Source organism: Nematolebias whitei, chromosome 6, assembly GCF_014905685.2.
Source record: "Nematolebias whitei isolate Nwh7 chromosome 6, NemWhi1, whole genome shotgun sequence".
In the NCBI taxonomy this organism is placed as follows: Eukaryota; Metazoa; Chordata; class Actinopteri; order Cyprinodontiformes; family Rivulidae; genus Nematolebias; species Nematolebias whitei.
This window is the reverse complement of record NC_056503.1, coordinates 28,156,017-28,228,105: the sequence shown is the minus strand read 5'-3', so window position 1 is coordinate 28,228,105 and position 72,089 is coordinate 28,156,017. Positions and strand designations below refer to the sequence as shown.

Here is a 72,089-nt window from a genome sequence, read left to right as displayed (position 1 = left end):
TTTTGTAAAACACAGATGCCACAGTCTCAGTGTTAAAGAGAGGAATCGTCCTGCCTTTTATCTGTCAGGGTTTGGTGGACCGGAACGAACCCAGTAGTGCAGACAGGACTCAACTCGGCAGATTACAAAACCAAATACTTTAATGATGAAAAAGTACAAAACAATAAGCTGACGTGGCAGCACACTTACTTAAACTAGACGACTCAGGAGGGATACTCAGACGGGACTCAGGAAGCTCAGGAAAACTCACGAGACACAGGAGAACACTGAAGACCCAAACGAATACGACGCGACGAGGAACAAGACAGAACAGACAGCTTTTATACAAGGACAAAACGAGACGTGATTACCAACAGCTGTGACAAGACAAGGGTGACACCAATTAAACTGAAGAGAACACACAAGGGAAACACAGACACAAACCGAGTCCACCAAATGGTACCATCCTTACATTATCAGTGCACAGTTCAAAAGCCTGCCTCTCTGCTGGTATGGGGGTGCATTGGTGCTTATGGTGAGGGCAGCTTACACATGTGAAAAGGCAACATTAATGCACAACAGTATTGGTAAAAGTTTTAGAACAACATATTTTCTCATCCAGATGGGATCATTTTCAGGAAAGGCCTGGTATAATTCATCAAGACAATGCTAAACCACAGCTCGTGTCCATTAGCATGGCTTTATTGCTGAAAAATTAGGTGCTGAAACGACCTGCCTTCAGTCCAAATTTCTCACCTACAGAAAACATTTGATGCATCGTAAAACAAGGAATCTGTCAAAGACAACTCAGGACTGTTGGGACAGCTGCATCAAATAAGAATGGGACATTTCCCTCCAAAACCTCCAGCAGCTGGTCTCCTCAGTTCATAGAAGTTTACAGACTGTTGTTAAATGAGGGGATGCTTTAAAGTGGGAACCATGGCCCTTTCCTATTTTTTTCAATATATATTTGTTATTAAAACGAGGAAACAAAAGGTGTGGAGCACTCATATGAAGCGAGCTGGATACAAACTGTAAGCAAATCAAAATATTTGCTCCCTTCTCCACCTAGTTCTCCTTTTGATTCAAAGAAGTTGCTTGTCAGAATCAGAATCAGAATAAGCTTTATTGTCATTGTACCAAAATACAACAAAATTATTAAATGAAATAGTTGTCGTTCTAGCTGTGATTTTATTAACGCTACACAACAGCAATTTTCGTATTGTATGCCATGTTTGCTATAAATTCTCAGTGCATAATGATTGAGTTCATTCACACAGCCACCGTTTGAACATCTACAAATATTTCTGACGTTTTAGCAGAAGAAGCGCCGGTGGTGAAACACTGCATGAAAACTGATCATTCAAAGATGATACGCAGCAAAGTTTCTGAATAAATGTGTGAAAAGAGACATGTCAGACAGCTTTTTGAACAACAGAATGACCACTTCTTCCTGTGTTGTAAATTCAGTCATTTGCTGCCATTTAAACATTTAACAGGAACATCCTGATGCATGCTCAATACTCCAGGTAGAAAAGAGCAGCTGGTTTTGGTTGTCAGCAGCAAACTGGTTGATCCACTCTGAGAAGGTGCTATTTAAGAGACTGAGCTGAATACAGCACCTCAGACTGAGGAAGTCTATTGGATGAGAGAAGAAACGTTTCTATATATATATATATTTTTTTGTTTTTGTTTTGTTTTTGTTTGTTTGTTTGAATGTCCAGAGGACCAGATTGAACTTTTTTGGATTTTACAGGAACCAATCATTTATGAAAAGGAAATAACATTTCAACTTGAAAGCTAAAATAAACTAAGTACAAACAACCGATAGTTCTTAGTTTTTCTAACAGTACGGTCTGTGTGACCTCTTCTAAGTCTTCACGAAAGTCTATGTTAAATATTAGCTTTGTTGGCAAAAGCACTCTCCAACTCAGCCTGAGGAAGAATACCAGACATGAGCTAAAATAGACATTAGGACTTGCAAACAGATTGAGGAAAACAAGGTTCTCATCCAGAATACACTTCAGCTTCCCCAATGGACCAGTCAGCTGGGGATTTGGTCTTAAACCAAACATGGAAAGACAAGTATTATGCCTAATACAGCATTAGGTCAGCCTCCTCCTGATGTTTGGATTGAAATTAATGATTTACTTTAATCTTGGAGTTCAGAGGAGTTCAAAAATGTCCATGTTGTAGTCTTTGTGAGGGTTTTGTTGTGTTCTTCCTTCATGAAACAGATTCTTTTACTAAGCAAAAATGAATTATTTCACTTTTTAAAAATATGAATCAGCATTTCAGATTACAGAATATGCAGTTTTTTAGTAGTTAAACATTGTTTTGCTATCAATAATATATTGTGAAATATTCGTAGAGCAATGTCTTGGTTTCATTGCTTCATGCAAAATAAATAATGCTAAAATAATTATATTGTACCACTGTCTGAGTTTTCTTTTTTATATTGTATTATTTTTTATATTTAGTTGGAGGAAACTATTTGCTCTTCATTGGTTTTTATCAAGCTGGTATCAAGAAAATCATACAACAGCTGAAGAAGGAACATCAGAGAAAATGCAAATAATCTCTGCTTGTATGAAAAATAGAAGTTTATTCAAAGATGTATGACTCAACTTCATCATCCAAATGTGAATATGCTTTGCATTCTTTCTGAACAAACCTTTTATCAGCTGATATGACTAACATGCTCGACCTAACTTCAAGGAAATAAACATGAGGTAATTTGAACATTAATGTGGACGTCACCGCCATGAAGGATGCTGTGTGTCTTGGAAAGCAGAACCCATTAGCATGCGTACAACAGTCTAGGTCTGTCAGGTTCAGGGCTGAGAGAGTAATGACTTTGGCTGCAGTTCTTGCCAATAAAAAGGACCTCTCTTCAACCTCCTCTACTTAAAATCCCAAATATGTGTCTCGAGGCAGGACAGAAAGACGAACACTGACAGCCCCGTCGGTGACAAGTTGTTGACTAAGTCAAAGCCAGACAAGCTATGCAAAAATACACAAAAAGGCCTCGCAGGCCTGGTTTGCTGAGTATATACCCCAATAAAGACCCACTTCATTTCCACACAGTTCATTTCAGTTTTTTATCCAGAAAGTTAAAAAAAAGTTGCCTATTATGTACGTAATGTAACCATTGCTCTGCAGGTCGTCCAGCCAGTGACTGAACTGCAGACACGATTAGATTTTTAGGAAAATCAGGTCATTAAACTACACATCCAAAAGGTTAGCTATACAATTTGTTGTAATGAAAAAGTATTTGCACACAAAATTAACAAATGAGATTAGAAGATGACAATAATTTAAATGGCGTACACTGTTTTTGTCAAATAATTATTCCGTAATTTTAAACAGAACTCATTTCCCATTAGTTAAAAGAAAAGGAAAACTCTGGTGATGAACCGACTAACAGGTGAGGTCAGGCAGGAATCCCCACGTACTATGATGTTTGCAGATGACACTGTGATCTGTGGTGAGAACAGGAACCAGGTGGAAGAGAACTTGGAGAGGTGCAGGTGTGACCAGGGAGCAGAGGACACAAAGGTGCAGGACTTCAAGGCTCAACTGTCCAGGAAAACAAGGAGTGTGGAAAAGAGGTGGAGGCAGAATGGAGTGGATGGAGAAACTTTCTGCATTGATTTGTGACAAAATGGTGGCAGCAAAGCCTGTATGGGTTGTAAGCCGTGTTGTATGGTCTGGAGACAGTGGCAGTGACAAAAAGACAGGAGAAATAACTGGAAGTGGCAGAAATGAAGATGTTGAGGTTCTCCTTAGGAGTGACAAGGATGGATAAGATTAGGAATGAGATCATCAGAGGTACAGCACAGGTTGAACAACTGGGAGATAAAGTTAGAGAGATCAGAGTGAGATGGTTTGGACATGTCCAGAGGAGGGACAGTGGGTATACTGGTAGAAAGATGTTAGAAATGCAGCTGCCTGGAAAAGGACAAAGAGGAGATATACGCATCTCCCTCAGATACATTTAGGTTCATTTTTCACCTGACCATACTTTCAACCGAGCGTGATAGACAGATTTAAATATCCATCCATCCATCCATTATCTTTACCCGCTTATTCCATTTTGGGTCACGGGGGTCGCTGGTGCCCATGTCCAGCAATCACTGTGCGAGGGGCGGGGTACACCCTGGACGGGTCGCAAGTCCATCACAGGGACACATAGAGACAAACGAGACAAACAACCATTCACTCTCTCACTCACACCTAGGGACAATTTAGAGTTACCAATCAGCCTAACATGCATGTTTTTGGTCTGTGGGAGGAAACCGGAGTACCCAGAGAAAACCCACGCATGCACGGAGAGAACATGCAAACTCCACCCAGAAAGGCCCCTGGACCGGGGTTTGAACCAAGGACCTGCTCGCTGAGAGGCAGCAGCTCTACCAGTTGCGCCACCGTGCTGCCCAGATTTAAATATATTTTGTCGAATAAAAATCAATATTGTACAGGTCATGTGTGTCTGGGTTTGTTTTGTTTAACAGACAACATTTGCACAACACTCATGACAAATTTTTCTTTGATCTCCATCATCCATGATGTTTCCAGATTTCTCATTTTGTTCCTCCCTCACTGCCGTGGCGTCTCTTCCTGAAATTAACGTCACTGAGTGAGCATTGCTCCTTCTTCCTCCCACACTTTTACTGCTTTTCGTTTGTTTTCTCTAATAAATTCTATTTTCCTCACCTACCTCCCTTGAAACAAACAGTAAAACAGTTTAGTTGCCTCTTGTCTCGAGCCATTACAGCAGGTCATTCTTCTGGTATGCAGCTTGCTCTTCCTCACTTTCTGTATTCACAGTTATAGATAAGTTTCTGCACATCCACACAAATGTTTGGCAGACAGTTCAATTCCTTCTGGATGGAGAAGATGAGGGGGGGGGGGCTGTCTGTGTTTGCATTTGTGTCCCCCCCACCACCACCTTCTTTCTGGCAGCATGCAGTATTCATGTGTTGGTAGGAGTGATCAGAATAAAAACAGCAGCACCAGACACAGAGGGAGGAAAAGCAGTGATCCACTGTAAAGGAGTCGTTGCCCTCTTGTAATTACAGAGTCCCATATCTTTTTTTTTCTTTCTCACTTACTTCATCTCTCTTTGAGACCTCGGGGAAGTGGGTAATTAGCTGGAGGAGAATAAAATCAGCTGATCGGGAGAGGGGTGGTGCATTCTGGAGCGAGATGGCCAACAGAAACCTTCTCCTGCTCCTCTGCGGACTCTTCCTCTCAGCGCTGATTCAACCCTCTCTTCAAGGAGGTAAGCTCGTCTCAGGTGAACACTGACTTGACCTTTGCTGCATCAATCACACACTCTGAACAGGTGCTTTTTGTCCTCTTTTATCCTTAATTTAACAATAAGCATCTCATTTGATCAAACTTTATGCTTTGCTGATGCTTTTTAAGCTGCAAGTTACTGAGAAATACTTTGAAATGAAAGTTTAATTATGTTGGATTTTACTATTTCTGTTAACTTCAATCTTAGAGAAACCTTCCTTAAAAAAAAAAAAGCAAATACTTAATTCATTGTGAAGTTTGTTTCATCGTGCAATTTACAAAATGAATGGTTTAAAAGTTTCATATATCATTGTATTGATAATAAAAGAACATCATTAATAATTAATTGCATCACTGTGGAATAAGACATGCAATGATTGCAAAAACGTTTCATTGCAACATTTTTGCATCTTGCTGAAAAGCCAGAAGTGAGGCTCTGTACCATCCAGGAGCTTTCTGCTTCATAATTAGATGTTTGTGTCCACTGACTTTATTCCTTTCCCAGATTTAACAGGAACAGATGAACCTACTTTATCATTTGATAACAACCTTGTGCTATTGTTTGATGTCATGGAATAAGACGTGTAACCTAATTTTAAAACAGCAGGTTTCCCAGCTTTGTTTCTCGTCTTTGTGTATTTTTTCAAATCTAATTCATGGAGTCAAAGTGACTCCTGCACACACGTGCACACACCTCTTTGCATGTGTGTGCTAACTTGGCAGCAGATCCTTTCCTAAAAAATGTCAGAAGGAGAATGTTCCAGCTGGCCTGTGTTTCTGCTCAGAAAAACCACACAGATTAACTTCACCCCTGATGAACCCTGGACTGGATAGAGTCTATCTGAGAGTCCCAGTAAAAACCAGTGACCAGGTCTTCTGCAGCAGCAACGACACAAGAGAGCAGTTTGATGTTGTGCCTTATCTGGTTCAGAGAGGGAGTAATGAGATTGTCAAAGTGCTTTTTCCCTCCCTCTATCATCCAGCTTTGGTTTTGCTGTTCTCGTCTATTTACATTGCTTTGATTAGTTCTCTGAGCTTCTCTGACTTATTTAACCCCCAAATGGAAAACGTTGAAAACATAAAAACAAGTCACATCCATTTATCTTATCTTTGAGAGTCCCATCATCGTCATGTTTCTATTGATTCATTTTTGTAATAAATAACTATACACTGTGAATTTTGGCCATCTTGTTTGTTATTTTTAATGGCTGTAGTAGCTCGGTGGTCAGTGCCACGGTCTTATAATTCTGAGTCTCCAGGTTGTGTCAGGAAGGGCTGTCAGCATTAAATCTTTGGCATGAGTTCACTCACTGTGGTGATTTTTGCAGAAGAGCAGCCCCAAAGAAAAACTGCATTTCTACTTTTTGATTCCCTTTTGTTCTCAGTTAACTTTGAGGTAAGTCAGGAAAACGTCCGTTTGATCATCTTACACACGCATCATTTCGTTTTGCTGCATTCCACATTTCAGCTGACATTTTGAGGCGCTGTTGAGAAAAATATCTAACGTATAAAAGAGCCAACAAATATTAGCATAGACTAAAGAGCATCTTGAACAAGTAATCCAATATCAATCAAACATCTCTGTGGGGCTTGAACTTGATCCATCTATGTGTGCTCATTGCCTGAATAAAGAGAAAATAATGAAATAAATCAAATCTCTCAACTATCTTTGATTATCATGAGCCTCATTAACATCCGATCCACCCTTTTAAGCATGTCCTGCTTGAGAAACTCACCCTTTGAATCATGGTGGAGTGCCTGGTGTCTGAAAGCTTCCCATCAACAAGATGAAATGACTTAAGTTCTCAGAGGAAACTTCTGGCAACACGTTTGTTATACACATGTCCCTCCCATGCTCGTCCAGGTAATAAAGTGCTTGTTAGTTCACCCTAATTTGACAAAGCCAACCTTTTTTCTTTCTTTTTTTCAATTTTGAACGGTTAAAATATCAACTAAACAACAACAACAAAAAATAAAATAAAATAAAAATGTAAATATTTCCACCAATATATTATGTAACCAAAAATGTTCGAAAAGGGAGCAGGAAGAAGCAAAAGCGTATCCAGTCCTGTCCCTAAGTTTACATTCAAATTCTGAATTCAGTATAAATACATACAGTAAATATCTTGGATACCATGCAGCATACTGTATACATGCAGACATGTATGCATGGCTATGTATACCTACACATACGAATAGCTACACCTCCAGATGCAGGAAGCGGGCCAACTGCATCATGAAGGACCCCACTCACCCAGCACACACACTTTTTGCCCCGCTCCCCTCAGTAAGGAGGTTAAGCAGCATTAAGTGTAGAACCACTAGACTGAGGAACAGCTTCTACCCTGAAGCCGTTAGACTCATGAATCTCTAACCAGAATAATCACTGTGAAAAATTACATCATGTTGCTGCTGATCTGTTTCATGTTGCTGCTGATCTGTTTCATGTTGCTGTGTTCATTCATACTCATCTGCTCACACAGACTCATGTTCGTGCTGCTGTTGGGCGTATTGTTTTTATGCTACTATTGCTTAGTGTGTTTTTAGTTGATGTTTTTCTTAGTTCATATCTTAGATCTTATTACTGTTTTGTTTTGTTTTGCATTTTATTGTTGGATGTAACTGGGACCCTGTGTAGACAATTTCGTTCCACCACATGTACCACATGTGGTGCATATGACAAATAAAGCAACTCTGACTCTGATACATAAATATACCGGCAGATACAAATTTACTCTATATCACCTACAGATCAAATCTTAATATGCAGACACACGGATTAACAAATTACCCAGTTGGAATAACATCATTTTGTCTCATTCGTGTTTATACACATTAATTTTGTAATCCTTGTGCTTTCCCTTAAATTGTGCAATATTTTTACTTTGCTTAATGTCTTCATCTAAACCATTCCACAAAATCACTCCATGAACTGATATGCACATGCTTTTAAGAGTGATGCAAACACAGGGCCCTGCTTTGGTATAAATGCTGGTGGACATTAGTTTGTCTGACCCTCCTGCTGCCCTTGGGATCAAATGACCCACAAGGCCTCTGTGTTAAAACTGAAGTCTCGGGGGTCATTTTGACCCAAGGGCAGCAGGAGGGCCAAAGTATAAACACCATTAATGGCAAAAATCTACTGGAACAAACTGGTTGTGAGCACAGATGAGAGGTTCTGTTCTGTTCTTTTATAGTCTCCAAAGACGAGAGGAGTTTCTGTGAGGTTTTCTTTTTTATGTTCTGGAAGCCAGTTTGTCTCATTTGGAAATGACCATATCTACCCAGAAAAACTAAACACATAAATTAGTGAAATGTGCACAGCGTTTGGTAGAGTTAGGGACACGGTGCTTACTGAAAGGCAAGGAGTCAGAAACACTATGAAATGAAGCAGGAGCTCAGCACTGCTGATATGTGAGAGAGTGGTCTTTAGGGTTGTCTTCATCCTGTTCTGATAAGACGGCTACAGCAAACTGGATTAATGTGACATTTACTGTATATCCATCTCTCAACAACTCCGCTCGTTTACAGGAACAAATGATTTAAACCTCTGTCTGAACAAGACTTTATTTTTTTAACTTGAGCTATTTTATTGCGTAATCCACAATTTAATTTTTTGGTCTAGATTAGGGGTCTGCAACCTGCGGCTCTTTCAAGCTTTGACCAAAACTAACATAAAACTGAATTTTACTGGTTATTATACAAACAACAACAACAAAAAAATACTAGTTTTCATTTATTTTGCAAATACTTTAACTTTTTGCTTTATTTCTACACTTAACTATTTTGTTCACAATTAAAAAAAAATACATAGGTCTTTTATTTAAAAAAATATTTTTTCCCCTCTTTACATGAATCTGGTCTTTTCATTTATCTTAAATTGTAAAAACATTAATAAATGTCACCCCTATTGCTCACAAAAGTCTCCTCCAACGAACCTAAAGTGGCCCATGAGCCAGCAGTTGATAATTACAGTTGTAGCAGGTTGTTGCGGCTCTGGACATGTTTAATTTAGTGAATGAAGGTTTAAAAATGGCTCTTTTGATCATAAAGGTCGCAGACCCTGGTCTAGATTAGGGGTGTCCAGTCCTGGTCTTCGAGGGCCACTAACCTGCATGTTTTACTTGATTCCCTGCTCCAACACACATGATTCAATGGTTAAATCACCTCTACATGTTCTGCAGAAGCCTGGTAATCACCTATTGATTCAAATCACTGTGATGGACCAGAGACACGTCTAAAACATGCAGGATAGTGGCTCTCTGGGACCAGGATTGGCCACCCCTGGGTGTAATTCTGCAGCAAGATGACTTCCTGCAGTTATAATTAGATAGATAGTGTTCAATTCAATTCAATTCAGTTTATTTATATAGCGCCAAATCACAACAAAGTTGTCTCAGGACACTTTACAGGAACATTCACATACATAAAAGCCAATTAGTAAAGTTCTCTATCTAAGGAGGAGTACATGTATATGTCTAGTTTTAAGCTCTTAATGAATACTTTATTTTGGAGGAAAAAAGTTTTATACAGACATGCATTCTTAGGAAGTGTTAAACAACTGAACAGCTCTCCCCGCATTTTACAATCTCACATTAAAGGGCATCCCCTGGGTGGGAAGTCCCACTCCGCCTTAGATCACCAACCAGGAGTAATCATTACCACGTTGGCTGTTTTTACTGCAAGTGCTGCTGAGAATTTAATGCAGCTCACACCAGAGGTTTATAAAAGCCACAGAGTAACAGTGTCTTTGCATGTTTCTGCAGTCTGTGTAAATCTGACTGACTGGCCTCTCATAAAGGGATGAGACGATGTACTTACTGTGAGAGTTTTAGTGCAGCTCTCATCCCTCATCTTTATTTATAACACTTATCGGTGATTTGTTTAGTGCTTCTTGTTTAGTTTTGGATAAAAGTCGGTCTTACCATCTCTCAGTCCCGTGTTGTGGTCCATGCAAAATGCTGAGAGCAGAAACACTTCAGGCAGGGTGATTTATTTCACTCGGGCCTCACCAGGCTGAGATCTGGAGCAGACTCAGCAGGCCAGGAGTCTGGGCCGGCTCCCATTAGAAATGATTTTAGTCGTTTCCAGAGGCTATTTACGCTCGAAAAACTTACAGCGACAGGGCAACGTGTGGACAATTTTTCAGCTTTTTTATTGAAAACCCACAACAGATGATGATGATGATGACAGAATTTGGTAGGAAACAAAGTTCTGAATAAACCCAGAAAGAATATATTTGATGTGAATAGTTTAGAAGATGACATCACAACTTGTTTCTATTTTTTCCAGGTGTTGCCTTATTGACGTTTTGTGAAGGCACTCGTAACGTGAAGTAAAAACTGTGAAATAATTATTTCACATTAATCCGTCTCCGGGTTCATAATTGGAACTGTTGGTTCCTGGAGCTGCTCGTGGTTTCTTCTTGTTGACGGGTGTTTTAAACTGTGCCTTTTTCCTTCATCGTGAGTACTTTCAGGGCAGAGTCCATAACCGTTCCAGCACAGCTTCAAATTTAGCTTCTTTAGTTTCAAAGACACAACTTGCCTAATCTTGTAATGACTCCCTGTCGTCTTCTGGTGGAGAAGCTTCCCTCGAGATGCTGAAAGGCAAAGACGAGATTTGAATCTGGTCTTTAATTCTCAATTCAGCGCTTTAGGGAAGAAACGTCAAGACAGGGTTGGACACGTCTAGAAAGAGACGGTAAATCCATATGATTTTTTTTTTAAGGATTTTCTGGTTTAGCTTTATAAATACTTTAAAAATAGTTTGTGCGAATGGTGACTGATAGCACGTCGATCATCATGCGTGTAAGTCAGGGAGGGTTACGGGATCAAGAACCATTGTGTGGCTGAACTGTGCTTTTAGTAGCTTGCTGAAATATTTTTATTTAATCAAAAGTGCATTACAGAATTGAAATTGCCTGAGGAGGTGCGAAGGTATTTCAGAGATGTTTTCTGCACGACTTCCCACACAGTGTAGTTGTTTTAAAGAACGTGCCATCATCAGTCGAGTTGTGTGTGTGTGTGTGTGTGTGTTTTAGTGTTGTGTTTGCACTCACATGAATTGGTTTTATATCCCTAACTTTTCGGCTAATTGTCATCCCCAGCAGTCGGTCATAAAAGAACCACAACACAGGGTTGGGGTAATGTCGTTACTCACCAGCTTGTTGTAAAGGCAGTAAAACTGTGGGGGTTTTTTTACTAATAAAGAGCAATTGTAAAACCTGCTGGCTAACGTGAGAGGTGCTGTGGAAAAACCTTTCACTGGCTCAAGTTTGATTCAATAACAAAACAAGTTCTGACCTAAAAATGTCCATATTTCTTTATCGAGTCATTATTTTTGTTGCAATAACCTTTTATCTTTTGTAAAAATCTAGATTTTCAGCCAGAACAAATGTTTCCTTTAGACTGTGATTTGAGGTAGATATTAAAAGTGTTTTCTGTAAGCCTTAAAACGATATTGATACCGAGTTATTTTGGCAGCTAAAAAGCTGATAAATGTCATTTATTTATTTTCTTGTATGAAATTTAAAACCATATATTATGCCAAAAGGAAATTTAAACAGAACTCTTCAAAATTATTCTCTTTTATTAGTTTTAGTTTGTGTAATTCAAAACAACAGTGTGTGAGTGTGTGTATGTATCTGCGTTTTCCCCAAGCTTTTCTTATTTGAACATTTGAATTGAAAGTTTTTCTGCAATTGTTCTTCCTTCTAAGATGTTAGTCAAGTAAATCTGTAAGTGGCAAATAAAATAAACACGCCAAACAAAACTCTTATAAAAAAACTAAACGCTGTTTTAATGTAAAATGTTGCATTCTTCGATGAGCGTGCGAGAGGGGCAGGTACGATATAACACCAAGTCTCAGTGTACTTCCACATGGGAACAAACCTGGGACTGCAAACCAAATAAACTGTATTTGTTAAGAGACGAGTGGACCTCGCTCTCATGCATGTTATCACTTGTCATTTGATGAGTCTGTAAGTGTCTAAGTTTTTACCTCACGGGTGTAGAATTTCTGTAATCCTTGATTACAAAAAACAAGATTAGAAAACCAAGTTCTGACCTCCAAATGTGATGAAGTTCAACAAAGTTCAGTCAGGTCATCTGGACGGTTTCTTTTTTTGTTGCTGAGATATTTGATCCTTCATCCAAAGGACTTCATCAGTCCGAGGAGCCATAATAAACTCAGTCCCACAAGCAGCACACTCCCACAGCGGACCAACCAGTTTGCTGGTGATAAGATGGTTTCTGGGGCCCACCATCTCCCCCATCGACTCCTCTGAGGCAGCCATAGCCAAAGTGGTTCAAAACATCAAAGTTCATGCTCAATAATCCAGGTTAAAAAAATCCAACAAAGTTCAATCAGGTCATCTGGATTGTTTCTTTATTACTATTCTGTTGTTGAGACATTTCATCCTTCATCCAAAGGACTTCATAAATCTGAGGAGCCACGAGGGAGAAGTCAACAGGGGAGATGGCGGTCCCTAGAAACCATCTTATCATCAGCAAACTGGTTGATCTACTATGGGAGTGTGCTGCTTGTGGAACTCAGTTTGTTTGTGACTAATTGGACTGATAAAGTCCTTTGGATGAAGGACGAACCGTCCCAACAACAGCAACAAAATAAACCGTCCAGAGGACCTGACTTAACTTTGTTGGATTTTTTTACCTGGATTATTGAGCATGAACTTTGATGTGATTAAAGTTATTTTTGTAGTAAAAACAAAAACTAACTGTGACTTTATTGGCAATCCCACTGTTCAGGTTCTTATAGGTCTTATAGATCTTATAGATCAGGAAAACGTTAAAAGAGCAGATTTATCTTGTTTTCAAGTTTGGAATTTTATTTCCTATTCAGAGTTTTATGGTTACATTTATTTATATTTTGTGATTCTTGTGTTTAGTTCTGTTACTCATGTTTTCATTTTAGTCCCTGTGTATTTCTCTGAGCCACTTATCCTCAGTACTTTTCCAGCCAGCTGCCACACCCATCTCCACCTGTCTCCTGTTTCACCTGTCACAGCTGCAGCTCCTCACGAGCCCCAGCCTGTTTAGTTTATCTTTGTACACTACGTGTTTAGTTGAGCATGTTGATCCTGATGTCACGTCTGCTTGTGTTCCTCCTCGTGTCTCCTTGTGTTCATCCCGGTTCAAAAAGTTTTGCTGCCACGACAGTCTTTGATTTTGTTTTAGAAATAAAAAACATCTTATTCCAACTTGTTGAGCTGTATTCTGGGTTCAACCTCCTTCCAACCTTGACAACGTGAACCTAGAGTTGCAACGTTGACACTCAATCTGGATTACAAAAAAACATTTTATAGAAATTTATGCTTAACTCTTTATTTCTGTTAAAGAGATGGTTCAAGTTATTCCCAGACCTTAAACCAACAGAGCTTTATTTTAAAAGAGCTGACAGCTCAGCCACAGAGACTAATTGGGCCTCTTTCAAATTCAGAGTGGAGTTAAATAAATTAAAACCACGGTCAGGATTGTTTACTTGTGGCTTAGTTCTTCATGGTAATCATAATATTAAACAACATGTTAGTCATTGCTGTTTAACTGTTAGCAAAAAAAAAAAGTTTAAGTTGTTCTTGGTGTTTTTTCCTGTAGCAGGTTGTAAATTTATTTTTGTTTCCCTGAGACATTCCCAGTTTATCTCTAAAGATGAGCTGATAGTTTTGCAGATAAGAACAACGTTCATGCTCAATCATCCAGGCATCAAATCCAATAATTCTAAGTCAGGTCATCTGATGAAGCCGTCTGGATAGAGGGTGAAAATTCTCTATAAAAAAGGAACTGTCCAGATGACCTGACTGAGAATTATTGGTTTTGCAGATAAGTTCACAGATTCATTCAAAGCACACGTAGGACACAACAGTCGGCTGTGTGAGTTATTGCGAACGTCATAGTCAAACACAAATGTGTGGCTTTTATAGATGTTTCAGAAAATCTGGCTGTAATTTTGCCTGTTTTGCGGAAAATATTTGCAGGAACATACAGTAAAGTTGTCATACATTATGGTGGAAGGGTCCAAATGCAAGCAGATAGTTGTAGATCTGAACGAGTCATCCGTTCATTTGCTGACTCATAAAAGTGAACGATGGGATCAATAAGGTCCTGTTTTACAGTAGCTGCCAAGTTGGATGTTAGAAACCAGTTTTCACACAAAAGCTGTAGGGTTTTAGCCCCCCCACTCCCCCACCAACCTCTACACAATCATGATGTCACCTGCCCTTCATTTTAAGCATAAAACTATTTAAATCATCAAGAGTCAACCTGAAAAGAATGACAGGGTGATTTTTTTTGTTTGTTTTAATTTCCCAAGGACAATATCCTTTTTAGGTGGAGGTGGCAAGAATTAAAATAATAAAAATAAAAAAATTAAACCAGTTCACCAGGAAGCTGGACCCCTTCTATCTACAACTTCTGGGTTCCTGTGTAGATTGTTCAGATTTCTTCTATGTACCGCTGCTAGAATTTTAAATCAGTGCTTATTGTGTCAAATATTGATAAACTTGTGATTAAAATGCCTTTAAGCTTCCCAGCCATGATATATATGATTTTATTAATTTTGCTTTTTGGGCCTATAACTTTGCTTTGAATCCATTCTGGGTTTTAAAGTAAAACTTTATCAGCTAATCAACAGTAGAAAGTAAAAATCAGTCATTTATATCAAGAAAATTTGTCTCAGATTGCCATATTGATGATAAAACACATCCTGCACCACCACCCCCGCATCCACACACATCTGTAGTGAACTAAGCCTCAGGTCAAAATCTGGCCCTGAGGGCCTTCCTGGGACAAGAACTGTTATTTCATTGATTTGAGTCCAGAAACACAAAATTAAGTTCACCCAGAGACTTTCTAAGTGTGTCCTGCACTGATCAATTGAAAGAACACTCTCTTTTTATTATCATTACTATTTTACAATATCTTGATAATCAAAAGTGTGTTGAGTTCAAACCATTTTAAATGTTGAAGTGAACTACTCATTTTAAATCAACTGTGAAACAGTATTAATGATTTTTAATCCTCATTCAAAGTAGAAATCAAGTTAATGTCTGTTACAAGAGTAATGATGCATTTTTGATTTTCTGTCAGAAATGAGCAAGTTGTAAGTCGGTCAAAAGTGAAGGAACGGTCAAAAACATGTTTACTGGAAAGAAATGTCATGTTTAACTTTTTCAGATAGATAGAAGAGGACTGGCTCCAAAAAGTCTCATTTCTTCAAAACATCTTTCTGTCTGTTCTTAAAACAATCTACTCTGTCTCCTTGACTCTTAATGACCCTCTTACGTCACTAAGACCACACCCCTGTTGGTTCTATCAGCCAATCAGGAAGTTTTCAGGGGAACCGGAAGTGACCTCTTTAAAAGGGTCAACACTTCCTAGTTCCAAGCAGGAACGCAGAACAACGGGAACTACGCAGAACAAGTTCCAGAGAAGTTTCTAATGGAATGACCAGAGTCCGTCGATGCCACGACGTCTCGCTGTGGCTACCCGACGGAAGCTCTGAACAATGAGGAAGTCTGTTCAGGGATGATCTCACGACTCCTGAGATCTCTGCTATCCTTACGGAGACGCTGGAAAGCGTTGAAAGAGAACTCTACACCGAGGCCGAACTATCGTCTGCAAAGGTAAAGAGTCGATCTTCAACTGCGAAGTGTACCGTGGGTTAAGCTGGGTCCAAAGGAGCGTGTTGTTCTGGTTATAACAGACACATTCCCTCACCCATCTCTCTCCATTTAAACTTCATTTTCCCATCTTTAAAACTCTTCTATCTGCCAGTAATTAATCCAGATATTTTCAGAAATGTCTGTTGTAAAGCTGCAAGTGATACCATGGCCGTATGGTTCTCATTGTAAAGCTCATTAATTAAGCTGTTGTTGAAATCAATCTGCCAATTAATGTAAATGTGTGATGTTGTTTCAAATCGTTTTAATAAACGACCCACTGTTGTTGGTGAGTCAGAAATTAAAACACGTTTCCGTCCACATTTAATCATTCAAAACACGATTGAACTCAGTCCAGAAAAATGAAAGAATCCATTTAAATTATGAATAATATCAGAGACAGATTATAGTTCATTACACATCTCTAACACCTTACCTATAAGTTAAATGGATATTGGCAATACTGGACCTGTATTTTCTTGGTATTGAATCAACACCAAATTTTAAAATAAAAATAATATTCCACCCATGTGGGGCTGGGTCCCCCCTGTTTCTGGCCCCTATTTCTGCCCCTGCCACTCGTTCCCTTTTATATAACCCGTTGCATGTTATTACGCCTGACTGGTTGCAGCATGACATCAACACAGACGGGAGCCGGCTCTCATCACTCGCTTTTATGAGCTGGCAGGAGAAAGAGGTATTAACTGTGGAGCCATGAAAAGCCTGAATTCACATCACTATTCATTAAAAAAATGATGGAGCATAATAGGTGTATACAAAAACATAATTAGGCCAGAACATATTAAGCATCTTACTTAGAGGAGGATCTGGCATTAGGGGAGCAGATACATGTGTGTAAATGACGAACGGGGGTGGGAACTAATCCAGAACCCCAGAAACCAGCACAAACTCCAAAACGGACTAGAGCTGGAAAACAAGACACTATGAGAAATAACATTCCCACAAAATGAGATGAGAACTAAAGCAGAAACTAATTAAACATAATGGGAATGGGTTGAACAAATCTCAAAAACACCGGTAATCTTAGACTTAACCCTCCAAAACCAAGGAGAGTCTCATAAATTAAATGAACCATGGATCATAAGAACAGCAGCTTGTTAGAGACTGGGCTGCCACACCTTGTCAGTGATTATTTGGAGGTATGCCTTACAGAGAGCAGAGCGCAGGATTTTTGTAGAATTAGGAATGGTTTCTTGCCACAAGTTAAACATCGTCTCTGCGCATGGTTAATCATGACAATAGCAAAATAACACCGTGTGTCTGCAATCCATGTTTAGTCGCAAAATCATCGTTGGTTCCAGGTTACTGCTGTTCTTTGCACATTTAGTCAGGATTAAACACTGTGTAAAATCCTCTCGGTGGAACATTTAACCAAATGTTTAGATTTCCTACCTTTGTATATACTTTGTATTTTGATTAAGACCATTAATTCATTCAACATTTATTTATTCAGGTTAGTCTCATTGAGTCACGAGGACTCATTTTTAAGAGAGACCTGTTTATATAAAAAGAACACAGATGAGGTAAAGACAACAACAGACAATCGTATAAAAGCATATAAAATGAAAAGTATATAAAATAAGTGATATAAAACAAAATAAAAATAAAAACGTGCTACATTATAAAACAGTGTAAGATACTAAAAACAGGAACATGTCTGTATTGAATTTTGCATAGAACTTAACAGTAGTTTAAAATCCTTTAGAGGTCAATGTCGAGATCTTCAGATCTTTTTACAAGGTGTTCCAGGAAACAGGAGCAGAGTAAGAGAAGGCCCTTTTGCCAAATTTGGTCTGCACTGAGGGGACACTGCAGGTAATGATGTCCTGAGAGCGCACGCTGTAGCTGCACTGACGTAGTGACATGTAGGAGATGTATGAAGGCAACAGACCAAGAAGTGATTTAAAGATGAAAATGTACCAGTGAGAGAGTCTGCATGAAGTTAATGATGACCAGTTAACCAGTGAATACAGGGTGCAGTGATGGGTACGGTAGTTACAGCCAGTTATGAATCTTACTGCACCGTGGCAGACCGTGTCCAACATCTGCAATGTGCTTTCAGGAGCGTTCATGTATTCACTAATGAGTCACATTAGCAGTTTATCTTCTTTTTCCAGGTTTTATAATTTTAACTTTACCTTTCATTAATAACAAAATATAAACTTTTGCCTTAAGACAACTGTAAAACACATTTTTACTCCATTTGCAGGCTTTTCCTCAGACAGTCCCATCCTTCACACACACTCCAACTGATTCCCATGACTTGACCGAGTCCTCCAGGAAGTGTCAGCGCATGTTGCCGACTGTAATTAGGACAGTCAGAAAGAAATCTTTAGATTTATTGTGGGAGGGTAGTTCACTGTGTGGCACACTTGAGCTGCATGGTTATATTGAACCCTGTGCACTCCATTAAAATGATCTAATTCAAGGCTAAAGGAAAACACTCACTGTTCCACTTAACTGCCAAGACAGGAAATCCTTCTTTTGATTGTGAACTGAAAGAGCAAAACTGAGAAAACTCACTCCACACCCATGGTGTGGTCCCTACACTGAGGTCTAGATGAGCTGTTGGCATGGACAAACCGTCAAACGCTCATAAAAACCCAAACATGCTCGCAGATGTTACATTTATACTCGTAGCTGTTTGCTAATCAGATGCAGAACTAGGGGCTTTCTACTCTTTGTTGTATTGTAGTCTCGAGGACTTTTAGTTTGCTTCAGCTAGTCTTAGACAGCCAAACCTCAAGAAATGTGATCAATGCTTCCTTTGTTTAGCTCTCTGACGTTAAAACTTCAGCTGTTTTTGTTAATACTTCAGTGTTAATGGGGGAAAAATTCAACCCCCCTACTTTTAACAGTAAACTGCTTTTTTGTTGTTCGATCAAGCAAACATTTAGTTTCACTCGTTCTTCCCTTCAGCTTTAAACCGCAGTTCTGGAGTATCTAAATAAAAAGTATTATCTTTGACACCAAACACATCATTGGTTTGTTAACACATGTGAAGTGAGCAGCGCCAGCTTGCAGATGATCACACCTCTCTCATGCAGTCATCCAATTACATTTTGTGGAATTGGAAAAACCCTCCATCTGTTCATCTTGTGAGCTGGATAACTTGAAGAGTAAGTGAGATACCAACTTCCATTTTGGTGCATGGCTGCATGTAGGAGTAAGAAAATCACTTTCAAAAATTGGGTTGCCATGTCAAAATACAAGATGGCCATCGCCATATATGTATGGAAACTGGCCACCCCTACATTGCATACAAGTATAGTTTTATCATATGCACAGTTTAACTCCTGCCCGCTTGAATATCTTTCACCAAAAACACTAAGGTTTACTTGCATTCCCTGTTTACTTCCAGTCCAGAAAAACACTCATTTCAAACACAAACATTCACTATTCAAATCCCTCCCTCACTGGGGCGGCCTGTGTTGGTTTCTGGATTCTCCATGACTACTGAGTGACACAAACTGTTCATTTTCTGATTTCATCATGGCACACATCCAATAAACATGTCAGAGTTCATCAGAGGAAATTGTCAGTCACTTTGGAACAGCATGAATTCCTCCAGCGATATGTGACTGTAATGCCATGTAATTCACCCAATCACTGCGCTCTGTGGTCGGTACTGAGCTGTCACACAATGTTCCTCTAATAAACACATGAACGCCTTTGACATATGGTTTAAATTAATCAGCCTCCCAGACCACGGAGGAGCCACTGAACACAAACTACGGTCCAACAGCTCCGCTCTCTCATTTGCATTGTGTTTTTGTGACATGAACCAGGCCTTAATTAGACATACATACAGTGCAACTTACTAACTGAGGCCTTAGCTCACCACTCCCATTTGATTCAGCTGTTCCAGAACAACTGGAGTCATTCTATTAAATCCCCCGCTTTATATTTAGGACCCTGTTATTCCTTACACACTTCGGGCCATCTAGTCTAGAATCCAGAACGACCGTCTCAGAAGTTACTTTGAGTCGCAGCCAGAAATCAAGCGAGAAATAAAGTTGGAGCAGATTTCTGGGACAAATTTTCCAACTAAGGTCCCTCATCAGTATGAAAACAAATCAAAGCCCAGTTCACTGCTCCACATAATACCTGTAAAGTTCAGGTTTTTTTTCTTATTTACTTTTGCCCTGGTTCAAGCTAACAATGCTGTGTTCATGCTGCTTCACCACAGTAATGATGTGTGCCAGATGTGCACATAAAGGGCAAAATTCAGTGTATTTTTTTTCTGGCACAATGAGAATGAATGCATTAGAGAATGTTTGTCCTACGAATGAGGGTAGTCGTTTCAAAAGAAAAAAAAAAACAAGCATGTATCTATGGGATGCCATTTGTAAAGTTACACAGTCAAAAAACTTCCTAACATCAATATTTTGGTTTATTTAGCTTTTAATAAGAAAAAAATAGTTTTTTTTTTCAAAAATCATATTTTCACCATACATTTATAAATGTCATAGTTCCAAACTAAATGTTTAATTTTCAAACTCTATAATTAGTTTACAAACTAAATGCTTAACTTGCAAGCTAAATATCTAGTTGGTAAACTAAATATTTAGGTGTAAATTAAATATTTATTTTCCAAGCTAAATATTTATTTTCAAAACTAAACATTTAATTTCAAAACTAAATATTCATTGTCCAAGCTAAATATTTAATTTACAAACTAAATATTTAATTTCTAAGCTAAACATTTAATTTCCAAAATAAATATTTAATTTCCAAAATAAATATTTAACACTCAAAATATTTAACTTGTAAGCTAAATATTTAGGTCCAAGCTAAATATTTAGTTAGCAAAAATAAATATTTAGGTTAGGAATTAAATGTTTAGCTTAGAAAATAAATGTTTAGTTTGGCAATTAAATGGAAAATAAATAATGTTTGGAAATTGAATGTGTAGTTTTGAAAATATTTAACTTGGAAATTAAATATTTAATTTACACTTAGTTTATTAACTAAATATTTAGCTTGCAAGTTAAGTATTTAGTTGGTAAACTAAATCTTTAGCTTGTAAATTAAATATTTAGTTGGTAACTATGACATTTATAAATGTATGAATAATGTGGTGAAAATACGACTTTGAAAAAAAAACCATTTTTTTTATTAAAGGATAAATAAACCAAAATATTGATGTTAATGTTTGACTGTGTAACTTTACAAACAGCACCCCATACATATCACACATTGGTGATGGAAGATGACCATCCTGTATTTTTTTCTTATGTTTTCCAGGTGTGTATGTACCGCCTGGTACTGGGATCGGACCAGGAGCTGCTGGTCCAGGAACTGGATTCTTTCCAGGTAAGACCTTCTGTTTGAAACACGTCCACAACAAACTAACCTGTTTGTACAACTAAAAATCAGCTCCAGTGGAGCTTGAAAATTATCAAAACATTTTATGAACATCATAAAACACACTGTTAATAGAAGTTTTATTATTAAAGCTTTGAAGCTGATCTTTGCATGATATTAAGACTTCAAATGACTGAAGATGTATTTTATTTTAAATGTAAATACAAAAAAAGGCCATTGCTGAGCTGACAAAGGGATACACATGTTCCCACATGTATGTTATATTGTGACTGTGTACAACGCAGCATTTTTCAATGTTTGCATGAACGCTTCATCTTCAGCTCCATCATGACACGATAGGAAATTAAATGCATACATGTATACAAATGATTTGTACACATACGTAGTTTTAGCTTGAATCAATACCGTGTATGATTGTTGTGTTTTTAGGCTCTACTGGACAATTCCCTGCAGCCTACAAACCAGCTAAAGCTGCAGGTGAGTGGAAGAGACCGTCGATTCATGATTTTCCCGTGAATACTAAAATATTTTTAAGAACTGCACCTTGTTTGTCATAAAATGGGTTCTGGAACATCTCTGTAGGTGACTTAGATATTAAAAGAAATAAAGTACAAGTTATAAATGCTGAATTGTCTAACAGCTGTGTCAAAAACATGTGATAGTCAGCTTCATGCAGATTGACTTCTGCAAGTTTATTTCTGAAATCATTCCTTTCGCACTTCGATGTCTTTAGTACAATGATGTTTGTGAAACAGTCATGGCCTCCAGACCTGATAAATGCTGCATGTAGTTGGTCACGTCACACCTTCATGGTGGATGCTCTTGGAGCACCGTCCAGTTTAGAAGCAGGTCACCTGTGTGGATAATCTCAGCATGGCTTCAACCCCCATTTTTTGGGCAGGTTTGACCCCATCCATCACGTTTAATGCTAACAGTACCTGCGCCATGGCTGAGGGAAGAGTGACGTGATGTCTTTTCAAATAAAATTGACATTTTTATATTTTTGGAAACATTTTACTGCAAAACATATGTCCACTACCATTATATATAAAAAAAAAATGATATTGCAAAACCAATTATTCCTGTCAGCTTTGAGTTGGTCAATAATTGGAAATGCACAATAAGCATTGGATTGAAAACTGCGATTAATTTAAAATTAGGAACATACTGTAACTGTGGGAATAATCGGGTTTTTGAGTCAACAGTTAAAAACATAATTTGCTGGAAGACAAAAAAAAACAAAAAGATTTTTGGACCAGTTGCACTTTTTTCATTAGCACACTTGTCAGTAAGATTAATGTTTTCATCCTTATACATCCTGAACAAATCTAAAGGGAATAAAATAACATAACACAATTATTACAGGCGTTTTGACTTGACTTGTTGAAAGCGAACAGGAGTGCTGAGAAGCTCATCATCATCACTGGAGGATCATTTCCCTGATAAATATTTTATTTCTGCTGTGACAGATGAAACTTGTCTCAAGACTTTCATATCTCATCTAAAACAGGCAGATCAGGCATTTTGCTGTTTAACTAACACATTAAAGCATTAAATCAAACTCTTAAAGCCTCCGTGGATGAACAATATTAAAATGCACCCCTCTTTTGTTTAGGCTGCTCCCTTCCTTAGTGGTTGTCACAGCGAGCGAACTCACACAAGGACTTGGTAATTGTATTTTTTAGGCCAGATGATGCAACCTTAGCTCTGTTGGCACAAGGAGCTGCCATCTAGGAGGCTTGGGGGAGCAGATGGGGGTCTTAAGGGCCTTGCCCAAGGGCTCAGAGTGGGGCAAATGAAGGCAGAGGCAGAGGCTTCACTTTTTCCACCCACATTTTGATGTTACAGTCAACAGGGGATATGAACTGGTGACCTTACAATCACAGGTTCACTTCTATGACCTCTGCACCACCACTTCCCATTAAATCCCCCCCCCCTTTTTTTAAATAAAGACCAAAGTGTTACTATAAAATGATAACAGTAATGACTGCTGTGTCTCTGTTTGACCCGGACAGCAGGAGGTTATGGAGCCGGTGGTCGAGGTGTGGGCCCTGGTGGTTTGGTGCCAGGTGGTGTTTTGACTGGTGGCCTTGGCTTTGGAGGATTACCAGCAGGTATGAATGTTAAAAAAAGACAAAACCTCTTGCCGCTGCTGTCATGTATTCAAACCCAACAGTTTCAGTAATCAGAAACATACATGAACGCCCGGAAAAAATAACAAACATTTGTCAGAAACTACAGTTGCTTAACCCAAAGTTGAAAACTGAGTGAACTATATTTGTAACGTAGCGCAGAAAAACTCAGTATTTAAAAAATGGAGCATTTGTCTCAAATACGTCTTCTCACCAACAGGGCACGGAGGAAAGGCTCCACATCCAGGTGAGTTTGAATATTAAATATTTTTGGGAAGTGTGATATTTGATTCATGCACAAACAAATTAAAAAGTTTCCAGTAAAGCTAGTTTAAAATATGCATTCATACTTATTCTAGACAATGTACCAGTAGCTCAAACAAACTTACCAAACTTTAGGTTTAAACAAAAACAGCTTCAGCGCCTTGAACGGAAGGAAATCTGATGAATTGCCATTAAGCTGATAAAGTAATGTATAGGCTCGGAAATGTTGACAAACCATCAGAGAAAGCCAGTCTGCCCAGTCAGAGGGTAATGGTCTTTTGAGTGCTTGTCCACCACTTTTTTTTTAAACACCCGTGGGTTTGTTTACACTGGCCTCGCAGCTGTTTGGGGCATCCTGAATGGAAACCGTTGCGAGAATCCACCCTCCTTCACCTCTGCTGCATGAGGAGTATCAGGGTTGGTTGTCAGAGAGCAAACAGTCATCAGCAGCTGCCAAACAATGGAGCCAGATCTCTGATTAATGTTACCGCAGTGTTAGACCTTTACAATATATGGAAACCTCCGTGTTGATATTCTTTTCTTCCATACTGTACTGTAAATATTTTCCCTTGCTGTATTTTAGGATTCGCCCCTATTGGTGCTTTAGCAATGTTTAATTCGCAAAGCGCTGCTGATACGATCTCAGCCTAACTCTCTGTGCTGAAAAAGATAAGGAAACAAGCAATAATCTTGTAGACCTGATAACACACGGAGCGGGCTGCAGAAGGGTCCCCTTGGACTGCCACACCTCCATCCACTTACAAGACTTTCCAGTGCTCCATTTTGTTAAAAAATGACCTAATATCCAGTTTTGGACGGAAGTTGGTTTTGGCTGGTAGCAGCAGAGCATTCCTTGAGAAATATTCCCAACTTTTCTTTGGATTTTCCTCCCTCACAAGTGAACTTAGTGAGAAAAGGGGAAGCAAACGGTATTAAAGCAATTCTTTGATTTTTTAATTTATTTTTCTAATTGGTTCAATTTGGGTTGCCGTAAATAATCCTTACTGATTACAGCTATATGAAAAAAAAAAAAACACCACACAAAATGAACCTAAAAGTCAGATAAGGCACTTTGCTTTAAAATAAATAAATAAATGGAACAAGTGTGAACACCTATTGTGATGCATTTTTCTTCTGTACATTTTTCAGTGTGACTCTTGAGCTATTTCAACAAATCATATCAAAATGTTCAGCTCTTTCAGGACAATCCTGCTATGACTTTTTGGTATTGGTGCAACTTTAGATTTTTTTAAATATTTAGCCTTTTCTGTTCGTTTTTTTTTTTTTTTTGGATAGAAAATGAATTGAGCTCATTTTACATCCTTCATATCTTTAGACCTGTTTACAACCTTTTACTGTTCATTTCACTTTTTGTTCTGCTTCAGCTTCTTTCAGCTTCCTTGTGCAAATTTGAACTTTTTTCAGCTACTTTAAGCTAATTTCAGCTGTTTTGTTCTCCTTTCAGATTATTTATGTTAAATACAACATTCTTCTAACTTCTTTCTGCTAATAGCTTCTTCAGCTCCTTTCAGTTTAATTCTGCACTTTAATCTTTTTTCTGCTATTTCAGCTGCTATTTAGCTGTTTTATGCTAAGTTTTGCTTTTTAAGCTTATTCCAATTTTTTTTTGCATAAATTGAAACTATTTTCAGTCTAATTGGACACATTTGTGCTCTCTCCACTTTCTTCTGGTAATTTAAGCTTCTTTCTGCTTTTTTTAGCTACTTTTCAGTTGGTTTTTGCTCATTTAAGCCTTTTCAGATCATTTTCAGGTTTTTGTGCTCATGTCTTCTATTTCTGTATTCTTCTATTAATTTAAGCTTGTTCTACCATTTCAGCTTTTTTTATTATTATTTTTTAGCATTTTTTATCTAATTTCAGCTGTTTATGATAAATTAAAGTTTCTCATGGTTATTTATGTATTTTTCTGACAAATTAAATTATTTTTGCTAATTTCAACTTGCTATGTTCCTTCCAGCTTTTCATGCTAGTTTCAGCATTTTCTGCTATTTCAGCTACTTTTTAGCTGTTTTTGTGCTAAATGTAACTTTTGCAGCTATTTCCACTTCTTTTTTCTTTTTTTTAGCTCATTTCAACTCCTTCCACCGTTTAAGCTTCTTTCAGACTTTTTGGCTAATTTCCAGCTATATTTGATCATTTCAGCTTTTTTAGCTAATTTCCTAACTTTTGTGCTAATTTTTACTTTTTTAAACCTAATTTAGCAAATATGTGTTATTTCTGCTTACTTCTGGCTTGTTCTTTCAGCTACATTTCAGCATGTTTTAGCCAGTTTCAGCTGTTTTTCAGCTAGTTCTTCAGCAATAAGCATTAACACTGCATTTTCGCAGGAAATGCAATTTCTCTAGTTGTGATTTGTTTTTTTTCGTGGCAGTAAAGCAATATTTAAATGAGGGTTTCCACAAGTGGAAGTAATTTCCAGCCCATAAGAAAAATAAATCCTGAAGTCCTCACATATCTGGACATATCTTTGCTACTTGCAATAAAGCTTTTCATTGTTAAGCAAATGTGCAGTTCACCTGTTGACAGATGTGGCAAGTTGAGTCCATTTCAGCCTTTATTGACGCCTGCTAAAGGAACAGCCAACCAAAGAACGGGAACGTTATAAATGCATCATAAATATGGTTTTAAAACACATTTAAAAGTGTCAAAGTTCATGCTCAATAATCTAAGTTAAAAATCCAACAAAGTTAAGTCAGGTCCTCTGGACGGTTTCTTTTTGTTGAAATGTTTCATCTTTCATCCAAAAGACTTCATCAGTCCGAGGAGCCAACTCGTCTGAGGCAGTCTTTTGGATGAAAGACAAAACGTTTCAACAAAAAGAAACCGTCCAGAGGACCTGACTTAACTTTGTTGGATATTTAAAAGCAGATTTTTTTTAATGTCATTTTAAGCATACACACGCAAACACCAGAGAGCTGCAACATCATGAAGGACGTCTCACATAATAGGAGCTGCCAGTCATCCCGGGGTGTAAATCATGTGGTGACATCACACTCTTCAGACGCACCTTGTCTGGTCAGTAATGAAGAACAGCAGCTGGATGTGTGAGTAGCGTGACTGCAGTGTAGCTCACGCAGGGCCTTGTAAATGTTACACTAATTGTAAAGCCTGTCAGCTCTCTGCTTTGACGACGCACTGAAAGCTGGAGAGGGGAACTTTGTTCTGGTAACAGCTGTTGGACACGGATAGTTTTCCTGTGTCGCTGCAAGCTAAGGTGGACTCGATACTTCAAGGTGTGGTTGTTAAAACTTGGCTGCTGTAGACCGGCTTCTTGTCCGTTTCAGCCAGTTATAATAAAACAGAGTTGACTGCTTTTCCTGTTGGAGTAGTGTCACCAGTTCAACAGTCTGTCCTAAACGGAAGATGAAAAGTGTAATAAGGTGCGTTTCTGTTTTTAATGTGCAAAACTAATCTCTGACATATAAAACCATCCTGACGCTGTCAAACTACGAGTACAAAAACACATAAATCTGTTTTTGTAGCTGTTTGTTGAGAACTATTGTAACTAACGTGGTTTACCAGCTGATGTGTTTCTAATAATTTTATTACTGAGCATCTCACAAAGTTAAGTCAGGTCCTCTGAACAGTTTATTTGTGTTGAAACTTTTTGTCTTTCATCCAAAAGACTTCATCAGTCCGAGGAGCCACAAAAAACTCAGTATTATAAATAGCTCCTTCATTTAGTGAGTCAACCAGTTTGATGGTGCTCAGATGGTTTCTGGAGTCCGCCCTCTCCCCGGTCGACTTGTTTGAGGCAGTCATGGCAAAAAGTGGTTCAAAATACCCTTATTCATGCTTATAGAAATATCCTACCAATCCAAAACTTTGTTGTATTTTTCTACCTGGATTACTGAGCATGAATCAGAATATTATTGAGCATCCATCAGACGACACAATAGAAAGGTCTCACGCTTTGGTTTTGAGAGTAATGTTACGATGGAGTGAGTTTTTAGTTTATGTTGCCCCAGAGCTTGACATAGATTTGCCTACAAAAACATTTAAAGACTGCCTGGTACTATATTTCTCAGGACTTTTCTTAAAACGTTAGCGGCCCAAAGTAGGTTTTTTTTTCAGTGTAGCTCAATTAACTTACAAAATTCATCATGCAAATTATTGAATTACTATAGTACCATTTCACAACAAAAGGTACATCAGTGCATTTTACAGAGAAAACAAATTAATTCAAACAAGTCAATTTAAAAACAGACCCGTTAGACGTCTGAACCCCCACTTTCAATGCATTCATAATTCATTCCTTAAAGACACAATCCCACGGTTAAATTAATAATTTACCATTACAATTAATAAACTGGGCGGCACGGTGGCACAGGTAGTAGAGCTACCACATCTCAGTGAGAAGGTCGCAGGAAGGAATTCCAGTCGGGGGCCTTTCTGGGTGGAGTTTGCATGTTCTCTCCGTGCATGCGTGTGTTTTCTCCACTTTCCTCCCACAGACTAAAAACATGCATGTTAGGCTGATTGATAACTGTAAATTGTCCCTAGGTGTGAGTGAGAGAGTGAATGGTTGTTTGTCTCTATGTGTCCCTGTGATGGACTGGAGACCTGTCCAGGGTGTCCCCCACCTCTCCCACAGTGATAGCTGGATATGGACACCAGTGACCCCCGTGACCCGAAAAGGAAGAAACGGGTAAAAGATAATGGATGAATGGATGGAAATAATAAAATGTATACAGTTCTATAGTCTAAACATTCATTTGTATTAGAAAATATATATTTGATGAATAATATTCTAAATTACTATAATATTTAGTATTTTGTGACTTGGGGAAAATCAAACCAACCTTTGGCAGAAATTAAAAGATGTCTCTACAGTTTATGGAAAACAAATGCATTGAGTTAAACATTAACAGCTTTTATTCGCGGGGCGGCTGTGGCTGAGTGGTTAGAGCAGTCGTCCTCCAGTGCAAAAGTTGGTGGTTTGATTCCACCAACAGTCACATGTCAACGTGTCCCTGGACAAGAAACTGAACCCCACATTGCCTCCGATGTGTGTCTCATCAATGTATGAATGTGATAAAGCTCTGATTATTCTTTGTAGAGATCTAGTTTGATCTACTCTATAAGTACAGTCCATTTATTAAAAAGATTTACTTTAAAAGATGAAACGTTAAAGATACCCACTGAACTGAAGGGAGCAGATGTTTTACTCCACTCTGTAATTTTAAACTACTAACTTCAGGTCATTTTAATAACGAAACTCTCTTAAATTTGACAGCTAATCAGTAAATCTTTTGATACATCTTCCAGATCTGGTTTGCATCAAAATCATTGTTTGAATTAGCACCAAGTGACCTTGTCAGCCCTACAGCAAGAAGAAAGGGGAAAGGCTGAGGTGGAAAGATATGATGGACATTATGAGGACAGACAAGAAGAAGTGGAGAGAATGGAAAAAATAATGGTTCTAAACTTGCCACACGTCAAACGCAGACTGTTCCCCTCTCGTAAACACGTACAGCCATTTGCACAGTCGCACATGAAACACTTGCGCTTCAGAGATCCTGCCGAACGCAGGGAGACGAATAGATTGAGAAGAGAATGAGAACGTTTCTCCAAAAGAAGACGAGCTCCGAGGAGGTTTAGTCCCTGGAACACATGTGCTTTTCATTACTACAGTTCAGACCTCTGAGCTGCCAAAGACTGGAAGCATCTGCATGTGAATGTGCACGAGCGTATGGAAACACGTTTCTGAGCTTCGTATCTGTGCATTTTCAACTACGACCACCTGTTTGAGGATGCACAAGCATAAATATTTTCAGCGACTCGATGACGTCTCAACAACATCCAGTTTTCCTTTCGGGTCAACGCGGACACGCTCGCTTTTTTTAAACAAATCGTGAAAAATGGTTTTGTTCTCCGTCCATCCAGCGTTACACTTCCATACGTTTTAAATGGGTTTCAGACCGACGCACCCCACGGATCAGGGCCCACCCAACATATGTGCGGCCAACAAAAACCTGTTTGTTCACATTAGAAGCTTATTTTGTTTCCTAAACAGTTTTTCTTGAATGATGTCACCACATTTGTTGTTTCTCTCTCTAATATTCTCACTAATTCACATTAAGCAACTTGTTTTAGCAACGACTGAGTTTTAACATGTATTTATTAGAGTCTCATCACATCACAGTTTGTTAATTGTGGTACTTTCCCCCACATTTATCCAGTTCTGTCACTTTGGTGACATCTGCCAGCCTTTTTCTAGTCTGGTCTGTGTTCACTTTGCTTCGTTGCTCTCGAGTTAATATGATTTACTTATTTCATGTTCTCTGTTGACCAACATTCCCATGGCGCGGTGTTACATCCTTTCCCCCCTGCTCTCTTTCCCAGCCTGTCTGGAGCTTCAACAGCTTTCTTTGTCCATCTGGCAGCTCAGCACAGAGTCGTTTCTGAAGTAATGAAATAAATTTTTTTTTTGCTCTTATTTCCATACAAGCCTATGAAGACAGCACCAGCCAAGCAACTGTGTTTCAGTCATTTGGTGAAATGAACTGAAGTCCATGCTTTGAAGGATGTTTTATAGATGTAGTGCTGCTGTCTGCAGCTCCTTTACACATTTTCAAGCCGGGCCTCAGCCGCCATCAGTGTCAAGTGCGATATGACAGAGGAGGAACTGAGGTTTGAAGCTGATCTGATGCTTAAACAGTAACGGAGGTAGTCACAGAGTGGAGTTGGTGAGTATTTGAGAAGTGGAAGGCAGGAATATGTAAGCACACGAGGGGTGTAAATCACCAGCTTTACCAGGATACGATATTATATTGATTTGTTTGTACGACGATACGATTTTTCTCGATATCACAAAGTCTGTCACATTTTGAATCTATTCGATTCACAAGTCTGCGATCGATATATTGCGATATCAAATGCCCATCTCATTTACATATAAATAAATTTTACTAAAACAATTCAAATATGATTTAACCATTTTATTTATGTTATTAAAAGGCACCAGGCATAAAAAAAAAACTTAATTAATGAAAAAATAAAAATAAATGACTTGTTCAGTGTAGTCTCACATTTCTCATGTTTAAGTGCATTTTTAAACCAGTTACCTTCTGTCAGAATCCAAAATATTTCCACAGTGTTGATTTAAATCTAGCATGAGAGTGAATTTCATTATCTGCGCTTTCTGCCTCGTCTGCCATGTTGCTGAGACGGCTGCAGAGCGCAGCCGCGCACGGAAATGGTGACACAGACGTTCCTTGGGAATTTCAAAATAAAAGCGTATTTTAATGACGATATGAATCAATGTTTTAGTTTTGCCACAATATAATTGAATAATTAATCATTTAATTGCTATATCGATGTAAACCGATGTACTGTTACACCCCTAAAGCGCACGTCATAGTACTTGATCGGCTCACTTGTTTCCAGTATGAACGACTACCTCAGAACCACTGAGAGAAATTATATATAGGTTCATTGTGTGTGTTCAACAACTGAGGCCTAAAGATGCTGGGACGTCTTATAGTAACTTACATGGTTGTAAATTATCTGTAACATGGCTGATTATTGATCCTGACATAGAGTAGTACACTTGTACAAATTCACAATATCTCAGCCCATGTATTTCAATAGGTTTATATTAATGTACTTTTTTATTCCCTTGTCAGTTTTGCTTTTGCATGATCCTTTCATCTTGAGGCGATATGAGTCAGAGAAACTATCTCACCTCAGTGAGAGATTTCTCTTGGAAAGTTTTAACTTTAATCAGTCTCAGGGCTCGGTTGAACAACTTTTGAAAATAAATAGTTTTTAAATGACATCAGTGTTTGCCTTTGAGGCCTCAGATGCGTTCGTTCGTATTGCAGTGACTCTACATGCTCGTACAATTTGGCAAAATCAGTGCCGATGACACATTTGACCTCTCTCACTTGTTTGCTTTCTTGGAGTACCCCATATGTTTGCCAGAGTGACATACTCCACATGGCTGCACAAAGATCCCCACCTTTCTAATGACAGAAGAATTTGGGAAATGCTTTTGAGATTGACTAAGCCTAACATCAATGACTATTTGCATATTTTTGCGGAGAGCCAACCTATTAAGCACTTGTCTCTTCTCTCAACCCTGAGTTGTCAGAAAACTATTCCATGGAATGGCAGTCAGATCCACATGTGAACCATCTGCGAGAAAAAAACGCATGTTGCCAACTTTGCATACCACGACCACAGGCTGCATTTGTTCACCTGTTTTCTCATCCCGTGTGCAATCTGTACAGCTGAACATCTCTTCAGATGGAACAAAGTCATCAGAAATGATCACTTTCTCTAAATGGCATGCTCACTCCTGCCCAATTTACTGGTGGTGTTCATTAATGACTGCAGTGTGTGTTTACGTGCCGTAAAAGTTTTCTTCAAGCTAAAGGCAGATGCCTCTGGATGAGAGAAGCTCTGCAGACATATTCAAAGCTTAGTGTTGGCAAAGGAACTGTGACATTCCTTTAGAAGCGGATAAAATGTAAAGTAGGAGAGGCTTTCATCTTTTGTAGAAACAAGGGGAAAAAAACGTTAGCTCGACTAAAAATCTACAGCGTAGCATGTTCTACTCTGTGAGGCTCGTAGTGACACCAGAGATGATGAGGTGTCATGCATATGAACACATTTCAAATTAAAAGGCAGCGCTGATGGTACGTGCACAGAAAGGTTTGTGAATAATGCCTGTGTTTGAAGAAAGGAGAGACTCACGGAGACTCTGGCTGGTGAGGTCAAGCAGCCTCAATGGGCATGGCAGCTGGTTTGGCAGGGTGGCAGTGCACGTAATCCTAATATCGTGCAACACTGACTTTACCCGTCGCAGTTCATCTGAAGCCATTTTATACAAGTCCTTAGTGTCTAAGAAATGATATATGTGTTCTGATCCCCAACTGCATGGGTTGGTGAGACTCGTTAATGTTGCCAGATTTGCTCCATCAGTAAAAGTTTGTGCCACCAAATGAAGCGCGTGCTCTCTCTTTATAATATGATGCAGAGGAGCTCTGTAAAAGTAGAAATTACACTTAGAAACTAACATGACACTTTTACTGCACTGAGTTCAACAGAGATCATAGAGAATGAGACAACCTTTTCCTAGCTTGTCAGTAGGACCTTTGGCACAGGGGGTCATCTGACTAAAGGGGACGGCTCAGACTTTGGGACCTCTCGCTGATCGTGTCAGTGACTCCATGGAAAAAGGAAAAGCAAAAACAATAAAAGGCTTGTGGCCAAAGTCGTACTGGTTTACACCAGGCAGCAAGGAGAAGCCGAAGCAGTGTGGCTCCGATAATACTTAATTAATCCAACATGTGAACAGTCCTGCTTTTCACAACTCGATGCTCGTGACTGACAGCCCACCGAACCTTCAAAGTGACAAGGAGCAGGGGAGGTCATAAGAAAGAGGGGGGGGGGGGGGGGGAAGCAATGGGAGCTTAGGTGCGTCCACTTGTCACGCAATCTGGAATCACTAAAGCACCTCACATCATTTTGTTTTCATCTGCTCTCACGTCACCCTGCAAGAATGCAATCTATCCACCAGCTTGGACGTTCATCAGTGTGATAATCTGATAGTGATAAAAAAAAACTTGGTGTCATAGCACTGACAGATGTAACGATAAGCTTAGTGTTCAAACTGGAAATGTACATGGGACCACAGTCGAAGAACAGATCCTGCCTGCCCGTCACGGTGAAACATCACTCGTCCCTGGCCTTCCAGAAGGCCTTCGAAGACGAGGCTCACCTTCATCAAGATGCTCCATTGTTTTACATGAAGTTGCTGGGTTTGCGTTGCCAGAGCGCGCCTCTGCGTTTTTTTCAGAACGCCCTGCTTTTCTGCGTGTTCGAGGTTTCCAACCTAAACACTAATGTTTATGTTTACACAACAATGCCAAATGATTATCCCTTCAGTCACTCCTGCCATTTTTCAAACTGTCTCTGGTTTCCAGCTATGAGTCAAAACCTTCTCATTGAACCTTTCTGTAAACAAACAATTTGTTTCTATAATGCTCGCCTGATTGTATAGGGGATTAAACAGAGAGGACTATGAGAAACAAGTCCCCCAAAATTCCTGGACGACTCAGCGCCCCAGCTCCAAAGTCTGCTTCCCTCGCGTCTGCCGTCAGCTACGGTGGATCTCTGCCATGGAATTCTTCTCTCTCCTAAATTAAACCCTTCACCAGAGCCAGCTGGTCCGCGAAGCAGAGAGGGGGAGGAAAGCAGGAGATGGAGGAGAGAGCAAATGCTTCTTTCACTTTTCAAGTCTGGCTTCCTCCGGTCACAGCCATTAACGCCTCATGTCTGGTCAGCAGAACCCCCTCAGACCGGAGAGAAGGGAAGGAGTTTGGTGGAACAGGGAGAGAAGCAGTGAGAAGAGCCGAGGACGTTGTTCTGATTAATGATTCTAGTGTTCTGCTGGTCCTGAAACAGAATGGCCTTACCTGACCCCAGTGGAGAATGAGAAAGATGGTTCAGTGCACAGATTGAAACCAGATATTTTTTGTTCACACTGGCTCACGTCCATCACTTGTACTGGTTTGAGAACATGACTTGTGACTGAAAGAACCAGCTTTAATGTCTGGCCTAGTTTTCCTGCGATGTCACAAACGAAGAAGTGTTTGACATCATACAGCAGGGGACACTGATTATAGGTGCCTGTCCCTCAGCACATTTTCATTACTCTTTAAAAGAACGACTCCTCTTTTGTAATAATGGACTTGTGTTTTCTTCCTTGTTCTTGCTGAGGTCATTTTTTAAACAAGCCACAGCAGATGAATCACCGCCGTTGAGCAACGCATAGTTTTACCCATGTTTCCCAAAAAAGCTTGGATGCTGCGTAAAATATAAATCCAAACAGCTTGTAATCAGCTGAAAAACAGGAACAGTGTTTATTTAAAAAGCAGCATAGTGAGAACACATCTAATGTGGAAATTTGGATTCCGTCGATACTCATTTTGAATCTGATGCCAGCGACTTGTTTCAGTCATATTTCACACGGTGTTGCAATCTCTTTCTCAAACACCCCACTGAGACGATCAGTTGTCTCGAATGTGAAATGTTTACAGCAACACTGTTCCAGTTCTTTACTCTCCAACCGTCTTGTGCACTTGTCGCTTTCGCTTTGAAAGTCCGGTGTTTCTTTGTGTAGAAACTGGCAAACAAGTTGTGGTTTTTTTTTTATCTAAATTGAGGAAAGGATGATGTATTGCCATACTGCATCATTTACCTTCCACTTTCCTTTCCTTGGATTCCAGCCCTCTCCTCTTGTGTGATATCAAGTTTCTGTTCCCTCCATCTTCTGTGCAGTGGACTGGTCTTTTCTAGATGTTCTTTTTTGCCCAAGGTCCAAATGCAGTTTTGTTTTCAGATGGTCCCCCAGGTTTCTTATGTCTTGAGTGTCATAGCAACAATTAGACTGAACATTAGAGAATAGAAATCCTTCAACTCGTCAGCAATCCACCAATTCCAAGGAAAACGGATTATTTGATATTAAGCTCTTGATTCATGCGTGGGCTTTGTGACAACAAACAAGGTTTCTGCCGACCTCCAATGATATGTGACCTATGGCATGTCCGTCTGCGTGAGCGGTCCAACAAAAGCTTGCTTGTTTTAGCAAACAAGATGGTGTCGGCGTGACCAAACAGAGAGTCTTTGTAGAAAAGCCCTACATACAATCAGTGGACAGAAGCCAAACCAAACCATTAATTTTCTTACCATGTCCTCATGCTCCCACCCTGAAAATAAATGACCACCAGTGTAGCATTTTTGTTAAGTGTTATATTTTCTTAGTGTTTAGTGAGGTCAGAACTACAGAAAACAGCCTGTTTTTCTTGGGTAAACATTTTGCGTGCCCACGACCTGCATTAATGGTCGCACACAGCCGTGCACGCCCTCGCAGAAGTACTTAAGTGTTTCTGTTTCATGTCTCCTGAGAGTCGGGCCCAACGTGGCAGGTGTTAGGCGACCCTGAGCATGCCTGTCACAACCAGGGCACACACATGAGAGCACAGGTGGGCTGAGTGATGGATGGATGACGTCTCCAAAAACCTGCCTGTCTTGACTGAGCAGTGTGCAGTGTTTCCACAAGTCTCTGACGAGCTCCCCGTCTCCAGCTCTGACTGCTCTCAAACACTTTAGTGCACTGAACTAGTCCACCAGCCCATGTTTTACTGGTTTTGAGCATCAGAAATGTTTCTGTAGAACTTGTACACAAAGTTTAGTTATGTTGGGATCATTAACGTTCTATCTTATCTCATTTTATTTGTCATATGCAGGTTAACACAAGGTCAACAGTGCAATGAAATGTTCAGGATGAGAAGAACCGACTTGAATCGCTATAAACTAAAAAACAAACAAGAAATACTAAATCATGCAATAAGGGTACAAAATAAAGTACCAAAAAATGGAAAAGAAATATAATATTTACAAGGTCCAAAAGAAATATAGTAAACAACAACATTGTAGAATATAATGGCGCAAGTACAGGATGAATTCATATGATTAAGTATTTCACAGGTAATGCACATAATATATTTTGCACATAACTAACACTACATATATTGTACTTTGTACAAATGTACTTTGTTACCTAACAGTTTGAAGGGATGTGTTTCTCACTGATGAGACTGAAACAAATGAGGCAGAGTCCTCGTATCATAAGAGAGAGTGGTGAAGGAAACGCCCTTTCAATTTGATTTATGCAGCAAATGATTTCACTTATTTTTACCACCTGCCAGTGGTTGAGCAATCAAAGGGATAATCACAAAGATGCAGAGCTTGTCGTCTGGGCTCGCGCAGCGTGCCCTGCGTGTTGCTGAGGCCTCAACGAGACCTGTGCCCACATTTGTTTAATAAAGATCCTGAAACTCCACACTTGATCTTTCTCCCCATCTCACCGCGCCCATTACTCCTCGTCTTCATCGCATACATCACTAGCTGCACCCTGCAGGTTGTTGGACCGACGGCAGCCTGATTTCTGCTGGTCTCTGTCTCATGGTCTTCTTTCTGATCCACAGCTGTTCTCAACCAGTTTTTTTTTTTTTTTTGGTCTTTTCTTGATTAAAGTAAATTCCTTAGTGGACAAGCTCGCTGGCAACGTTTGACTTTTGTCTGAAACATCCATTACTTCAACCGGTTCGTCTCAGATGGAGTAACATGTTTTTACGGCTTCTTTTAGTTCAACGTTGAGAAATGTTCTGATTTTGTTCAAACGTTTAAAAAAAACAATAATTTTTATAAAATAAAGAGTTATCATTTCGGCAGATTTCTGGAAATAGGTTCAAAAGAATTAATCTACATATTTTCTTTATTTTAAACGATTGGATTTTGATTATCGCGTGCCTTTTCCTATTCTTTTATATTTGACGGCATTTTAGACATGTGGCATGTAGTTTTTTTAGTATTTTTTTTCAACACTCATAAACACGTGATAAAACAAAATCGAGTTTATTATTTTCTGACGCTATCCCAAACTTTGGCGAGTTCAGAGAGCTTCTATTCCAGAGCCTTTCGGTCACAAAGCACTTTGAGCGTTTTATGTTCATGTTCTCCTCCTTCGCCACACTTTTTCCATTTCCGTATATTCCTCTCACATGTTTTCATCTCATCATCAAGCTGAAACACAAGCTGAGATTTGAATTAATTGATTCTTCAAGTGAAGTCAAAGCTTTTGATGCCCAGAGATTAGCACAGATATTTTTTTAAGTCCATATAATCTGACTGCTCCCTCCAGTGTTTAAATCTCATCCAAACCAAACAGAATCATTTTCTGTGACTTTCCTTTTACTTTGCTTTTTTCCTCTTTTCTTGTTCAGGTTATGGAAATCTAGGAGCTGGAGGAGGTGGGTGTTTGACGCTTGACCCTCGACTCAGTGCTACATCGTCAGCTCAGACTGTTTTCTTTAATTCTTTGTGTCTTGTAGGTGTTTACGGTGGATATGGTGCTGGCGGTGGGGGCTTTTACCCTGGCGCTGGACAAAAAGCTGCCAAAAGAGGTACAGCTTGAACAGAAATAAGACAGTGGTTTCCTATAAAGGAGAGGAGTCTGTTATTGGTTCAGCATTCCTTCAGAGACCACTGTCCGTGCAGAAATCTCAATGGGTTTCATGAAACATGGAGGTTATTAAACAGAAAGATGAGTGTTTGTTATTGGAACCAGACACTGTTTATGCTTTGCTCGCTTCTTTTCTGTTTGTTTTAATTGCTGTGGCGATATTTTGTCTAATTCTTCTCACAGTTGGGGAATTTGATGCATAAATATTCTCAAAATTAATGTCTTCTGGTGCCGATGTTGTGAAACACTTCTGGCAAGATGAAACATTTTAAAGTCTGTTTCAGGACCAAAAACATTGTCGCCCTCTAACCCCGAGTGAGCTGTGGTCCTGCTCCACTCACCCTCGTTTCTGTTTCACTGCTGGTTTATAGAAGTGAATACAGTTTGAATAAATATTCATCCAGTCCGATGCCTGGCTCAGATTGGGTGCAGTTGTTCGCCTCAGCGGTGCAGAAACGACAGAAATAAGTGACACGTTGGCCGTTTTAAACTGGTGATGCTGACATCCAGCTGCAGCTTCGAGCTGCAGGAGGCCCTCTGGTACCAGAAGGAGATAGCTTTGTTTCTGGTCCTTGGACAAGCTGCTGCACAGGCTTCAGACTGTGCTGACAGACCCATACTCAGACTTATGATAAATCTACAAGCTCGCATGGTACGAGAAAGCCAAAATGAATGCTTTGCATTAATGGTAGCTCCGTTTGCAAAAACACTTTTTGGCAGACATGCAGATTTTTATCGTCCACTTGTAAACCTTAGACAGTTTGAACCTCAGCAGAGCCCAGTTTGACCTTAAAATCAGGGCCGTCTGTGCTCATCATTTGATTTAAATTAGACGGACTGATTAAATCTGAGCTCAGGGGGCCTCAATCATGTCCAGGACTGTAAAATGGCAAAGAGCCTGCGCTTAAGTATTGGTTGGCAGGGACAAGACATCAGTCCCTGGAATCAGTCAATGTTTCTTTCATGACACTTAAAATAACAACTCGTTTCTTTGAAACAGCACAGATTAAAAAAAATTTAAAAATGCATTCTTTTGCCAAACTTTGTCTCACCAAGTCTTCCAGACCGCATATTTACAAGAGGTGCGCAACGTCTGTCTAAGTGTTGGGAATTAAAAAAATGAAATTTAAAAAAAGATTAAAGTAAGCAAGTTGTTTCCTGTGTCAAGAGAAAGCTAAAGCAGGGAGGTAAACGATAGGCCTGCTGCTTCTGATCAAACATCAACCGTGGAGCGCTGACAGACTGGTGGGCTCACTCATCAGAAATCAGTTAGTGGCTCTGAAACACCTGCTGTTCAGGATCACTCCTACTGGTCAGAGCTCAAGCATCCCTGCATGTTAATACCTGTGATTTTTGTGTACACTTAGTGCCCGGAACCATAGGAGGACCAGACGGCACCGGAACTGGACTTCCAGTGAATGGACGAGGCAAGACGTCATCATCTCTTGTTTTTCATATTTTACTTTCATCCCTACACTCACACTATCTCAGTTACATGATAATCTTGTTTATTTAAAAGAAAGTACATTTTATGTAAAAAAGTATTTCCTAATTTAACTCATAAGACAGTTGTTTTGACTTTTAGCATCCTCTGCAAGTATAAATTATAGTTAGGATACTTTTCAACTCATCACTTTTCAAAGAAATACTTTTTTTGTTGTTTTTTTTTTGCCCAGGGCATTTGTCAAAGTCCTTTTTAATGAGCCAAGTAACATTAAATGGTTTTAACTTTTATTTTTTATTTTACAGCACCTGTTATTCCTCAGACAGGTCTTCCAAGAGGGACGGCAGGGAAAAAAGCAGCCAAAGTGCCAGGTTTGGTAGACTCAACAATAAACTCAGGAGGCCGACGACAGACAGAACACAGAGACTGAGGCAGCTGAGCCACGTTAAAGACAAGTTCTTATTTAATCTGAAAAGTGTTTCATCTGGCAGTAATCAACAAAATATTCTAAATCGCTAATAAAATAATGAAAACATTCAGTAGATTTTATACAATATGCTTCACGCCATAGTTTGGCTTCTTATGTTTGATTAAAAAAATCTAAACTAGAAAGAAGTATATTTTTTTAGACAACATTCAACAGTTTAAAGGGTTTAGAGCTTTTATTCTACTACTTTAGTGACACCTTGTGGTTTTCTAAAGCTGCATGTTAAAACTTTAAAACTCCTAAACATGACTACAGTATTATGTTTCTACTTATACAGTAGAACAACAGAAAATAAAATAAAGTGAGAAATAAATTCTGATAATTATTTCCTGGGAATTTTCTTTTTGTAGCATTAATATTAGCTTGAAAAAGAATTTCACCAATGATGCACCGCTCGATGCACGACATAAATGTTTAATTAATTTAAACAGCACAAGTAAGTTGTGCCTGGTATTGGTGGAAAACGGCAAAAAATGCAGAATATGATCCTTAAACTGGACATATTTAGTATAAACAGAAGAGCAAAAGCAGGAATGTGGTGCAAACAAGTACTAGAAAACAAAAAATGCTTTTTATCAACTTTTCCAAAAATGAGGGCCCTTTAGGCTTCTCCCTTCTGCAGGATTTACTATGTTGCGAGCAAACGCAAATAAAAACAATTTGGCAAAAAATAATTATGCTGGATGCCCATCCTGACGCCACCTGGAACCGAACCTGAAACCTCAGGGTCATAAGACAGGACTACTGCAGTTCCTAACATTTCCTCCAAGGTAAAGCTATAAAACATGAGGCTTTCTGAGGACTCTGATGAAGTAAAGAGGATGCAGAACAAGAATAACTGTAGAAAGTGTCCTCCTCTGATGAAGATACAACTGATTGTGGCATCAATTAAGGAAACATTAGTCCAGTAAATAAGTTTACAGATATCTTAATTCATTTTGTCAGCTTTTTACTGGTTGTCAGATCAACATTTTCATGCACGTAAAAACAAACAGAACCTGCTTTCATATTTCTTTATGTGAATAAAATAACCCTTTGACCTCTGGTTTTGACGTTTCAGGTGCGGGTATCCCCGGACTTGTGCCAGGACAAGGTCTGAGATCAGTCTCATGAATTATTTGTTGCAATGCGTCTTACTTTCACTATGCGATTAGTGTTTGTGCACTGCTTTAGTGCTTTTGTTGCACGTAATTCTTTCCTGTTGCTTGTGACAACTTCAGGGTTCAGTGGACGTGGAGTTTTACCAGGAGTAGCCACTGGAACTAACTTAAACCCCAAATCAAGTACGCTTTTTATTTTGTTTGCATGTTTGTTTGTCGTCCCCCCCCCCCCCCTTATAAATCTGTACATCCATATGGAAAATTAAAAAGAAAAAAAAAATTTGCTTTACACAAAAGAGATGTTCTTTAACTTGAGCTTCATGGAGGAAAAAAGTTTTTTTTTTTGTTTTTTTTTTAAAGCAAAAACATTATTATTATTATTATTATTATATTATAAAGTTTATTCATTTTTAAAAGACAAAACAATTCTATATACAATAAAAAAATACAATCGCAAATAAAATGAAAGGTAGCAGAAAGAAGAAAAATATCTTATATCTGCCCCTTTTTACCAAAAAAAAAAATACTCAAACAATAATAATCTAATAATAATAAATAAATAAAATAAATAAAATAAAATAAATGAATAAATAAATAAAATAAATCTAATAATAATAATAACAATAATCTTCAAATAACAAAAACAAAATAAATAACTCCTTCTCGAGCAACAATTCATACAAATACACATTAAACTATTTCATTTTTTTTTTAACAAATCAACTTTGATCATTCTCTTAAACATATGCATTGATCTGGCATTTTTAACATCACTCTCCAGATTATTCCATAATCTAGTTCCTTAGATTGAAGTAGACCGTCCCTTCAAAACTAATTATAAAAACAGAACTACGGGGTCATTGATTTTTATAAAAGTAAAAATAAAATGTTGTTGATTTTTAGTTTTTTTTCTAAATGTAAAGTCAGACAACCATATTGGTACTGAGATTTTTACTAACAGTTTGATGTGTTGATATTATGGTCAACGTTCACAATAAAATGCACGTTTTCAATTGTTTTTGACTGAATTTAATTTAATTTAATTCAATTTATTTTCTCTCTTTAGTTGGAGCACAGCAAGGAAGTCAAGGTTAACTTTACTGATATTTTTTGTTTGTTTACAAAGATTTTTAGATAATCATAAAATTATTAAGGTTAATTGATGAGGAACTAAACTGATTTTTGGCCATAGGAGGGCCTGGGTTTGGTGGTCTGATGCAGCCAGGGGTCTTCCATGGTTATCCGCTCAAATCCCCCAAAGTTCAGGGTGAGTCTTTACAGCAAACTTGTCATGTAGAAGTTTTTAAGATACTGCATTTTATCATAACTGACTTTTATCAACATTTAAGTGTCTGTGACATGCAATTTCTACAAAAAAAGTGGATGACAACATATTAATGTTTAAGAATTTTGCATAATACACATGATTTTACCCATTTTGTCACATAACTGGTATATCTGCAGATGAGTTTGATGTAGCCAGAGGGAAACAGGAAGTGACATCAAAGGGGAACTTTTTAAAAAGGGGAGTTCCCTGGTCTTTGTTTTTTTGAAACATTATTTGAACTTTGACTCTTGGTGTTTTTCTCTGATATCGACTTAAAATAATCCAAGGAAACATTCTGTATTAGTCCTGTAGCAACATTAACATGCAGGTGTTCCCCTTCGTCGTCACTTTTTTTTTTTACTGCACATGCAAATATCTCTACTGTTCACCTCAGCAGCATGACTTTTTATTTTGCAATACGCAACTGGTCCATGTGACATGATTTAACTTTTTTTGTTGTTATTAATATAATCTTTCCAAAAATGCATTCATAATTATTACAAAAAATTGATGTCACAGCCAGCCCAGTATATTGTCTTACTCAGCTTGTCAGTTTGTACCTAAACACGGTAAAACATTTTCTGTGTTAGATTTGGTGCCTGTACTGGTGCAGGTCAATCATTGCCAACATTTTATCTTATAGAAGGAGCATTTCAAAGTGGATGATCTACCAACATCAATATTCACATGAACAAACTTTGGGCTCTCAGGAGAAAATGTGTGAAACTGTTTATTTATTTTTACACTTCTGGCACCTAAATTAGATCAAGCTGCTATTTTGTACCCTTTGTTTCAAAAACTACAATTTAAACTGTCCTATTTGTTGAAGAAAACCCATGTAAAGGACATAGAAGAGGCTCTGTAGGTACAGCACTTCAGCAGTCATCAAATGAATTATAATCCCTCTCAAACCCAAACTCTTATTCTTGGTCAGTGTGGAAAATTGGAGATGACCTGTAGGAATGAGTTATTTGGAAGCTTTACAATAAATGGATAAAACAAACTTGAAGACAACTTGGAGAGCTGAGAGTACAGTCAAGAAACTGGACCATCCATCCATCCATCCACTCATCCATCCATCTATCCATCCATCCATCCACCCAGTATCTTCCACTTGTTCCGGAGTCGGGTGGCGAGGGCAGCAGCTTAAGCAGGAAGACCAAGACATCTCTTTCCACAGCCACCTCTACCAGCTCTTCTGAAGTATTCCAAGGCATTCCCAGGCAAGCTGAGAGACAAAGTCTGTCTAGGGTGTTCTAGGTCTTCTCCAGGGTCTCCTCCCAATCAAACATGCCCAGAGTGCCTCCCTAGGGGGGGTCCCTAGTGGTGCATTTTTACCAGATGCCCAAACTACCTCAACTGGCTCCACTCACTGTGGAAGAATATCAGCATTCAGAGTCTTTCCCAGATGACTGAACTTCTCATCCTATCTCTAAGGGAGAGTCCAACTATCCTAGCGAAAACTAATATCCTCATTTCAACCGCCTGTATTAGCAATCTCGTTCTTTCAATCACTACCCAAAGTTTTTAAGCATAGGTGAGGTTAGGAACTTAGTTTGACTTACTGCTCAGCTTCCTCTTCACCACAATGGACCAGCACAGAGTCCACAATACTACAGAAACTGCACTGATCTATCTGTGACTCTCATGCTCTATTTTTCCCTTACTTATGAATAAAACCAGTGATTATTTTGAGCCGGATCCTGCCAGAACAAGATCTGGGAACTCTCTCATTTAGACCTGGTGTGTTCCGGCAACTGTTTCCTCGGATCCGACAACTCAAATCTCTGCCCATAAAAGTCCAAAGTCATTGCATATTTTAATTTTGATTATTTATTAAAAATACAAGAGGAGAGATGTTACCCAGTCTGTGGAGTGGATGTTCCAGCCGTACTATGCGCACCAGCTCGTGCACACGCTCCTGCCAAAAAGAAATGCGGACCGCATGTCCCGCGGGGATGAGCCTCTTCATCCACCTTCAGCTGGGTGCCCTGCAGAAGTTAGGTGTGTCAGCTTCACCCAGCTCCCTGCAGACAATGCATGTTTTACACACAGGAGCTTCTCAAGACAACTCTACAGGACGCGCCCACAACTGCTGATGTGTCAGAACTTCTGCATATATTAACACGGTGCATAACATTTCAGAGATAATAAATAAAAAAGCTTACAGTAAAAAAAAAATACGAGTGAAATGTTTGATGAGTATTAACATTACATCACATTTCAAAACAACAGCACGAATTTGTCAAAATAACAGCTATCAAAATGTCAATTTACTTTCACAAAATAAAGTGATGGATGGATGGACTGTCCTTAGCTGGACAACCACAAATTGAAGCACCTGAAGGCAGTGGTAATCAAGATTGGAGCAGAACAACGTGCAGGACTGAATTCAGCTGAGAAGAGTTTGGACAGTGAAGTGTGTGTGTGTGTGGGGGGGGGGGGGGGTAGGATGCTTGACAGAATCAGAGGTGCTCTAGTCACTGCTGCTCTCTAAACTAGTAATTTCAATTCAACCTTTATTTATACAGGTTGTTAGTCTCATTGAGCCTCAAGGACTCATTTACAGTAGAGACTTGTTTTAAGTCACTTTAATCAAATGTTTACAATGTTACATCTGGTTAAAATACACCAAAATGTAGGAATTGGCATCACTTTTATTCCAAATTTTCTGGAGGAGGACCCCCAGGCCCCCCCCCCCCCCCTGCTGGTCCGCCTGCTATTTGTGTTCCGGCATCAATTGGCTTACAAATTAAGCCCTGAATAAAACCCAGAAATACTTGAATTCCTCTACTCAAGACAGCACCTCACTGCTCACTCCCAACCCAGAGAGGGCAAGCCACACTTTTCTGGCTGAGGACCATGGCCTCAGACTTGGAGGTGCTGATCATCCTAGTAACTTCAAACTCACGAGTGATGACCCTGTGATTGAAATAGACCCTCCAGTCCCCCTTTTTGAAAAGGGGAATTACCACCCTAGTGTGCAAATCCAGTGGGACTGATCCTGATGTCCACACAATGTTGCAAAGGCGTCAACCAAGACTGCCCTGCAACATCCAGAGCCTTTACTCAGCTTGGATCTTATATACCCCCGGAGCCCTGCTGCAGAGGAATGTTTTTTTAACTACCTCAGCGACCTCACCCTTGATGATGAATGGACCAAACCCCCAGACCCCTGACTCCACTTCCTCCATGGAAGACATGTTGGTGGGATTGAGAAGGTCCGAGATATATTGCTTCCACCACATGACAACATCACTGGTTGAGGTCAACAGCACCCCACCTTCAGTAAACACAGTGTTAGTAAAGTGCTGCTTTCCCTGCCTGAGCCACCTGATGGTTTGCCAGAATCTCCTCACAGCTAATCGACAGTCTGTATCCAAGGCATCACCAAACCCCTCCCACATCCAAGATTTTGCCTCTGCAACAGCCAGTGCTGCAGCCCACTTGGCCCTGTAATACTCCTTACCTGACTCCAGAGTCCTACCAGCCAACAACGCCCGATAGGACTCCTTCTTCAGTTTGACGGCCTCCCTAATCCGGGGTGTCTATCCCTAAGTTCAAGGATGGTTGCCGTGAAAAGCACCAACAACATTGCAGCCACAGTTCAAGGCAACTAGAGGCATGAAATTTGGCCCACACAGACTCAATGTCCCCATCTCTGCAGGGACGTGTTTAAAGTTTTCTCGTAGGTGTGAGTTGAAACCATGATAGCCAGAGCCCATGTTGTGCGTCAAGGTGTGGCCAACTATATGTAATTGATACCTGTCAGCCTCACACACAAGCTCAGGCTCCTTCTCTGCCAGAGAAGTGACATTCCACGTCCCAAGAGCCAACTTTGGAAAGCCAATGTCAGTCACCTACCGCTAACACTATGCACCCAACTCGTAGGGCCCCTCTTGCAGGTGGTGGGCCCACAGGAAGGCAAACCCATGTTACTTATCCGGGCCTAAGCCTGACAGGGCCCCATGGGTAGAGACCCAGTCAGCAGGTGCTCACTGATGAGCCCCTCTCCCAGGTTTGGCTCCAGGGAGGGGCCTCGGTAACCCACATCCGGGCAATGGATATTGAACGCCTTGCTGTCCTCTGTCCTTACGAGTGTTCTCAATCACTCTTTGTCTGGCCTGTCATCTGGGACCAATCTGCCTTGAGAGACTCTAACAGGGACAGTTGCCTCCACAGCATAGCTGCTAGGATCATTTGCCCACCCAAACTCCTCCAACACGATAAGGTGGTGATTCCAATCATGGTATTAAGAGGTACGGAGCAATTTATGCATTTACATCAACAGTTGCAGAGAAAACAGCTGGTAGGTTTTAGTTGCAAAATTTCAGTTTGGTTTTCTTCAGAATGGGCCAGAGTTCAAGGACTCAATTTGGTTTTGATTAATCAAATAGTTTCAGCGATGTGAACTCCTGAGCAGACTCTCTGACTTTTTATTATGGTTTTGAAAGACAAATATTTTCAGAACAAAAATGCATACAGTAATAGTTAGGTTTATTCTGAAGACCAGAGATGAGAAACACAAAAAACAACAAACTGAGACGCTTCTTTTTTTTTTTTTTGCGTAACTTCAAAATATCCACCTTTTGTCTAAATACTTTGAAGTTTAAGCAGCCATGTGAGTCACTAACCATATGCACATGATTTTTATTCCTATTATTTTAGCATTTTACTGTACATGAATGTGCTTAAGAATTATTTAATCCTTTTTTTTTTCTTTAGGAGGCTATGGAGCTAAACCTGGAGGGGGAAAACTTCCATTTGGTATTGACATTTTCATTTTTAGAATTTTAAATAAGAATTGAAACCAGTAGAAAACTTGACATTAATATCAAGTCCACAATAATGTTTTTTTCAGGTTACGGGGGCTTTGGCACTGGTGGATCTGGACTTCCAGGAGGACTAGGAGGTTCTGGGTCAAGACCTGGTTATCCTGTTGGAACTGGTGGATGTATTATTATTTTTTTAAGTACTGTTTAATTGTGTGAAGCAAAAAGCACTACAAATTGCTTTTCTCTCTTTTTGCATTTTGCAGGTGTAGGGTCAGGGGGCATCTCACCTGGTCAAGATAAGCCTGGCAAATATGGTAAAATAGAGACTATTTGGGAAAATATTGTTTTTGTTTTAATCAAGAAAAACATTTTAAAGATTGTATGACATCAGTAACCATAATGCAAGACTTAAGATTGTGTTTGCTGCTTCAGGTGCTGGTGGAGGTGTTGGAGGCATTGGTGGTGTTGGAGGTGTTGGTGCCACTGGAGGACTTGGAGGCGGTGGATTTGGAGGAATTGGTGGTGTTGGAGGAATTGGTGGTGTTGGAGGAATTGGTGGTGTTGGAGGCGTTGGTGGTGTTGGAGGCGTTGGTGGTGTTGGAGGAGTTGGTGGTGTTGGAGGAGTTGGTGGTGGACTGTACCCAGGGCAGGTACAAGGAGGTAAAGTCATTGAGGACATTAAACACAAAATTATAGAACTAGATAGTTTCTGAACAGAGCCATAACTACAGTGCCATGAAATCAGGCACTAAATGATATAAATGTGACCTATGTTGTTAAAATGAGTCAGAATGTAGAGGCTGCAGTGCAAAAAGTGAAACTATTTAATTTTTGCCCCAAATGAGATTTGCATATAAAAATTCTATAAATACATCATTTAACAATACTGATATTTATAATAGCATAAAGTCTTCTTAATCTACCTTTAAATCAAGTCTTTTTTAAAACAGGTTTGTCTTCAGAAATAATTTCTTATAACACTTACTGTCTTAAATTGACCATTTTCTCTGCATCAGGAAACCCCTCTGTATAATGTCTGGCATCTTTGTGTTTCTTGAGGAATCCCCTTTTTATACGCCCATCAAAGGTGGAATGTATTAATACATATACGTACACCCCAAAAAAAAAAAAACCTACACTAGATAATCACTAGAATAAATATTTCATAATAATGGTGTAGAGAGAATGGCTGTAAGGGGAGAAGGGAGGCTATCTATGAAAAAAAATACATATACATACACCCCAAACTTTCTTGTCTCGGACCCATAACTCCTGATCCTCTCAAGATAATTTAACCAAACTTCAGACACATATGCATCATCACTAGTTGGAGTGTGGTATATATTTGTCACCTCCCAGCTTCTGGGCCATTGCTATAAATTGCTGTATTGCTGTATACCATTTGTTGACGGGCGTGTAATGAGCCATGTGTGGTACTCTTGTTAAATATAGGCTGAAATTCTTGACATCATTCTATTCCAGTAAACATCAAATTTTCAAACCTGCAGTCTTTTAAACAAGCTTGTTGTCAATCATGGGGATAAATTGCCAGATTTCAACAAACTGTATCATTTTGAAGCTTTTGAGAAGGAGAATTAAAAAATGATATCTTAATCTAGACAAAAATCCTCATTGTGACTCATTTTGCCAGCACAGGTCCCTGTTAGTCAGATATGAAAACATTTTTTTTTTTTTGTTGTTCTTAGATTCTGTCTGCTAGTTTATGCATTCTCACAGATCTGCATGTTTTAACTTCAGGTTTTGGAGCTGGGTCCAAGGCTGCCAAATATGGTGAGAAGAGTTTTCAAAATAAAGCTGTTACTAGGCTGTTGCTTTTTCCACAATGTACAATTAATCATTAAAAGAGAAAAAAGTAACTCAACAATAAAGAATTGTATAATGATAATTGCACAAATTAATATGTTTTTTTTTTCCTGGACAGGAGTCGTCCCCGGAGTTCTGCCAGGAGGTGCACCGATTGCAGTTCCAGGAGGAGGAGCACAGTTACCAGGAGGATATTATCAAGCAGCCAAAGCTGCTAAATATGGTACAGTGTATAACTTCATCTCACACCCTTTATACAGAAAGAAACAATTACAGAAACAGTATTTCTCATGCACTTTTCGTCTTTTCTAATGGTTACAGGGTTTATTCGCAGTTTGCACAATATGTTAGGACTGAGTTGTGTGGATTCATCAGCGTCAGTGCTTAGATTGTGGAACACAAAAGACTACATTACCCTCATTAGCTAGACACTTTTGCGCAGCACAAAGAAGAAGAATGACAGAAAAGTTTTCTATATCTTAAAATCAAGTGTTTTAGTACTAGTCTCAGTCCAATGTCACTCCTTAGTAAACCACACTTTCATGAGATTTTCATAGTTCCATGTGTGGATTTATTGTTTTTCCATGGAGAACCTATTCTAATTATTTAGATATATTTTAATATATAATGGTTTATTGTTTAAATTATTTTAGCCATACTCAAAACTATTTTTTATGATTGCTAATTGCTGTTGTTTGCACAACTCATCTGTAGTCTCGTGCCATTTTTGATACAACCTCAGCTGAGGTTCTATGCGATCTTAAAACGCTGCAGACCGAAGGTTTTTCAGACAATCGGAACTTGTGAGCAGCACAACAACCTCTCCTCAGCAGCATCAAATCCACACAAACATATTTTGTAAATTTTGTGGTTCAAGTTCTTCAGTTTTGGATCTAAGTGCTAAGTGTAAGACACTGATATTCTATCTGTGAGCAAAAATTACATAATAAATTAAGCATCTAAAAGATCTCTTTTTGTTTGCTGGTTAAAGATGAGCTTTATAAGCACATGGGTCTTTGTTCATCTGCTCCCTAAAACATCAAATCTGTTTTTTATTGCCATTAGTTCAATTTAGTAACCATATCTTTACACCAGTGGGTGCATTTTATTAGGCTGATTCTGTCTGCTGCTACCCTTTAACAGTAATGGAAGTTGGAACATGTTATTGCATTCACAAACGATGACTTTAAATTATGAGCTGCACAAAGTCTTCTGCATTCTTTGTTCCTCTTCATCAATCTGGAGCGGATTAGTCTTTTTCTTTCATCTCAAGAATTCTGCTCTGGCCTTTTTAGGATGGTTTTATTCTACGTCTTCTTTTGTCTGCAAAATCTAAACAGGCTTTTGGTTTGTTAATAGTTTGCACTTTGGGGGTAAACTGTATTTATTCTCAACAAGCTTTGACTTTATGGTAGATTGTTCTGTTTTCCATAGGAGTTGGGGGATCTGGAACCATAGGAGGTGGAGTTGTACCAGGAGGACAAGGAGGCGCAGGGGGGTACAACCCTGCTGCTGCCAAAGCTGCTAAGTATGGTAAATAGAACTTAACTTGATCAAACCTTACAGCTTGTCTCCCCATGTCTGTGGGTCAGCTGGGGTCTCTGGCACCACAGAAATGTATGGCAAGTAGTTAAAAAGCAGAAAACTGGAAAAATAATGCAGTGGTGTTGTTAGTTTTAGAGGTTTTTCATTGTTAATTGTTAAAGTCAGAGTCAGAGTCAAAGTTTCTTTATTGTCATTCGCACCTCATGTGGTACATGTGGTGGAGCGAAATTATGTACACGGGGTCCCAGTTACATCCAACAATAAAATGTCTAAGAAAAACAGTAATAACATCTAAGATATGAACTAAGAAAAACATCAACTAAATATACACTAAGCACTCATAACATAAAACATTGAACATCAGCACAAACATGAACATGAGTCTGTGAGCAGATGTGCACGCATGAACACATCAACATTGAAACAGATCAGCAGCAACATGAAACAGATCAGCAGCAACATGATATGTTTTTTCACAGTGATTATTCTAGTTAGAGATTCATGAGTCTAACAGCCTCAGGGTAGAAGCTGTTCCTCAGTCTAGTGGTTCTACACTTAATGCTCCTTAACCTCCAGTACAATTTTACATTGTTTTCAGAAAAACCACACCCACCGCAGCTTTGATAACAAATTAGAATATGGGCTCACTGGATGTGAAGAAGCTATTCACATATGTGTTTCTGTGATTTACACATGAAAGATGGCGTTAGTTTTCTTGAGTAAGTTATGGTACAAACACCACCTGTTGTTCTCTGTTGTTTAATACAAACACAATTATTTCAGGTTAAAATTTTTATTTACTATGACAAGATATTAACTTAATTTGCTTTTTTTAAAGGAGTACCAGGACTGGGTGGAGCAGGAGGTCTGGGACAAGTAGGGGGACTGGGAGGAGCAGGTCTAGGAGGAGTAGGAGGACTTGGAGGAGCAGGAGGTCTGGGGGGTGTAGGAGGACTCGGAGGAGCAGGAGGTCTGGGAGGTGGCGGATATCCTGCTGCTGCTGCTGCTAAAGCTGCTAAATATGGTGATAAAAATTAGATCTGTAAACATAATAATTGGGAAGAAACTCTGAATTATTACCATTTTCTTCTTTAGGTGTGGTCCAAGGAGGTGGAGGAGGTGGAGGAGGGATTCCAGGAACACAACACCTCCCAGGATATGGATGTAAGTAAGATGCTGAATCCACCTGAGCTATGGAAATATGATTATTTATTTTTTTTGTCAAACTCTTGGATCATTTTTTTAAACTATTTTCCTCCTTTTGCTGTTGCAGCTTTAGCAGCTGGAGCCAAACCTCCTAAATATGGTGAGACTTCGATAATGATGGGCTGTAAAACTGTTTCTGGAAACATTACATGTTCAATGTAACATTTTAGGAAATCTTTTTTTAAAATCACAGTTCGGTAAACACCCTGAGCACAATGATAAATGGTATTTGTTTTGCAAACTAAAATAATAAGAAAATGTCATGAGATGATATTTGCTTCAAACGACAGCCCCACAGACAGGCCTCGGAGGAGGTGGATTCCCAGGAGGAGGAGGACAGGTTTTGCCAGGTGGTTACGGTGGTAAGTAGTATTAAAGAAGAGCAACACCATTTCACATGTTCAGATTGTTATAATTTAACAAATTCTCTACATATTTTGCAGCTTATGGGGGTGGTGCTGGAAGCAAACCTCCAAAGTTTGGTGAGAATATTTAATTTCATTTTCGTTCAGAATATTTTAAAGAATGAGGTGAATCACTGTCTCTTAACTGGGCCTCACACCAGGGAGTTCAGAGGAACTGAAGTTGTGTGCACAGTTAGCACAAGAAGTAGCTCTAACAGGATTATCTGGTGTCATTTTGATACTGCTGCATTGTAAAATATTACATGAGCAATCTTATCCATCCATTATCTTTTACCCGCTTCTTCCTTTCCGGGTCACTGGTATCAAGCAGTCACTGTGCACGAGGCGGGGGATATCCTGAACAGGTCTCAAACAACCATTCACTCTCTCACTCACACCTAGGGACAATTTAGAGTTACCAATCAGCCTGACATGCATGTTTTTGGCCTGTGGGAGGAAACTGGAGTACCTGGAGAAAACCCACACATGCGCGGAGATAACATACAAACTCCACCCAGAAAAGTCCCCAGCTGAGATTTGATCTGACGCCTTTCTCGTTGAGAGGCAACAGCTCTGCCAGCTGATCCACCGTGCCATCCGGGCTAATTCATTCTCATCTAAAATGCATTTTGTTGTGTTGTAACTTCTTTAATTCACAAAATTTTGCTGACAATGAAGTAATGTTGCAGCCATCTCTCTCAACCTGTAACAGGAGTTTCAGGAGGAACTGGAGCTGGGTTAGGATACGGAGCACTGGGAGGAGGAGGAGCAGGAGCAGTGCCTTTTGTTCCAGGAGTTGGACAATACTCCCCGGCTGCAAAAGCAGCTAAATATGGTAAATAACACACAACCAGCAACATTTCCATTAAGATAAACTTATTGTGATTAAATGTTCAAATTAAGTTCTCACTTTGTGTATCTTTTTATGTAATTATATACAAATTAATATTAAAACCTGTTTTTGTTTTCAGGAGTTATTGGAGGTGCTGGAACAAGACCGGGAGCAGGAGGAGTAGTAGTACCAGGAGGTGGACAATACTTTCCAGCTGCAAAAGCTGCTAAATACGGTAAGAAAATACAAACATAAATAATAAACAATCAGCAACATTTAGTTTGGATCAAACTACTTCTACAGCTCAGTCAGTATAAAATTTCTCATCTAATACATTTTTTTTTAAATCTCAGTGCCAACAAATAACTTTGTTATTTTACTCAGGAGTTTCAGGAGGTGCTGGAACAGAACTGGGAGTAGGAGGAGGAGGAGTGCCAGGAGGTGGGCAGTACTCTCAGGCGGCCAAAGCTGCTAAATATGGTAAGAACACACAAACACAAATAAAACACAATCATATTTTCACAAAAATAAACTTGTTTTGAATGGATGATGTTTTTGCCAAGTTTTGTTTTGTTCTTAGCAATAAGAGGTTCTTCCAGACCTGCTGTTTCTAAAGGGGTCATGGGAGTTTGCCTCTCCAGTCTACATGGGTTTTGTGGACCTGGAGAGGACTTATGACCATATTCTTTGAGACATTCTGTGGAGTTTGATGCAGGAGTCAGGGTTGCTTTGAAAGCCTATCCGGTCCCTGGATGACCAAAGCAGGAGCTGTGTCCACATTAGCAGAAAGTCAAGCCCATTCTCAACGTGTGTTGGACTCTACCAGAGCTGTCCCTTGTCTCAATCCTGTTTGTAGTGTTCATGGAAATGACGTAAGATGCAGATGTGGAGAGGAGGGTGTCTGGTTTGGGAACCTCAGGGTCTCGTTTTAAGTGGATGATGTGGTTCTGTTCACCTCTCCAGGCCACAACCTTCAGTGTCTGCTGAAGCACTGGGATGGTTTGAAGCGGCTGGGGTAAGAGTCAGCTCCTCGAAGTCTGAGGCCCTGGTCCTCAAATGGAAAAAGATGGAATGCTCCCTCTGGGTTGGGATTGAGTTTTTCCTTCAGGTGGATGAATTCAAAGATCTGGGTATCTTGTTCTTGTTGTGAAAAGGGAGCTGAGCTGTCAACTGATCACCATCTGATAGTGAGTTGGATCAGATGGCGGGGAGGAATGCCGGACAGCCCAAAACATGTGGTGAGGGTTTGCTGGAAATGCCTGGCAGAAGAACTTGTCAGAGAGATCTTCAACTCACACCTCTGGGACTGCTTTAACTGCACCCCAGCTGAAGTGGGGGATATTGAGTCTGAGTGAGCCATGTTCCATGCCTCAATTGTTGAGGCGGCTGCCTTGAGCTGTGGCCGCAAGGTTGTCTGTGCTTCTCACAGTGGCCATCCTCGAACTCAGTGGTGAGCACCCAGGGTAAGGGAGGCTGTCAAGCTGAAGGAGTCCTATCGGGCCTTGTTGGCTGCTGGGTCTCTGGAGGCAGCTGAAGAGTACCAGAGGGCTATGGAGGGATGCTGCCTTGGTTGTTGCTGAGGAAAAAGCTCAGATGTGAAAGGAGTTCAGTGAGGTCTTGGATAGAGACTCTCGTTTGGCTCCAAGGAGACTCTGGCAAACCATCAGGCAGCTGAGGAGGGAAAAGCAACACTTTACTAACACTGTGTTCATTGAATGTGGGGCGCTGTTGACCTTAACCAGTGATATTGTCTGGCGGTGGAAGGAATACTTCTTGGATCTTTTCAATCCCACCTGGACATTTTCCATGGAGGAAGCTGTGTAGGGGGACTTTGGAGATGATCTGTCCATAATTGTAGCTGAGGTCACCAAGGTAGTTTAAAAAGCTCAGTGGTGGCAGGGCCCTGGGGGTGGATAAAATCCGCCATGATTTCCTTAAGACTGGATGTTGTGGGGCTGTCTTGGTTGACACACCTTCACAACATCATGTGGACATCAGGGGCTGTGCCACTGGATTGGCAGACTGGGGTGGTGGTTCTCCTCTTCAAAAAGGGGGACTAGAGGGTGTGCTCCAATGATATAATCATCACTTTCCTTAGCCTCCCTGTTAAGGTCTAATCAGGCAACTACTGGAGAAACAAGTCCTATTGTTGGTGGAACCTCAGATCCAGGAGGAACAATGCGGGTTCTGTCCTGGCCATACTGGATCAGCTCTTTACCCTCACTAGGGTCCTCGAGGGGTCATGGCAGTCTGCGCATCCAGTCTACATTTGTTTTGTGGACTTGGAGAAGGTATTTGACCATGTTTCTTGAAGTACACTGTGGGGGGTGCTCCATGAGTGTGGGATTGAGGGCCCTCTTGCTACAGGCTGTTTGGTCCCTATACAAGCAGTGCAAGAGTTCACATGGCTAGCAGTGTCGGACCCATTCAGGGTGGGAGTTGGACTCCAAGACTGCCCATTGTCACGATTCTGTTCATTCTGATGGACAAATTGGTGCAACGTTTGCAGTATTGCGGACTCTATGTCGGTCTGTTGTGATGAAGAGGGAATTGAGCTGTAAGGCAAAGCTTGCTGTTTGCCTATATTCCTACCCACACTTATGGCCATGAACTCTAAGTAGTGACTGAAAGAATGGGACTGTGGATAAAGGCAGTTGAAATGAATTTCCTCCGCAGGGTAGTTGGACTCTCCCTTAGAGATAGTGTGAGAAGTTCAGTTGTCTGGGAGAGTCTCAAAGTAGAGCCACTGCTCCTTCACATTGAGAGGAACCAGCTGAGGTGGTTTGGGAATCTGGTATGGATGCTTCCTGGGTGCCTCCCTAGGAAGGTGCTTTGGGCATGTCCAACTGGGAGGAGACCCCAGGGAAGACCCCAGGACATGCTGGAGAGACTAAGTCTCTTGATTGGCCCGGGAACTCCTTGGAACCCTCCCAGAAGAGCTGCAAGAAGTAGCTGTGGAAAGAGGTGTCTGGGCTTCCCTGCTCAAGCTGCTGTTCCTGCAATCTGACTTCAGAATAAATCAAAGATAATGGATGAATGGAGGGAGGGCATCTTGTTCATAAGTGAATGTAGGGTAGAACAAGAGATGGATTGATAGATTGGGACCTCTTCTTAGCAATGAGGGTGTTGTTTGGTAGGTCATAGTGAATAACTCTCACCTATGGTCATGAGGTATGTATCATGAGCCAAAATGAGCTTCTTCATAGCCTTATAGATAGGGTGAGGAGTTCCATCATCCGAGGGGAACTTGGTGTAGAACTGTTACTTCTTCACACCAAAAGGAGTCAGTTGAGGTGGTTGAGGCTGTCTCCTGGATGCCTACCTTAAATGGCTTTCCAGATCCTGACAAAAATCAGTTTTAGGATTCGAGAACTCAGCCAGACAGCAAGAAAGTTTAAATGATTTATTGTTTTGCAGTTGCTGGTGGGAGTCTGGGTCCAGAGGCAGGAACAAATCTGCAGAGATATGGCAGTTAGTGGTCTATAGGTTTTCAGGGGATTGTTTATCAACAATAAACAGCCACTAATCTTCTCAGGCAGATATGGTGGTGGTTTACACCTGTCGGAGTGTTTGTGGATGAAGTCACCATAGCTAGTGGAGATGCAGCAACAGAGGAGCGTGGCGATAGCAATGAGTAATGGGATTATCCAGAGTCTGGGTTTGTGAGGAGAAGCAGGGGTCATGCACAGGAAGTCAGAGGTCTTTAAACAGATCCAAGGGGCAATCCAAAATCTAGAGTCCAGGGGCCAGAAGGAATTGTTGTTATCAGGGTCAGAAGGTCAGAGCATGAGCAGACAAGGAACAGGCAAAAAGGCAAACCCAAAAAGCAGGTGTGGGGCCAAGACAAGTTTCAGATGAGATCGATGAAGCGCTGGACATCTAACCAAGAAGATTTGACAATCTGGCAAGGAGTTGTGAAACAATAGCTCATAAATGGAGCAAGCAGCAGGTGCAGAGCATGAGGTTGATTGAGCTGTGCGTGAAGTGGGTGTGGCTGAGAGGCAGAGCTTGAGAGTGGAGCATGACAGGACATAAATGAGACATGAAGGGGGCAGAAACATAACAGATTCAGAACTTACTGGAGGGATATATCCTCTCTGGCCTGGCCTTGGGATCCCCCTGGACTAGCTGCATGGAAAGTGTCGCTGGTGAGAGAGAGGTCTGGGTTTACCTCCTGGACCTGGTGTCTCCATGACCCAACTAAAGATAACCGTTAACAGATGGATAAAAAAATGGATGGGTTTTGTTCTCCGTTTAACACTCTACACATTATGTAGCTACACACAAATTCATAAAGAAAACTGTCTTTTCTGTCTTCCCTCTTTGAATCAGGAGTTGCAGGAGGTGTTGGAACAGGATTGGGAACAGCAGGAGTATTAGGAGTTTCAGGAGGTGGACAGTACTCCTCAGCTGCAAAAGCTGCCAAATATGGTATGAGTTGAAAACACAAACTTGACGGGTTAAAGTCATTTAGTAGTTTACTTAATTGTGTCCATGTTGTTTTCTGTTAGATGTGGTAAATAGATTTGTATTTTGGAGTGGTTTTCATCTAGTTCAGCTTTCTCCTTTGCAATCTGACTAGGTGTCACAGGAGGAGAAGGGACTGGACATGTTCCTGGAGCTGCAGGTACTGCATATGAAACATAAAACAGCAGCGCCATTACTGTTTTTCATTTTCATCCTACTTAAAAATGTGCAGTGAAGCAGATACTGATGGAGGTGTGTGTCTGTGCATAGACACACATCCTGTAGGTTTTAGTAAAACCACCAAAACAAAGTGGTTTAAACCTTAAAACAACTTGGAAAATCTGGTTAGGAAACGATTAAGTAAAAAAAATTCAAGTTAAGTTGAGAGGATGTTCTGTGGAAAGGTTTTCAACCATAATATCACACCTGTTGTAGCAGTTTGAATGACCTCAGTTTATGGAAACAGATTCTTTTTGGGGCCAGATCAACGAGTGGAGTAAACCAAAAAGCCTGAAGTAAATTGCTGCTTTGAATCTCATAAATTTCAGACTGTTCACTCAAACTTGTTTTATTAATCTTTACTCTGCCGACATCACCTTAGACAGTTTTTTTTTTTTTTTTTTTTTTTTTTTGCTCAAAGTACCTCAGGCTGCACAAGAAGTTATACAGTTGGATGCAACTACCGCTTGCAAACAATCAAAAATCTATTACTAAATGTGTAAAGCTTGAACCACTGTGACGTTTTGAGGATTAAAATGGCAGCAATTAACTTTGGCCTTGATCTGCTCGGACTAGTTGTTAGCTCATCAGTCCCGTCAAAATTGACCTCTAATCCTTCAAACTGAAGTCCGTCAAAGAGCAGCATGTACAACAGGTAAGATGGTAGTTGATCTGAACTTTTCCCCGCTGATCTCTATTTGAAAAGAACCCCTTGAATCTGTGCAGTTCCACAGCATTAGTTAGCTCTGAGACTGTGGAAACAAGGTTTTCATGGATAACATGTAGCTTGCTGAAGAAGCAGGTATCTTCTTTTACAAAAACAAGTGAACTCAAGTTTTAGATGTGCCTTCAAATCTACCTTCAACTTGATTTTGGTACTGCGTTACCGCGTTCCATAAAAATATCCAGTTTACCCGAGAAGTACGAGTGGTGTTTGCAGATTTAGATGCAGATTTTTTTTTTAAAGGGCAGCATGTTCGGTGACTTGGTGTGTGTTCTTGCAGGCAGCGTCCTTGGAGGACAGCACATCGTGACTCCAGATACAGGTTACACCGACGTCTCCAATGGTTCTGTTGGATCAGGGGGTGCTCCTTTAAAACCAGGTAATATCATGAATACAGTTTTTGTCTTTTACTGGTACAGATATTTTATAATTCACGCAATAAAACCAACTGTTTTCTTCTTTTACAGGAAAGGATTTGAGTCTCACTGGAACTCCTCGGCCAGGTATTCTTAAATCACATCAAATAAAATCTTTCTTTGAACATTTACTTCACACTTACTTCCAAAGACATATTTGTTTTAGTCACAGCTTTATGCAGGCTTCTCATTCCCTGGACACAAAGCTCGCACATGGTTTATAATGCTAATGCTACCAGCTACTCACTGCCTCCACATCCAGTTTTCAGCTTGTCCTGCCTCTTCTGGCTTTCTCACACTGAGCTTATTAAAGCACTCTGGATGAAACAGGAACCTGTTGTCTTTTTGGTGTGCCCACACCTCTTTGTGCACTTAGCAAGGCCTCAGAGCTTCCTGATCTCAGTAAGACCAGCTGACTCACCGCATGCATGCATGAAGCTTCTGACCACAGACAAAACACAGGACGTTGATCTGATGTAGAACGGTTCATTTCAAACTTTTTTGTGGTTAATTTCAACACCAAACAGGTTACAAATTTCAATATAAAAGCTCAGCATTATCTGAATGTTAGCAACACGTTATTACTGCTTTTCGTATTTTCCGCCGTACACGTCGCACCGCCCTATAAATCGCATCAGTCCGTATTTTTTCTAATAAAGTGGAAAAATCTATAAATGCGTCGCTTCGCTGTATATGTTGCATCTATTATGCATCATCGCTGATGCATCGCATTTGTTTCGCATCACCACTGACAACCTGGAAATGTGGGCCAAACTCAGAAATGTGGGCCGGTGTTGTGCCAAAAATCGATGGGCTGCCAAATGGCGGCCAGGGGAGCGTGCACAGAAGGACTTTAACAAAAGTTTAATAAGATTAACACAAAAATAATTATTTGTTTGGTTGAAGTTGTAGTAAAGGTGTGTCTCAGTCTAACTTTTGCTTAATAAATGCACTTTGATGGCCAAATCAGCTGTATTTCAAAACTCGATTCGTGTAAGCGGGCACGCGCAGAGGGACGAGCCGCTGTTCATTTCTTCGAAATTTAACAAGATAAACTCCTAAAAAGAATTATTTGTTTGCTTGACTTTATAGTAAAGGTGTGTCTCAGTCTAACGTTTGCTTAATAAAAGGACTTTAATCGTCAAATCAGCTGTATTTCAAAAGTATTCGTTGTCTCGGTGCTCCAGGAGTGAGCAGACTAGGAGGGAAAAGGAGGAATGTTGCGCGTTTCTTTGAAATTTAACAAGAAAAGGACCTAAAACAATTGTTTGTTTGCTCAAAATTAAAGCAAATGTGTGTCTCAGTTGAACTTTTACTTAATAAATGCACATTAATGGTCAAATTAGCTGCATTTTGCCAGAAAGGTGCAGCAAAATGAAGCTGGTTTGACAGTTGCCCCAAGCAGCGAGCAGAATGCAGGTAGCAAACTGTGTCAAGCCGATTGTGTCATTAAAAGCTGGTGAAGATTCTCAGTCATCCAGGACATGGTAAATTCAAAAGTTCAAGACAAAAATAAAAAAGTTTAAAGTATAATAAATACAGTCCAGTTGTTTTTGTCTTGAATTTTTTTTGAATTTGTCATTATAGACACTTTTACCTATTACATGATATAATAGCATGCCATACTGCTACTACTACTCTGAAAATGGTAGTTTTTTTTTTTTTTCAGTCAAAATGAATGAAAACCATCATCTCAGCCAAAAATTGGTTTATAAATATGGGAAAAAATCCATAAATATGTCGCTTCGACCTTTAAGTTGTAGGGCATGCAAATTACGCAAAAAACACAACTTATACAGCAAAAAATTGCGGTACTTGAAAACTACTTTTATTTACTCTTATTCTTCTCAGAACAACCAAAGATACACCTTTTTGTATCCATCCATCCATCCATCCATTTTCTTTACCCGCTTATTCCATTTTAGGTCACGGGGGTCGCTGGTGCCCATGTCCAGCAATCACTGTGCGAGGGGCGGGGTACACCCTGGACAGGTCGCAAGTCCATCACAGGGCCACACAGAGACAAACGAGACAAACAATCATTCACTCTCTCACTCACACCTAGGGACAATTTAGAGTTATCAATCAGCCTAACATGCATGTTTTTGGACTGTGGGAGGAAACCGGAGTACCCGGAGAAAACCCACGCATGCACGGAGAGAACATGCAAACTCCACCCAGAAAGGCCCCTGGACCGGGGTTTGAACCAAGGACCTGCTTGCTGAGAGGCAGCAGCTCTACCAGTTGCGCCACCGTGCTGCCTACCTTTTTGTATCGTATACCAATATGGGATCATTTTATTTTTGTACATTTGGCCGAGTATTACAGGAAGGAGCATCAGTTTTCTAATTTTAATTAAAAAAAATGTCTGTGCTCTCGAACACCCTTTAAAAACAAGCTGTAAGCATGCAATCATTACTTGATTTCTGTGGAGTTTGTCTCGTTATTTTCTTACTACACAGACATGAGCTAATTCCTTCAGTATTGCATCACTATAATTAGGTGGATTTATAGCTTTTGGCATGAGCATGATCTGTCCTGTCATATCCGGGAGCTTTTACATGAACCAGGCAGAAGCCTTAAATGTTTCATTTATACAGGTCCTTCTCAAAAAATTAGCATATTGTGATAAAGGTCATTATTTTCCATAATGTAATGATAAAAATTAAACTTTCATATATTTCAGATTCATTGCACACAAACTGAAATATTTCAGGTCTTTAATTGTTTTAATACTGATGATTATGGCATACAGCTCATGAAAACCCAAAATGCCTGTCCCAAAAAATTAGCATATTTCATCCCACCAATGAAAGACAAGTGTTTTTAATACAAAAAACGCCAACCTTCAAATAATCATGTTCAGTTATGCACTCAATACTTGGTCGGGAATCCTTTTGCATGAACGACTGCTTCAATGCGGCGTGGCATGGAGGCAATCAGCCTGTGGCACTGCTGAGGTGTTATGGAGGCCCAGGATGCTTCGATAGCGGCCTTAAGCTCATCCAGAGTGTTGGGTCTTGTGTCTCTCAACTTTCTCTTCACAATATCCCACAGGTTCTCTATGGGGTTCAGGTCAGGAGAGTTGGCAGGCCAATTGAGCACAGTAATACCATGGTCAGTAAACCATTTACCAGTGGTTTTGGCACTGTGAGCAGGTGCCAGGTCGTGCTGAAAAATGAAATCTTCATCTCCATAAAGCTTTTCAGCAGATGGAAGCATGAAGTGCTCCAAAATCTCATGATAGCTAGCTGCATTAACCCTGCCCTTGATAAAACACAGTGGACCAACACCAGCAGCTGACATGACACCCCAGTGACTGTGGAAACTTGACACTGGACCTCAAGCAATGTGAATTCTGTGTCTCCTCTCTTCCTCCAGACTCTGGGACCTTGATTTCCAAAGGAAATGCAAAATTTACTGTAATCAGAGAACATAACTTTGGACCACTCAGCAGCAGTCCCAGGCGAGATGCTTCTGACGCAGTCTCTTGTTCAAGAGTGGCTTGACCTGGGGAATGCGGCACCTGTAGCCCATTTCCTGCACACGCCTGTGCACGGTGGCTCTGGATGTTTCTACTCCAGACTCAGTCCACTGCTTCCGCAGGTCCCCCAAGGTCTGGAATCGGCCCTTCTCCACAATCCTCCTCAGGGTCCGGTCACCTCTTCTCATTGTGCAGCGTTTTCTGCCACACTTTTCCCTTCCCACAGACTTCCCACTGAGGTGCCTTGATACAGCACTCTGGGAACAGCCTATTCGTTCAGCAATTTCTTTCTGTGTCTTACCCTCTTGCTTGAGGGTGTCAATGATGGCCTTCTGGACAGCAGTCAGGTCGGCAGTCTTACCCATGATTGCGGTTTTCAGTAATGAACAAGGCTGGGAGTTTTTAAAAGCCTCAGGAATCTTTTGCAGGTGTTTAGAGTTACGTCGTTGATTCAGATGGTTAGGTTAATAGCTTGTTTAGAGAACCTTTTCATGATATGCTAATTTTTTGGGACAGGCATTTGGGGTTTTCATGAGCTGTATGCCATAATCATCAGTATTAAAACAATTAAAGACCTGAAATATTTCAGTTGGTGTGCAATGAATCTGAAATATATGAAAGTTTCATTTTTATCATTACATTATGGAAAATAATGACCTTTATCACAATATGCTAATTTTTTGAGAAGGACCTGTACATTGTGCTGAATGAATGAGAGGCTGACTGAACATCTGTTTTCTGCTACTTCTCACAGTACTACGCCACCATTAGTCTCTGTGTCCTTCACATAACTCTTTTCTTGCGTACTAACTGAGCTTAATGGGTTTATAATAAAAAGCTTTAGATATGGACTTTATTTATTATCATTGCTTCTCATATTTGTAGGTTTGCCCTTGGCTTTTAATCCTTCCACTCAGAGATTTATTATGTTTATGGTTCAAACTTTAAAAAGCTATTAAATCGTTTCACTACTCTGTTGAACTCTATGTTCAGTGATATAGATGTGCTTTCAGTAAAGATTATTGTTGCTAAACAACATGAACTTATTCCACCCGTTACTGTGACTTTGTTCATTCAATAATTTAAAATGTTTTTTTTTTCTTTTAGGTTAATTAGAATTATTAATTGTTAATTAATTAGAATCTGAACAAAATGCACAAATATTCACACTAACTTTGCCTTTTACTTTCCTTTCTGCTCGTTGCGGTTCCTTTGTGGAAACAGGTGGTGAGTGTGAAATTAGAAACGTATCAAATCAGAGCACGTTTTTGCAGTCGATGAGAAAATTTCTCATGTTTGTATGTAATTTGTTTCTGTCAACAGTTGCTGGTGGAATCGTACAACCCAGTGGTAAGTAGCACTTAAAATATAATTTAGGAAAATAAATCTTTAAATATTAATTCTTGTATATTGTTTGTTGTAATGATTTGTTTTGTTTTATTTCAACAGCTGGAACAAGTATTGGTAAATATGTCAAACTGTCATTAATGTGTTATTTTTTTTCAAAGCTTGTAAATAAACTTTAAGTGTAACAATTTTTTGTGTATTTTTATGTTACAGTTGGAGTAGGAGTACCTGCGCCCTCTAGTGGTCAGAGAAGTTTCCTAAAACATCTTTTGTAGAAATATATGAACTAACCTTCATTAGTCAAATGTTGTGTTTTGTAGCTTCTAACGAGAAAAGATTCAGTTAGCCTCATTTTTATGACATTTAAGATTCAATCTGCTTCATATTAACTTATTTAATCCTGCTTGTGTCTTTAGTTGGTGCAAACGGACAAATTAGTAAGTCTGATTTCTCTGTTTTTTTTTATTCATAATTATAACAAATATTTTAACTGTTTTCTAAAGTATGCAAGTTATTAAAAGAAGCAGCATCTGAGACTTGAAAAGCTTAAAATTGAACGATTCACCACCAAAACCTTCAAGGCTGCACAAAATCTTCACCTGATTCTGATGTAAATTCTGCAATTGTGCAAATATATTTCAAGGTTCACGGTTCTTTATTGTCTTTCGCATTACAAGTGATACATGAGGTGGAACAAAATTGTGTACTCAAGGTCCTAGTTACACTCAAAAATAGCAAAAATATAAAGTAAAAAAAAAATTATACAAGGAGCTAAGATATACGCTAAACAATGTAAATTAATATGGTTTATTAAACAGCAGCCTGAACATGAGTCTGTTGTGAGCAGATGGATATGGGTATTTCCACTCCTGTCTTTAGCCAACTTCACATAATGCTCGTTATGCGTGTGTACCAAAACATAAGTCAACCAGAATCAGACACAACTGTAACACAAACTAATGTGCAGCTGAAACACTCAACGGAGAAATAAAAAACTGAAACACGTCAAAATTAATCTGATCAAATGCAAATCCCAAAAACATTTTGTACACACAATAATAATAAAAACCACCACAGCTCAGTAAATTAGTAGTTTTCTTGATCTTTATTAAGCCCACAGTCATGTGGTTGATTCATCATACACACATCAGTAAAAAAAACTGTATATTTTTAACTGTTGTGGGTTATTTTGAGCAATCTGACAATAAATTGTCATGTTTTCTGTCTCATATGAAGCCAGAGAGAGTTTGTTTCTTTGCTTAAAGTGATGTGGTTTCATTAAGAATTGATAAAAACGATGATAGGGTGGTGAAAGTGGGGAGTAAAGACCGACTGAAAAGCACAAACCGTAAATACAGAACCAACACTAGGAACAGAAGACCATGTTGTGGAAGAGCAAGTGGGAAAATATATCCAAGAAAAACAAATTATCTCTCAATAACTCAATTATAACATGTTAATAATAAGAATATTCACAATTTTTAATCTAGTTTTACATACATGAATATTTCAGATACCTATATCTCATAGATCGTACTTTACACAAGTACTAATATTTGCCTCATTTCATCTGAGTATTTTTCAGTCAGTGAGCTTCTGAGTTTTACGTGTTTTAAAAGCTTTTTATCTTTATTGTGTTGTAGCTAATTTTGTTTAATTGTGTAACTAAGTTTCTGCCAGTAAACTGAATGAAGTTACATCTATGACCACTAGATGGAGACAAAGACAAACATTAGATTAGCTGAGTTTGTTTTCTCAGTCATCCAGGTATATAACAACAAAAAGGGTTGAATCATGTCATCTGGACTTTGTTTTTTTGCTAAAAAGAAACGTTTCGCCCCTCATCCAAGAGGCTTCGACAGTCTGAGGCCTAGCCATCTGGTATTACCCAGAAGCCACCCTGACTCTTGTGTTTCAAGCCTGCCTCAGATACCCCTGAAGTCTGGCCTTTTCACTAATGGTTTCAAAAACACAAAGTTTGTTTTCTCAGTCATCCAAGTATATAACAACAAAAAAGGTTGAATCATGTCATCTGGACTTCGTTTTTTTTGTTAACAAAAAAACGAAGTCCAGATGACATGATTCAACCTTTTTTGTTATTAGATTAGCTGTTTCTACTGTGAAACAGTAGCATGCATCAGGATGTTTCTACTGTGGTTCTTCTACTGTGGTTCTTCTACTGTGGTTCTACTGTGGTTCTGATGGTTCTGGTGGATGTTTTACAGATGTTGGTGCCAAAGCACCCAAACACCCACCGTTCTTACCAGGTAAAGATGAGCTGATTTCTGCTGCTGTTAATTACAATGTTCTCATTTCACTACATTGTTTTTAGTCTGTGGATTTTCACCACACTGAACATTTTTATTTCAATTAAACCAAATGATAATTATTAATTGTAGCTACATAAAGATGCTACATCTCCGTCCTACATTCAAGTTCTAAACCTTATCCTATAAATTAAATGAAAGTAGGTTGATGGTTCCCATTTGTGGACAGTTATCCAACCATTTTCAAATTATTTAACTTGTAAAAAAGCACATGGTATTTTCAACAAAAGCCTATAAAAACCGTTTCTTTGCATGTTTATTACAGTGCAGGACTTCATTTTGCACACATCTGCTCCCTCTTGAGGGGTCGCCACAGCGAGCCCTCCTCCATCTCACTCTGTCCTCACTCCAACTACCTCCATGTCCTCTCTAACTGCATCCATATATCTCCTCTTGGTCTTTTTTCCTGGCAGCTGCATTTTAACATCCTTCTACCAGTATACCCACTGTTCCTCCTCTGGACATGTCCAAACCATCTCAGTCTGGCCTCTCTAACTTTATCTCCCAGTCCTTCAACCTGTGCTGTACCTCTGATCTGTTCCATCCTCGTTCCTCCTAAGGAGAACCTCAACATCCTCATTCTCAATACTGGATCAATACACTTTTCTCAACATGCTGGCTGCATCCCTCTTTAATAAACACGTTCTGTCTGGACAGTTAATGATCCAGCTTGCATCAATAAAACCAGTTTGTGTAAAAGGAAAAGCTGCATCAGGCCTTTCTCAGCCCAATTACGCCTCCAACAGACTGACCAGTCATCAGATTAAAGCATCTGCAGGTTCTCACTTTTTACCCTTTTAGCTGCTCTGCACTTTTTGTGTTGCACTTTAAATGCTAATATAAAAACATACATATATAACATGAGTTACACATGAAAACTATCCATTTGATGTGAAGATTTAACATTATATTTGATGATTTAGTTCAGCAGCTGCATTCCAACATGTGTCTTTCATAGTTCCAGGTGCAGGTGGATACCCCATCAGTGGACCTTATGCACCTTATGGAGGCAAACCTCCCAAACTTCCTGGTACATTAAGATTATTCTGCTTTAAATATTCCACCCAGTTTCTCAAGAAGGGGATTTATTTGTGCATATTTAAACATTTTTAAATGAATACTTTATATTAGTGTAGTCAGACTAATTTACAAAACACGCTTGTACTGTCTGCTGATGACCAAACTATGTGTTGGTTCATGCGTAGTACCAGGAGCCGGAGCAGGAATCCCACTGGCAGCAGGAGGATACCAAGGTCAGAGCTCATCTGCACATCTCTACACATGTCTGTCAGTTCTGCTGTATGTTTCCCCAGCTTAAAAAAAAATCAGATCAACCTAATTATTCAGCCCAGTGCTCAGAGTGGCAGTCCCACTTCCTGTGCAGGAAATCATCCGACGTGCTGGTAACTGTTTATATTCCAGCAGGGTATCAGGAATGAACTTGAAGGAAATGAAACAAACTGTTTCAATGCAGTTGTTGTGCAGATCGGCTGCACATACATTTAAAACACCTCTTATGCAGCTTTATGAAGCAGTCTGTGTATTAATCTCTGGGTGTGTGTGTCCGTCTGCAGCAGGGCAGGGAGGAGCTGGTGGAGCTAAAGCACCCAAACCAGGTAATCAACAAACAGAAGCACGATGCTAATGTGTTGTCAACTTGAATTCTGATTTTAAGATCTAACTACACACCTCTCTAATTATACTACAATGTCTAATCGTCTGTTTATAAAAGATATGTTGAATAGTGGAGTTAAAAAACACTGATAGTGAAAGCTTTAGTGTTTTTTTTTTGGCAACATGAGCTTCATCAAGCAGAAATCTGACACGGTTTGGAGTTTATTTATGAATCTTTCTGTTCGGTACCCTGAGATAACTTCTGTTGTGACTGAATTGAATAGAAAAAAATGGAGCAAACGCATCATTTGTCACTGGGGACTGACTACTGTTAGTAACACTGCATACCTTCACAGTAAGATTGTCTGAAGATACAAGCTCATGTGAGAGAGCCCTGCCCGAAAATAACTAAACTCCGTCAGGGGGAATTCAAACGGGACTTTTTCTGATTTTGACGAAAGCATTTCACCATTTTAAGGAGGGATAAGACAAAACGGTCCAAACAGTAGCCAATAAAACATCAAACTCACTGTGTAAGTTACAGAATGGTACTCATGATTGTTTTTATTTTATTTTATTTTGAGCAGGTTATGGTAATCTTGGAGGTGGAGGTGTATATCAGCCAGGTGAGAATCAGTGTTTTCATTTTGCTCTCCTCCGTTTTACACATTTTATTCATCAAACAAGCCTTTTTTTTTTTTAATAAGGGCATACATCAGCAGCACACCACAGTTTATTAATGCTGTGTAGCAGTTTGTCCTCTTCCTCTTTCGTCTTTGTCCACCAATGATGAACGAGCGTAATCAAACTGTAGCAGCCTTTTTCACGTCCCTGCAGACTGGGGACAGGCTCGTCACTAAAGGTCACGGTTCTAATCTCGTCTCTGTGGACAAAATTTACTGTATGTCCAACTGAGATAAACACTGCTGCAGATGGTTTAACCAGAAGAATGAGCAGATTGTCAATTCTGTAGTTGGAATAATGAAGTTAACTGCATGGTTGCTTCTATAAGTTGTTACTGATTATGTTGTAATTACTTGATGACATTTATAATGTGTATGCACTGCCTTTAAAACAAGCTCATTTGTAACCCAGAGTTGGGTCAAATAGGACCAAGTCAGCTCTGGGTACTTTGAACTCAGCAGGGTTGTGTTATCAGTTTGATCAAAATAACCCATTTGGTTTTAGTGCATACCCTCGAACAACAAAACAAACAAAAATTAATTAATTAATTAATTTAAAAAAAAAAATCTCCACTTGTACGCATCCTTTATGATTGTTTATTGTTGCTGTTGTCATCACTCTTTGTTAAAATCAGGTCTCTCTTGTAAATGAGTCCCCGAGGCTCATTGGGATTAACCTGTATAAATAAAGGTTGAATGAATGACACGTGTTTTTTCAGTCAGTCGTTGATCCACTCATCAAGTTGTCCCTCTGACATTCAGTGAATTTTTAAAATCTCCACAATGATTATATTTTAACTTGTTTATTTTTTAAATTCACAGGTGTGGCTCCTGGTTATATGGGAGGATATCCTCAACAGCTCTATCCAGGTACAATATTTATATCCATAAGTTTAACATGTTTTTGTTTTTTTATCCTGACAAAAATAAAAGTCACATTTTTCTTTTGCTGAGGACTTTTTGCGACTGTCATTATGTAATATTCTGTACACGTCTATTCTTGACTACTGTATCAGTCTTCTCTAGTTTCCTTTTGGCAGTGATGGTTGTGCCATACATCAACCTAAAACATGATAAAATAATATAATGCAACTTTAGAAGGAAGAGGTTAAAGACAAACAGTAACACGACAAGTGTGGGTTATGTCCTAAAAGTAAAAAAGTCAGTGTTTTTACATGAGGACACTCCTAAATTATAAATCTGCTAATTGAAATAGTGTTTTAGTGTTTTAGTGATTAACTGCTTAAAGTTGGCATTTTGTTTCCACTTCCTGGTCAGGAAAAATGAATCCACTTCTATGACAGATCTTGTTCAATTTAATTTGTGGCACCCGTGTGACCTGTTTTTGATGCTGTTTTAGGTGGATATGTGCCCGCCCCGCTGACTCCCCAACAAGGTACCAAAAAGTCACACCGCATCCAAAAAGCACAACCTCATAAGTTTCTTGTACGAGCAAGAACCTGTTTATTCTCAGCTCGTTTACTGATTCATCTAATATGAATTCTGTTAGTCAGGAGAGGATGGAAACAAGTTGTTTGGATAAAAATTGAATTTGTGCTTGTCAGATCAGACTGCATGGATGATCTTTATGGTGGTTTCATTGAAAGCAAGATTCTTGAGATGTTTGTTGACCTTGGCCACCATAGATTAACCTTTGCCCACCCTACAGGTCACCAAAATCATTTGAGATAACTAAACTTTTATCCCAACAAAGTTAAGTCACGTAATCTGGACTTTTTTTTGGGGGGGGGGGGGTTGTTGTTGAAACGTTTCATCCTTCATCCAAAGGACTTCATCAGGATGTATGATGAAAACATCAAACATGTTGATGTTCTGAACCACTTTGCCTATGGCTGTCAACGGGGGAGAGGGCGGACTCCAGAAACCATCTTATCACCATCAAACTGGTTGGCCCAGTGTGTGAGTGTGCTTCTTGTGGCACTGAGTTTGTTGTGGCTCCTTGGACTGATGAAGTCCTTTGGATGAAACCTTTAAAAAAAAAAAAGTCCAGAGGACCTGACTGAACTTTGTTAAATTTTTTGGCCTGGATTATTGAGCATGAACTTTGATGTACTTTAAACAACATAAAAGCTAAAAAGCAGTTTCCTCAAATGATAAGGGTCATCTAGTTACATATAGGTATGTTGGCGGTCATCTTGGATTTTGACCTGGCAACCCAAGTTTCAAAAGGAACCTTTCTTTCGCAGACACACACCAGAATGGAAGTCGACACCTCACACATTATACAAGTAATCGTGCTCACAAGATTCATGGACGGACTGACGGAGGGTGTTTCCAATTCCCCTTTTCGCTCCGTAACGGGGACAGTAACTTGACTTAATGTGTAATTCGCATTGTTAAAAGCAGCTGCTGGTTATTGAGATGAAATGTTGAAGGGGTCCTTGTTTTGTGAAGAGTTGCTGACTGGAAAACCTGACTGGTGACGTGAACAAAATCATCTCCACCTGAACTACTTTTGGCAGATCTGCTGTGATTTTCCTCCATTTTTAATACCCAGAATACGTCTATAATAATTTACCTGCAACAATTAAAATATAAAGCAGCAGTTTTAAATAAATAGATGAAAACAGAGAAATTAGAAACATTTTAGAGGTAAGATAGATAATAATGTAGGTAATAAAATCTCTGAGGCTCAGTGGTGAACAGCTGACTCAGCTTTGAAGTAAGAAGTGATGCTTTTCCTTCGATTTTAACATTTGTCAACATTACGAGTTTATTTTAGGTTTCTTGAATGTTAAGAGTAATAAATGTCTGATTCTGCTCTTCAGAAGTTATACATTTTACAAACCTTTGGTTAATTTCATGTTTTCGCAGCCAAGGCAGCAAAGTACGGCCCACTGCAGAGCTTCCTTGGTGGAGGAGGAGGAGGAGGAGGAGGGGTGTACAGAGGTGAGGAAGAGTCTTGCGCTCTGTTTATTCTTACAACAAGAACTGCATCTCAGCGTGAAGTGTCACAGTTCTGACATTATTTTCTGTGCTGCTTCCTGCAGGTGGCATTGCAAGATGCCAGGGGAAATACTGTGGCAGGAGGAAGTAGAGGATCTCTGCAGATCCAGTGACCTCAACAAACCATGGTGCTACTGCATGATCGAGAATGTACATTTTATACAAGAACCAAGCCCCATTAGACGACCTGTAATGTTTGTTACTTGACTTCAGTGTCTGTTTTTATACAAACCCACCGACCCAGAATTTTGTACACGCTCTGATGTGACGCATGTTAATGATTGTGCCTTTGAATCATTGACGCGTTCAAGTTAATCAGCTTTAACTCGTTGTACTCCGCCAGCCGACCTGAGATATAAAGTGTGTTTGTGCCACTTTCTGTTGCTGCGTTTGAGTGTGTGTGTGTTGTTGTAGAGAAGCCGTCAGCTGTCGTAAAATAAGACTTTTCTTTTGGTTTTAATCCCTAAAACAAGACGATCTGTCTCACCTGGCTGCACAGAGCTCATCACCTTGCAGTTTTGTCCCAGAGGGCGTGGGTTGGTCCAAAAGAACAAACAAAAACTGATCAAATCAGGCTCTGCGTTTTCTCTGACTCTATTTTTAGGCCTGTTGGGAGTAAATGAGCAGGAGCTGCAGGGCTCCGGCCAACCCATCTGCTCTCTGTGACTGTGCTGATTCTAGTTGCTGTGCAGTTCGGGTGTCTCTGCATTTTTTAACGTTGCCAGTTTTCTTTTTTTTTTTCCTGCTCTTTGAATCTAAAGACAATCAAAAATGATGAAAAATACAGAACATCTAGTTGAAATCGGACTCTGTTAGACTCTGGTGTGTACATAGGTGGGCTAAACAGAGCCCTTCTGTTTGCTTCTAATGTTTAGTCTCAATTATTTTAATTGTAACTTGTCATTACAAGATTATTCAATTTATTTTGTTGCAGCATTCTTTGACTCATAGCTTTTTTTACCAGGAAAGTGTGAACATAAATCCAGAAGACTCCTGCATTTATTCAGTGTTATTATTTGTATTAATGCTGTGTTTAATGTGTTTATGTGAGGCATAAAGTCCTCCTGTTCATTTACTTGAGCTGCTTTTACCAAAGCTTTACTGACCAAAGGTGTCTGAGCGTTGTTTGCCATGTGAC

At 39.5% G+C, this 72,089-nt stretch overlaps 1 protein-coding gene and 3 long non-coding RNA genes across 4 annotated transcripts; all 4 read left to right on the top strand.

Annotated features, from left to right (window-relative positions):
- Window positions 1–23,345: 23,345 nt before the first annotated feature.
- LOC119410611 lies at window positions 23,346–37,550 on the top strand. The gene is made up of 3 exons (XR_005186861.1): window positions 23,346–23,421; window positions 23,660–23,686; window positions 37,521–37,550. It is a non-coding gene; the product is annotated as an uncharacterized LOC119410611 (long non-coding RNA).
- A 93-nt stretch (window positions 37,551–37,643) lies between these two features.
- On the top strand, window positions 37,644–47,434 carry LOC119410867 (elastin-like; the record flags this gene model as incomplete). Its single annotated transcript, XM_037677788.1, has 12 exons — window positions 37,644–37,700; window positions 38,928–38,946; window positions 39,127–39,186; window positions 39,509–39,574; window positions 40,751–40,783; window positions 40,911–40,997; window positions 41,857–41,880; window positions 41,983–42,078; window positions 46,867–46,884; window positions 46,979–47,065; window positions 47,156–47,206; window positions 47,325–47,434. Coding segments are annotated over exons 1-12 (708 nt in total), but the record flags the coding sequence as incomplete, so codon positions are not given.
- Window positions 47,435–47,512: 78 nt separating this feature from the next.
- Window positions 47,513–48,934, top strand: LOC119410608. Its single transcript, XR_005186859.1, has 3 exons — window positions 47,513–47,552; window positions 48,651–48,683; window positions 48,835–48,934. It is a non-coding gene; the product is annotated as an uncharacterized LOC119410608 (long non-coding RNA).
- A 2,600-nt stretch (window positions 48,935–51,534) lies between these two features.
- LOC119410609 lies at window positions 51,535–52,644 on the top strand. Its single transcript, XR_005186860.1, has 4 exons — window positions 51,535–51,567; window positions 51,758–51,829; window positions 51,911–51,949; window positions 52,584–52,644. It is a non-coding gene; the product is annotated as an uncharacterized LOC119410609 (long non-coding RNA).
- The last annotated feature ends 19,445 nt before the right edge of the window (window positions 52,645–72,089 follow it).